Source organism: Rattus norvegicus, chromosome 1 (genome assembly GCF_021556685.1).
Source record: "Rattus norvegicus strain SHRSP/BbbUtx chromosome 1, alternate assembly SHRSP_T2T, whole genome shotgun sequence".
Classification (NCBI taxonomy): Eukaryota; Metazoa; Chordata; class Mammalia; order Rodentia; family Muridae; genus Rattus; species Rattus norvegicus.
Window position 1 is genome coordinate 68178338 of NC_141534.1, and position 72089 is coordinate 68250426.

Consider the following 72089-nt stretch of genomic DNA (forward strand, 5'->3'; position numbering starts at 1 on the left):
GGGCTTTAAACCTATTATAGATATTCCCCTGATATATACAAATATTTAAGTGTTTATGCCAATTTATTATTGTCTATGCTCTTTTTGTTTGTGTCTTTTTTCATTTCTTGGACAAAGGACATGCTATTCAGCATATTACCTTCATACAGTTGAGTGCCTCTCTTCATGCATGCACACATTTTCATGGATAGCCATTGCCATACCTGTAAATCAGCACACGTGCTATCATCTTACAGGTTTTCATGATTAATCAGTTAGTTTTAAATCATTTAGTTTTAATCATTTAGTTTTAAATGTTTGTGTATAAAACTGATTATTTAAAGAGACTCTTGATAATAATTTTGCTTATATAATCATCCTGTTCAATTGTTGGTACTGGGACTGCAAGTGGGTTCAGTAGGCACAGGTCCTTGCTGTCAGATCTGACAGTCTCCAGTTTGATGCATTGCATCCAAATGGTAGAAGGACAAAACTGCCACCTGCAAGTTATATTCTGACCTCCATATGGACTTTGTGGCACATGTGCACACCACAAAAATAAATAAATAAGTAAAATAAAAAGCGATAACTTTAATTGATTGTGCTTCTTTAGCTGGGCATTTCATCATTAATGCAAAAAACATGAATGACTGACTTTTTGGCCAAAATAAATAACTGTACTGAAACTTAGGCATACTTAGAATGAAAACCAATTCCTTCTGCCTGCTAAGCTTCCCTTTACTGTCCCTGAGACCAGCACAGTGTGTTTATTGTCAGTCAAAAGCACTTAAACTGGTCCACTTACTGCACGCTTTTGTTTTTGTGAGTTAGCCCTGTACTACTCCACAGTATAATTCTTTCTTTACCATTGCCTTTCTAATGCTCTATACTTTCAGACCACTGATAACTGTCTTCCATTTATTTAATCAGGCATGTTGTGTTTCTTGATTTCTCTGCTTGTAACAATATTGAAAGCTTTTCCTTAGTACAATTAGCTGAATAATGAGAATTAGATCCAAGTTAGATATTATCTTCTTAAGAAACTTCTCTGAACCAACCTTAGATGAGTGCTCTATTTCTCTATTTGTGTGTGTGTGTGTGTGTGTGTGTGTATGTGTGTGTGTGTGTGTATGCACATGTGTGCGGGTTTGTGAGTGATATATTTCTCTATTTGTGTGTGTGCCTGTACTCATACATACATTTATGTGTGTGCATACATATATTTACATGTGCGCATGCATGTAGAAGACAAAAGATAATGTGTTATGTGTTCCTTAATCATTTTTTCTCCACTTTATTATTTTCCAAATAGGTAGAAATGTTTTAATAATGGACGTATGAAGGAAGACTTGCATACAATATAAAAGTAACTAACATTGTGGTTGACAAAAGCTTGGTCCTGTTTTCTTTGTCTATTTTTAATTTCCTCAATCAAGTGTAATAATGTTGGCTTAGATTTTTCAAAACCTACTTTTAATGAGGGTTCTTAAATGCTTTACCCTTCCTTCTAGCCCAGCATGTACCAGAGGCAGTGGGAAAAAAAGTTAAAAGAGCAAAATAGGATGTGGACCTGTTTAGGAACAGTTCTTTAGAACAAATACAATCTGTGTTGTCAGGATATCAGCAGTTCAGTTTACATGAATCGGCAGTGGCAGCTCAATCCACTAGCAAACACTGTCCATGAATGAGCAATTAGAGGTGAATCCAGAAGAAACCATGAGGCTCTGCCAATTGGCCTGAGTTTGCAGAAGTGGCAAGGCGTCGCAGGAACATCACCAGAGGTTCTTTGGTGTGTTCTCTCTATGATGTCATGACAGACAATGGCCAGAAAAGGGTAAGGTATACAGTACTACACACTGTCATCCACTGTCTGTTAGGTTATACGCATATCCCTTCCAAACATCACGGGTTCTCTCAAGTGTCAGCTCTAGCAAAACCCCACATACCCTTTACCCAGGCTGCTGACAGAAAATCACCAAATGTCTGTTCTCAGCAAAGCTTCCTTCCACATGTCTGCTTCAGCAAAACCATCCTCTCATAAGTCAGTTTCTGGAAAGACATCACAGGACACAACTAAACTTCCAAAGAGACCAGAGATTCCCATGTCATGATGTAAATAAAAGTTAGATAATGGCTGAAGTGTTAGCTTACTTGTCTTGGGTGGGGGTGGGGGAGTCTGCCTTATGTTGAAGTCTCATCTGAGATGAGGTATCAGAGAACTTATTGAAGACTTGCTGTTAGAATAAATGATACCCAACATTTCTGGGATCCTATCTTTTCCCATGTATTTTCCAAAGACTAATAAAGGGTCTGTCTAATCCAATGCTAATTTTAGTCTCTTACTTTCTACAATAATTAATGATTCTAAAATTAAAGCATTATTCCCTTGGATATTTTTTCTTCACTGAAAGTTCTAAGTGATACTAGAGATATAAATGAAATTTTAAACTTACCTTTTCTCCTTTTATTGAAAATAGATTATTTTCTCAGATGATATATTATGATTACATTTTCCCTTTTCTCTATTCTTCCCACTTCCTTACCACTTCCCTCCCATCCATATCCACTCCCTTTCTGTTCTTCGCTAGAAAAGAACAGGTTTCTAAAAGATAACAACAAAACAAAGAAAGCATATGAAGTCAGACAACGCAAACCAAAAGAAGGAAAAGAGCCCAACAAGAAGCCACAAGACTTAGAGATCCACTGGCTCACATCCAGGAGTGCCATACAAATACTAAAGCAAGAGCTATAGTAAATACACGGAGGACCTGGCACAGACTAGTGTCAAGACATGTACATACTGTTTCAGATTCTGTGAGTTCATATGAGCTTTGTTCAGTTGATTTAGAGGGCCTTGTACTTCTGGTGTTTTCCCTCCCTTTTGGCCCTTTGGCTCTTATACTTTTTCTGCCACCTATTCTACAAATAGAGTTCAGAAGGGAGCAATTTGATGAAGACCTCCCATTTAAAGCCACGTGTTTCAAGGTTGCTCTGTCTGTCTGTCTGTCTGTCTGTCTGTCTGTCTGTCTGTCTGCCTGCCTGCCTGCCTGCCTGCCTGCCTGCCTGCCTCCCTGCCTGCCTGCCACTCTCTCCCTATCTCTCTGTCTCTCTGTTTCCGGTTGTGTGTGCATATGTGTGTGTGGGTGTATGTGTGTGTGTGGTGTGTGTGTGTGTGGTGTGTGTGTGTGTGTGTGTGTGTGTGTGTGTGTGTGTGTGTGTGTGTGTCTAATGTCTGGCTGTGGGAATCTGTTCCTGTCTGCTGCACAAGGAATTTTCTCTGAAGATGGCTTAAGAAGGAACTGATCTATTAGTATAACAGAATATCACTAGGAATATTTTTATCACTACTTATTTTTAAAAACAAATAGTATTTGCTTTTACCTTATGTCTCTGGGCTATTTAATCTTTGGTTCTTGATTACTCAAGCAGCATTGGGTATGGTATCCAAATTGTGGAAGCAGACTTAAGTCAAGTCAAACATTGGTTGATTACTCTGGCAAGCTTTGTATGGCTAATGTCCTATCATAATTTGGAGGCTGAACAGCATTGTAGATCAAAGGGTTTGTGGCTGGGATAGTGTTTGTTACTCTTGTGATAGCTTGCAGAGTACCTTCATGTACAAAGACACAAGAACATAGAGAACATATAGACACCAGCTTGACTTTTTCCTGTTTAATAAGTTATATCAGTGTTGTCTTCAGCATTGGTGTCTTGTCAGTTTGTGGAGACCTGGGTTTTTAGGGGATTTTCATGGGAACTCTTTGGCCAACAATTCAACTGAATGTAACTCAGTTCCATCACTGAATGCTTCGTTTGGTGACAAGAGATGGCCAGTTGGAACCCTGTCTTACTCATTATTTGAAGACTGTTTTAGGATCATTTTAGGGTGTTTCCATTGTACTATGTTTCTGTAACAACCCTCAAATACTCCTCCATTCTAGCTGTTTCTCTCTGCATTCCCAATCCCATCTACCTTCCTTCTCTCAACTGATTCTCAGATTCTGTCCCTTCTAACTCAGTTCACCCATAAAATGTATTCTATTTTGCCCTCACCAGGAAATGCATTTACCCCCTGAACCCTGCCTTAATCCTTTCCTCTATATCTCAACTAAACTTCAACTAAACTAGGCCTATAGATTGCAGCTTGGTTGTTATTTACTTAACTGCCATTATCTACATATAGGCAAATACATACTATATTTCCCTTTTTAGATCTTAGTTACCTCACTCAGGATGATTTTTTTTCTAGTTCCAACCATTTGTTAGCAAATGTCATGATACCATTTTTAAATTACCATTTTTAAATACCATTGTGTAAATGTACCACATTTTCTTTATCCATTATTCTTTGAGGGACATGTAGGTTGTTTTTAATTTCTATTATGCATAGAACAGCTATGGACATGGTTGAGCAAGTATCCTTATAGTAGGATGAAGTATTCTTTTGTATATGACAATAGTAGTAAAGCTAGATCTTGAGGTATATCTATTCTCATTTCTCTGTTTAGTTTTTGTTTGGATGACCTGACCTGTCTTTTGTTAAGAGTAGAGCGTTAAAGGCTCCCACTATCAATGTGAAAAGATCAATATGTGATCTAAGCTGTAGTTTTACTTTTTTGATGTACTTGCCTTTCCTTGTGTTTGGGGCATAGATGTTAAGAATTGAAATAGTATGCCACTGGATTTTTCATTTGATGAGTATATAGTGTCCTTCCCTATCTCTTCTTATTAATTTTGATCTGAAGGTCAATTTTACTAGATATTAAAATTGTCACACCAGCTTTCTTCTTAGGTCCATCTACCTGGAATATCTTTTTTTAACCCTTTATGTTGATATAGTGCCCATCTTTGATGTTGATGTGTCTTTCGGATGCGGCAGAAGCATGGATTCATTCTCTCAGTCTGGGTTGTTTACTGGGGAATTGAGGCCATTGGTGTTGAGAGATATCAATGACCAATAATTATTGCTACCTCTTATTTGGTTGTTATTGGTGGTGGTGGTTGTGGTGGTGGTGGTGGTGTGTGCATGCATGTATGCGTGCATGCATGCATGTGTGTGTGTTTCCCCTTTTTTGGATTTTGCTGGCTTACAATTATTTATTCCCTGTGCTTTCTTGGTTGAATTGACCTCTTTAGTTAGATGTTTTTCTTCTAGCACCTTCTGTGGGGCTAGATTTATAAATAAATATTGCTTAAATTAGGTTTTATAAATTTTCTCCATCTATGGTGATTGAAAGTTTTGTTGATTATAGAAGTCTAGGCTGGCCTTGCTTGTCTCTTATAGTTTGTACAACTGTCCAGGGCCTGTGACATTTAGAGTTGCCTTTGAGAAGTCAGGTGTAATTCTAATAAGTCAGCCTTCATATGTCACTTGGTCTTTTTCTCTTGTAGCTTTTAATATTCTTCCTTTGTTTTGTAAATTTAGTGTTTTGATTATTATGTGCCAATGAGACCTTCTTTTCTAGTCCAATCTATTTTGTGTTCTATATGCTTCTTGTACCTTTATAGGTATATCCTACTTTAGGTTAGGAAAATATTCTTTGATTATGTTGAAAGTATTTTTTTCTGAGCCTTTGAGCTGGGGTGCCTCATCTATTTCTATTATTCTTAGATCCATAGTTATCCATTATTTATTATTATTCTATTATTCATAGTGTCCCAAATTTTCTATATGTTACATATCAGGACTATTTTTGATTTAATGTTTTCTTTGTCTGATATATTCATTTCTTCTATTGTATCTTAAATGCCCAAGATTCTCTCTGTCATCTCTTGTATTCGGTTGGTGAAGCTTACCTTTGTAGTTTCTCCTTGAATTGTTAAATTTTTAATTTCTAGGATTTTCTCATTTTGTGTTTTCTTTATTGCCTCTTTCCCCTGTTTCAAACCTTGAACACTTTTATTCATTTCCCCTCATTGTTTATGTTTTCTTGATTGCTTTAAAGGGTGTCTTTATTTCCTCTTTCAGGACCTTTACCATACCCAAACAGGCTGTTTTAAAGTCCTTTCTTGTTCTTCAGCTTATTTGGAATACTCAGGCACTGCTCTGGTAGGGTTGCTGGGCTGTGGTGAAAGCAAATTGTCCTGATTGTTACTTATTTTGTTTAAAGCTGGTGACTAGGCCTCTGGATTTGGAAAGATTACATAGGTGCTGGTTACATCTGGTTTTATCTTTGTGGGACTGGTGTTTTGTTCCTTTGCTTCTGTTTCCTCTCTGGATTTTAGGCAAGTGTGGTGGCTGAGTTGCCTCGTAGAGAATTTTCTGTGGACCTTATAGGTGTCATCACTTGGGGTTCCAGGTAAAATGTGTTTCATGGTATGGGAAACTGACACTTAGGAAAGGAAATAAACTAGGAATCAAGGGGGTTCACAAGTGGAAGGAAAGAAGTGTACCGCCAGGATCTGATTGTTTAGTCTCCTTGGACTGGGAGTTGTACATGAAGAAAGGTCACCCCAAGAAGATAACAGTGGGGATGAAACTCAGGGATTGGATCAGGAAGAATGGAAAGAGAAGTGAAGATCTAAAGTTAGCCTACCTTATTTCCTAGCAGGAGTCTTGTGGCTTAGCAGGGAGGGGAAAGTGTTGGATCCAGATGTGGACAATGAGGGAAGCAACACCTGTTCTTTTTAAGAACTAGGCATGGCATTGGGGGTTTGATTTGGTGAGAGGAGGCAGTACTGAAGATTTTTCCATTAGCTTACCTCTTTCTCTGGCCTGCTCAGCTTGTGTGTTTTCAGGGAATGCTTGCTGGTATTAGAGTCTGGTATAATGGATGCATTGTAGGATGGTAAGTTGGAGAAAAAGGTCCTCATGATCCACTGGGGATAGCGTCAAAGATAAAAAAGAGTCTGCTACAGAGCTTGGTATGAGACTGAGGGATTAGATCTGGAAGAACAGAAAGAGAGATGAAGATCTCTCTCCAGTTCATATTTTGAGCAGACTTAGTGCTCACTATTTGGTTAGACTCACTGCCTAACTTGTTTCTGCTTCTTTCAGCTCTGCCCCCAACACCACAATGCTATAGTCACAGACTAGGCCTACCATGCCTGGCTTGGTCTGTGGATCCAAACTCAGCTCTTCATGCCATGGCTGGAAGAACTTTCCCCACTACCTCGTCTCCACAGCCCCATCTCATATTGCTTTGCAATCCACTGTTTTTGTTTTTTACTTTGCCCATGTGTCAATTAACATGAGTATTGTTTTAATCTGTTGGTACATCTGTAACAAAACATTGAAGAACCAGTCTTCACAGTTATGCAGGCTGAGTGGCCAAGAGATCATCAGTTTCTGTGTCTCTCAAAGGTTGTTCTCTGTTTTCTGGATGTTTTGAATGTTTGTCCACTATATGGAAAGTTTGCATCTTCATGTTGCGGAAAGATGGAAAAGCAAAAGACTGAGTTCATGAGTTGTCACAACTCACCCCTTCACACTCTCATAGTTTAACCATGGTACAGAAATGCTATCATTTGCTTATACCAATTGGTATACTAACTATATTTAACATATAAATTTGGAAGATATCCATACCATAACACAGTTGATATATTTTACTAAAAATGATCCTGACATCTAGCTTCGTGTGTAGTTCACAATATGTACTTAGTAAACTTTTCATCACAAACATATGGGATTCTTCACATGTTATGGAATCTAGAGTTTGTGCTATATATTTTTATCACAAGTGAAATGTTCTCACTAATAGAAATGGAATTAAATCTACAATCTCAAGTCCTCTTATGAACAGCTATTTATAAACATACAACGATAATTTGTAAAGAATTTATTGTTAAATGTGAATGAACAAAATAAAACTTACCATACTGTTTATGGTGGTTCAAATCATATCAAAATGTATCAAATGATACTTTACATCAACAGAAATGTTTTACTTGTGTTCAAAGAAACAAGAGGAAATATTTTCCCAGTCATCATGTACTTTTTTATTGTCTTTTTTTGCACATAATTTATACATTTTTTTGATTTTAAAAAATTTTATTATATATTTCTTTACTTACATTTCAAAGGTTATTCCCCTTCCTGGTTTCCTGTCCATAAGCCCCAATTCCCTCTCCTTCCCCTCCCCCATACCGGTATTCCCCCGATATCCCCCTTGTTTCCCTCCCCCACATTCCCCTGCAGTGGGGGTCCAACCTTGGCAAGACCCCTTCCACTGGTGCCCCAACAAGGCTATTCTCTGCTACATATGCAGTTGGAGCCCTGGAAATTAGTTTTAGCAAAATTATAAAAACTAGTTATAATCATTAAATTCAAGCAATTGGTATTTTAAATGAATTACTTGCTTAAAAATTATCTAAAGTATATGTTACTAGGTTGACTAAGAGTCAACCACAAGAATAATATAGGGCAATAAACAAAACATTATGAGGAAAGATGGATATAAAGTTTGATATTTTATTGTAAAACTTAAAGTATAAATTACATAATGAAATTTAATAAGTTGTGTGCAACAATTAATACAGTTTAAATACACAAAGAATAGCAATTAAATTTAAAATACCATAATGAGAATGCAAGATAATGTAAAAATATATTCATGGTAATAGCTAAAGGTAATTTTGGTAAAAAGAATAGATAATTACTTCACTAAATATAATCAGATGCAAATAAAATAGACAGCTATTAAAATAGAAACATATTAGGCAGCTCTATGAACAAGCATTCAACCTGGCCAGGAAGCATACAGCCATGTCTTGTTTAGTAGGAATGTGCTATAACCTGTCAATTCAGAGATAATTATTCAGGAGATATCAGCTTTTTGGGTATCTAGTTTATATTTCTATTTAGGCAATTATCTTATAGGTAAACATAGATCGATTTTTATAGAATACTATAAAATATAGAAAAATAATCAGATGTGGCAAGAACATTGGAAAGAACTATTATTTACTATTTGTTAGAAGAAAACAACATGTTAGTTGATATTTGAAGAATGAGTGAGTGTGTGTATGTATATGTGTGAGTGTGTGTGTGTGTGTGTGTGTGTGTGTGTGTGTGTGTGTGCATGCCTGTGTGTGTATAAGCATGTGTATTTGGAAGAACATACTGGTTAACTCAATGGGTGGTAGGAGGTGAAGAATATTGATGAAAAGTAAATATGTCTAAATGAAGCAAAACAATCAAATGATACAATAGCCTTACTATTAAATATAATGATGTTGTGATGCTAATTTCCAGACTGCTGATTTTTCTGCAGAATCTAATTTCTGCTGTGCCTCTTCAGTTAGTCTCATTATTTGTTCTCTCTATACTCTTAAGAGATGTATTATCAACCACATCTTGCAATTGCTTTCACATTTATTCTTTATACCTGCCCTTCATAACAGAGTGATTCCAAGTTTACTACCTGCTATAGACAGATTTAGAGATCACTGCTATAATCCAAGATTTGTAAGAGATATATTGGAAAGGAGCAAAAGGAGAAAGGAAAGTACAAAGGAAAGGAGAGAGGGAGATGGGGGAGAGAGAGAGAGAGAGAGAGAGAGAGAGAGAGAGAGAGAGAGACTGAATGACTGACTTTCTTTGAAATTATTGTCAAGTTGCAAACTGAAAGTTCTTTATAACTCATGGTTATAATATATCCAAATCCAACTGACTCAAATAATGTGTTTTTTTCCATAAAGCAGATACTGAGTCTCTGTTTTGTACGATGAACAATATCATGTAGATAAGAAATGGGAGTAAATGTTTATTGTGAAATTCCTCTCACCTATATTTAATTGCTCTGGCTAAAGAGTAGATTCTTTAGAAAACTAAAACTATGGAGCAGAGATATATCACCCTTAATTCGTTCATATTTTCTGCACCTGCTGAAGTATACCTGGATACCCCAATAAATCCAATGGTAGGCTCCAGCATAAACAAAACGACCCACCCTCGACCCTACACATAGCATAACAGCTATACAAACCTATGATCTGTACTCTGACTCTATTGGTTCTTTTGACAATGAATTCCATAGTACTTGTTTTCACTGTAATGTCCAAGAGACATACATAATTTTGAAGTGTTTGATTTTCAAGAAGTCCAAGGATCAACTGATTATATTTGCGTTAAAGATTAGGCTATTATTTCTCAGAATATGTGCATTATACAGGCATATAAAAAACGGATGGAAGGAGACTCTTGACTCCAATTGCTAAGTGTTTTATGTCAACAGATACAACATGGCAAATTGTATTATATTCAGCAAATATTGTGGTGATTGCAAAGATACGGTTTACGGCCCAACACTCACTTCATCATTACAGCCATCAATCACTTTTACATTCCAATTAGCTCTCTGGTCCATCAATTCAGGCCTCCCACTAAGATATAAAATGCAGAATTATATTATTATAATGATAGAAAATGGCAATGTGATGCTAAAAATAAACAAGACAAAGATTTCAGGACTGTTCTATGACTTCACTTCCTGTTGTAGTCCTTTTACCATATATTATGTTAAATAAATATTTATATTCATATATTATATATTAAAGACAACAACGCTGCTATTCATAGTTAGAATGTTTTCAAATATTTAAATAGCAATAAAAAAGTATGAAGTTACCAGCCTATAATTGCATCATGGTATAATTGCACCATGATTATGGAAAGAGGTGAGGCTCATTTCTGAGTTGTCCCTGAAATTTCATCGACCTCAAGGAAAGAATAATTCTTTTCACTCCTTTTGAGGAGAAGGTAAAAATTAGGAATGGAGAATAAGAAAAACAATTTCTATTAGGTAAGGGGAAAACATGCTATTTTATCTCAATGGTTTTAAATTTTACCTAACAAAAGAAAAATGGATCTGAAAATGATCAAACTGATCATTGCCTAAAATTGCAAAAGGTATTATATTCACATAAAGCATATAATCAATGCCATTCTTGTCAGAAAAATTTGAAAGTCTATCTTGCAAGTGGTAAAGTCGAAATGATGTCAAAGAATTTTCAAAAGGAATATTTCCTTTTACCAATAGCTAATAATGAGTGTAGTTCAACTTATGAAGCTAACTAACATTATCTATGCTACCTGGATTGAAAATCTGTGCTAATTGAATAGTACATTTCAGATTGTATGCCCTTGCAAAATAAGTATTATTGGTGTTTTATGTACTTGAAATATAAACTTTAAGAATGTTTTAATTTGGATTGAAGTAATAAGGTAAATTATATAGCTTGGGAAATTCACTTACTCATTTCAATATTCAGTGGCTATGCACCCTAAGTAAGGCAGCATAGCTCACATAGGAAACATAGTTATTAATTATATGAAAATATAATTGTTACTATGGCACGTATATTGTGGTGGTAGAGAAAATAAAATTGCTAGAAAATAATTTTACTGTGGAAAGATTAAATATCAATTTTTAGCTTGTTAGTAGCAATTATGAAGAGAATATAATATGAAAGCATTAAGAAAAGACCCAAGAACCTCGCTAATCCTGGCCCACAGCTCCCTGCTCCCAAATCCCGTGGGTGAGAGAGCTCATTGCCCAGACGTGTGGGTAATCCTGAGACTGCAGGAAAGGAGAGACCGACACTTCTGCCCACCTTTGCCCACATCCCTGGCCCAAGAGGTAACTGTATACATCCTCTAGGAACAGGAAGATGGGGCAGTCAAGCTGCAGGAGCCCTGCAGTCCAGACTGCGCCTGGATCTGAAGGGACCCGGTCAAACAGCTCCCTGCATGCAAATCCCATGGGAGGGAGAGCTAGACATTCAGAGGAGCAGACACACCTGGGAAACCAGAGGAGACTACTCTCTGCCCATATTTCTGATTCTAGAGAAAAAACATCTAGCGCCATCAGGGCCCACTGCCCACAGGGACCCAGAAATAGGGGCAGGCCCTTCTGGTTGCTGCCCTCACAGAGAGCTGTAACTAAGCATATAGGAGGGATGTCAGGCCCAAGAACAGAGGTAAGACCAACTTTTCTGCTCCAAGTGACCTGCCTGGTGGACTCAGGACACGAGCTCACAGGAACAGCTGAAAGTCAGTGGACAGGAATGACTACATGCCTGAAAGCAGAACACTCTGTTCCCATAACTGGCTGAAAGGAAACAGGAAAACAGGTCTACAGCACTCCTGACACACAGGTCTAGAGGACAGTCAAGCCACTGTCAGAAATAGCAGAAAAAGGTAACATCAGAGACAACCTGATGGTGCAAGGCAAGCACAGGAACCCAAGCAACAGAAACCAAGACTACACGACATCATCAGAGCCCAATTCTCCCACCAAAGCAAACACTGAATATCCAAACACACCAGAAAAGCAAGATCTAGATTTAAAATCACGTTTGATCATGATGATGGAGGACTTTAAGAAAGACATAAAGAATTCCCTTAGAGAAATGCAGGAAAACACAAGTAAAAAACTGGAGGCCCTTAAAAAGGAAACACAAAAATTCTGGAAAGAATTACAGGAAAACACAATGAAACAGGTGAAGGAATTGAAAATGGAAATAGAAACAATAAATAAAGCACAAAGGGAGACAACCGTAGATATAGAAAACCAAAGGAAGAGACAAGGAACCATAGATACAAGCATCACCAACAGAATACAAGAAATAGAAGAGAGAATCTCAGGAGCAGAAGATTCCATAGAACTCATCGACACAACTGTCAAAGATAATATAAAACAGAAAAAGCTACTGGTCCAAAACATACAGAAAATCCAGGACACAATGAAAAGATCAAACCTAAGGATAATAGGTACAGAAGAGAGTGAAGACTCACAACTCAAAGAACCAGTAAATATCTTCAACAAAATCATAGAAGAAAACTTCCCTAACCTAAAGAAGGGGATGCCCATAAATATACAAGAAGCCGGCAGAACTCCAAATAGATTGGACCAGAAAAGAAACTATGCCTGTCACATAATAGTCAAAACACCAAATGCACAAAGCAAAGAAAAAAATGGTAAAGGCAGTAAGGGAAAATGGTCAAGTAACATATAAAGGCAGACCTATCAGAATTAGACCAGACTTCTCATGAGAGACTGTGAAAGCCCGAAGATCCTGGATGGATGTCATACAGACCATAAGAGAACACAAATGCAAGCCCAGGTTACTGTATCCAGCACAACTCTAAATTAACATAGATGGAGAAAGATATTCCATGACAAAACCAAATTTACACAATATCTTTCTACAAATCCAGTTCTACAAAGGATAATAAATAGTAAAGCCCAACACAAGGAGGCAAGCTACACCCTAGAAAAAGCAAGAAACTAATCATTTTGCAACAGAGAGAGAGAGAGAGAGAGAGAGAGAGAGAGAGAGAGAGAGAGAGAGAGAGAGAGGCACAAAATCATAATTTCACCTCCAAATATGAAGATAACAGGAAAGAATAATCACTATTCCTTAATATCTCTCAACATCAATGGACTCAATTCCCCAATAAAAAGACACAGATTAACAAACTGGATATTTAAAGAGGACGCAGCATTTTGCTGCCTACAGGAAACACAGCTCAGAGACAAAGACAGACACTACCTCAGAGTAAAAGGCTGGAAAACAACTTTCCAACAAATGGTCTGAAGAAGCAAGCTGGAGTAGTCATTTTAATATCGAATAAAATCGATTTTCAACCAAAAGTATTAAAAAAAGATAAGGAAAGACACTTCATATTCATCAAAAGAAAAAAACCACAGAGATGAACTCTCAATCCTAATTATCTAAGCTCCAAATACAAGGGCACCTACATACATAACAGAAAACTTACTAAAGCTCAAAGCACACATTGCACCACACAGAATAATAGTAGGAGATTTCAATACCCCACTCTCATCAATGGACAGATCATGGAAACAGAAATTAAACAGAGACATAGACAGATTAACAGAAGTTATGAACCAAGTGGACTTAACAGATATTTATACAACATTCTATCCTAAAACCAAAGGATATACCTTCTTTTCACCATCTCATGGTAGTTTCTCAAAAATTGACCATATAATAGGTCAAAAAACAGGCCTCAATAGATACAAAAAGATAGAAATAATCCCATGCATTCTATCAGACCACCATAGGCTGATAAAAATAAGGAAACAACACCAACATATATATATATATATGGAAATTCAACAATGCTCTACTCAGTGATAACCTGGTCAAGGAAGAAATAAAGAAATTAAAGACTTTTTAGAATTTAATGAAAATGAAGGTACAACATTCCCAAACTTATGGGACACACTGCAAGCTGTGCTAAGAGGAAAACTCGGTCCAAGTACCTGCAGAAAGAAACAGCAGAGAGCATATATCAGCAGCTTGACAGTATACCTAAAAGCTCTAGAACAAAAAGAAGCAAATACACCCAGGAGGAGTAGAAGGCAGGAAATAATCAAACTCAAAGCTGAAATCAACCAAGTAGAAACAAAAATGTCTATACAAAGAATTAACAGAACTAAAAGCTGGTTCTTTGAGAAAATCAACAAGATCAATAAACAAATAGCCAGACTAACCAGGGAACACAGAGTGTTTATCCACATTAACAAAATCAGAAATGAAAAGGGAGACATAACAACAGAATCAGGAAATTCAAAAAATTATCAGATCCTACTCAAAAGCGTATATTCAACAAAACTTGAAAACCTGGAGGAAATTGACAGTTTCCTAGGAAGAGACCAGGTACTGAAGTTAAATCAGGATCAGATAAACCATTTAAACAACCGCTTAGCTCCTAAAGAAATAGAAGCAGTCATTAAAAGATTTCCCACCAAAAAGAGCCCAAGTCCAGATGGGTTCAGGGCAGAATTCTATCAGACCTTCATAGAAGACATCATACCAATATTATCCAAACTATTCCACAAAATTGAAACAGACGGAGTGCTACCAAATTCTTTCTATGAAGCCACAATTACTCTTATAACTAAATCACACAAAGACCCAACAAAGAAAGAGAATTTCAGACTAATTTCCATTTTGAATATCGACGGAAAAATACTCAATAAAATTCTTGCAAACCGAATCCAAGAACACATCAAAACAATCATCCATTATGATCAAGTAGGCTTCATCCTAGGCATGCAGGGATGGTTTAATATACAGAAAACCATCAATGTAATACATGATATAAACCAAGTGAAAGATAAAATCCACATGATCATTTCATTAGATGCTGAGAAAGCATGTGACAAAATTCAATGCCCCTTCATGAATAAAGTCCTGGAAAGAACAGGAATTCAAGCCCATACCTAACTATAGTAAAAGCTATATACAGCAAACCAGTAGCTAACATTAAACTAAATGGAGAGAAACTTGAAACAATCCCACTAAAATCAGGGACTAGACAATGTGGCCCACTCTCTCCCTACTTGTTCAATATGGTTCTTGAAGTCCTAGCCAGAGCAATCAGACAGAAAAAGGAGATCATAGGGATACAGATTGGAAAGGTAGAAGTCAAAATATCACTATTTGCAGATGATATGATTGTATACTTAAGTGATCCCAAAAGTTCCACCAGAGAACTACTAAAGCTGATAAACACCTTTAGCAAAGTGGCTGGGTATAAAATTAACTCAAATAAATCAGTAGCCTTCCTCTACACAGAAGAGAAACAAGCTGAGAAAGAAATTAGGGAAACGACACCGTTCATAATAGTCCCAAATAATATAAAGTACCTCAGTGTGATCTTAACCAAGTAAGTGAAAGATCTGTATGATAAGAACTTCAAGTCTCTGAAGAAAGAAATCGAAGAAGATCTCAGAAGATGGAAAGATCTCCCATGCTCATGGATTGGCAGGATCAATATAGAAAAAAATGGCCATTTTACCAAAAGTGATCTACAGATTCAATGCAATCCCCATCAAAATACCAATCCAATTCTTCAGAGAGTTAGACAGCACAATTTGCAAACTCATCTGGAATAACAAAAAGCCCAGAATAGCTAAAACTATCCTCAACAATAAAAGGACTTCCGGGGGACTTCCTATCCCTGAACTCAAGCAGTATTACAGAGCAATAGTGATAAAAACTGCATGGTATTGGTGCAGAGACAGGCAGATAGACCAGCAGAATAGAACTGAAGACCCAGAAATGGATCCACACACCTATGGTCACTTGATTTTTGACAAAGGAGCCAAAACCATCCAATGGAAAAAAGATAGCATTTTCAGCAAATGGTGCTGGTTCAACTGGATCACAGCATGTAGAAGAATGAAGATCGATCCATGCTTGTCACTCTGTACAAAGCTTAAGTCCAAGTGGATCAAGGACCTCCACATCAAACCAGATACACTCAAAGTAATAGAAGAAAACGTGGGGAAGAATATCGAACACATGGACACTGGATAAAATTTCCTGAACAAAACACCAATGGCTGATGCTCTAACATCAAGAATCGATAAATGGGATCTCATAAACCTACAAAACTTGTGTAGGGCAAAGGACACTATTGTTAGTACAAAACAGTAGCCAACAGATTGGCAAAAGATCTTTACCCATCCTACAACTGATAGGGGACTTATATTTAAAATATACAAAGAACTCAAGAAGTTAGCCTGCAGGGAGACAAATAACCCTATTAAAAAATGGGGTTCAGGAGAGAGAGAGACCCAACCGCCTGGTCAGGTGAGCACTCCTGAGGCTGCAGAGCGGAAGAGACCACCAACACTGCTCACCCCTGCCCACATCCCTGGCCCAAGAGGAAACTGTATAAGGCCTCTGGGCTCCCGTGGGGGAGGGCCCAGGAGCGGCAGGACCCCTGCCTGAGACACCGCCGGAACCTGAAGGAAACAGACTGGATAAACAGTTCTCTGCACCCAAATCCCATGGGAGGGAGAGCTAAACCTTCAGAGAGGCAGACAAGCCTGGGAAACCAGAAGAGACTGCTCTCTGCACACACATCTCGGACGCCAGAGGAAAAAGCCAAAGACCATCAGGAACCCTGGTGCACTGAAGCTCCCGGAAGGGGTGACACAGGTCTTCCTGGTTGCTGCCGCTGCAGAGAGCCAGTGGGCAGCACCCCACGAGCGAACTTGAGCCTCGGGACCACAGATAAGACCAAATTTTCTGCTGCAAAAAAGCTGCCTGGTGAACTCAAGACACAGGCTCACAGGAACAGCTGAAGACCTGTAGAGAGGAAAAACTACACGCCCGAAAGCAGAACACTCTGTCCCCATAACTGACTGAAAGAGAGGAAAACAGGTCTACAGCACTCCTGACACACAGGCTTATAGGACAGTCTAACAACAGTCAGAAATAGCAGAACAAAGTAACACTAGAGATAATCTGATGGTGAGAGGCAAGCGCAGGAACCCAAGCAACAGAAACCAAGACTACATGGCACCATCGGAGCCCAATTCTCCCATCAAAACAAACATGGAATATCCAAACACACCAGAAAAGCAAGATCTAGTTTCAAAATCATTTTTGATCATGATGCTGGAGGACTTCAAGAAAGACGTGAAGAACTCCCTTAGAGAACAAGTAGAAGCCTACAGAGAGGAATCGCAAAAATGCCTGAAAGAATTGCAAAAATCCCTGAAAGAATTCCAGGAAAACATAAATAAACAAGTAGAAGCCCATAGAGAGGAGACACAAAAATCCCTGAAAGAATTCCAGGAAAACACAATCAAACAGTTGAAGGAATTAAAAATGGAAATAGAAGCAATCAAGAAAGAACACATGGAAACAACCCAGGATATAGAAAACCAAAAGAAGAGACAAGGAGCTGTAGATACAAGCTTCACCAACAAAATACCAGAGATGGAAGAGAGAATCTCAGGAGCAGAAGATTCCATAGAAATCATTGACTCAACTGTCAAAGATAATGTAAAGCGGAAAAAGCTACTGGTCCAAACATACAGGAAATCCAGGACTCAATGAGAAGATCAAACCTAAGGATAATAGGTATAGAAGAGAGTGAAGACTCCCAGCTCAAAGGACCAGTAAATATCTTCAACAAAATCATAGAAGAAAACTTCCCTAACCTAAAAAAAGAGATACCCATAGACATACAGGAAGCCTACAGAACTCCAAATAGATTGGACCAGAAAAGAAACACCTCCCTTCACATAATAGTCAAAACACCAAACACAAAATAAAGAAAGAATATTAAAAGCAGTAAGGGAAAAAGGTCAAGTAACATATAAAGGCAGACCTATCAGAATCACACCAGACTTTTCGCCAGAAACGATGAAGGCCAGAAGATCCTGGAGTGATGTCATACAGAACCTAAGAGAACACAAATGCCAGCCCAGGTTACTGTATCCTGCAAAACTCTCAATTAACATAGATGGAGAAACCAAGATATTCTATGACAAAACCAAATTTACACAATATCTTTCTACAAATCAAGCACTACAAAGGATAATAAAAGGTAAAGCCCAACATAAGGAGGCAAGCTATACCCTAGAAGAAGCAAGAAACTAATCGTCTTGGCAACAAAACAAAGAGAATGAAAGCACACAAACATAACCTCACATCCAAATATGAATATAACGGAAGCAATAATCACTATTCCTTAATATCTCTCAACATCAATGGCCTCAACTCCCCAATAAAAAGAAATAGATTAACAAACTGGATACGCAATGAGGACCCTGCATTCTGTTGCCTACAGGAAACACACCTCAGAGACAAAGACAGACACTACCTCAGAGTGAAAGGCTGGAAAACAACTTTCCAAGCAAATGGTCAGAAGAAGCAAGCTGGAGTAGCCATTCTAATATCAAATAAAATCAATTTTCAACTAAAAGTCATCAAAAAAGATAAGGAAGGACACTTCATATTCATCAAAGGAAAAATCCACCAAGATGAACTCTCAATCCTAAATATCTATGCCCCAAATACAAGGGCAACTACATACGTAAAAGAAACCTTACTAAAGCTCAAAACACACATTGCACCTCACACCATAATAGTGGGAGATTTCAACACCCCACTCTCATCAATGGACAGATCATGGAAACAGAAATTAAAAAGAGATGTCGACAGACTAAGAGAAGTCATGAGCCAAATGGACTTAACGGATATTTATAGAACATTCTATCCTAAAGCAAAAGGATATACCTTCTTCTCAGCTCCTCATGGTACTTTCTCCAAAATTGACCATATAATTGGTCAAAAAACGGGCCTCAACAGGTACAGAAAGATAGAAATAATCCCATGCGTGCTATCCGACCACCACGGCCTAAAACTGGTCTTCAATAACAATAAGGGAAGAATGCCCACATATACGTGGAAATTGAACAATGCTCTACTCAATGATAACCTGGTCAAGGAAGAAATAAAGAAAGAAATTAAAAACTTTTTAGAATTTAATGAAAATGAAGGTACAACATACCCAACCTTATGGGACACAATGAAAGCTGTGCTAAGAGGAAAACTCATAGTGCTGAGTGCCTGCAGAAAGAAACAGGAAAGAGCATATGTCAGCAGCTTGACAGCACACCTAAAAGCTCCAGAACAAAAAGAAGCAAATACACCCAGGAGGAGTAGAAGGCAGGAAATAATCAAACTCAGAGCTGAAATCAACCAAGTAGAAACTAAAAGGACCATAGAAAGAATCAGCAGAACCAAAAGTTGGTTCTTTGAGAAAATCAACAAGATAGATAAACCCTTAGCCAGACTAACGAGAGGACACTGAGAGTGCGTCCAAATTAACAAAATCAGAAATGAAAAGGGAGACATAACTACAGATTCAGAGGAAATTCAAAAAATCATCAGATCTTACTATAAAAACCTCTATTCAACAAAACTTCAAAATCTTCAGGAAATGGACAATTTCCTAGACAGATACCAGGTATCGAAGTTAAATCAGGAACAGATAAACCAGTTAAACAACCCCATGACTCCTAAGGAATTAGAAGCAGTCATTAAAGGTCTCCGAACCAAAAAGAGCCCAGGTCCAGACAGGTTTAGTGCAGAATTCTATCAAACCTTCATAGAAGACCTCATACCAATATTATCCAAACTATTCCACAAAATTGAAACAGATGGAGCCCTACCGAATTCCTTCTACGAAGCCACAATTACTCTTATACCTAAACCACACAAAGACCCAACGAAGAAAGAGAACTTCAGACCAATTTCCCTTATGAATATCGACGCAAAAATACTCAATAAAATTCTGGCAAACCGAATCCAAGAGCACATCAAAACAATCATCCACCATGATCAAGTAGGCTTCATCCCAGGCATGCAGGGATGGTTTAATATACAAAAAACCATCAACGTGATCCATTATATAAACAAACTGAAAGAACAGAACCACATGATCATTTCATTAGATGCTGAGAAAGCATTTGACAAAATTCAACACCCCTTCATGATAAAAGTCCTGGAAAGAATAGGAATTCAAGGCCCATACCTAAACATAGTAAAAGACATATACAGCAAACCAGTTGCTAACATTAAACTAAATGGAGAGAAACTTGAAGCAATCCCACTAAAATCAGGGACTGGACAAGGCTGCCCACTCTCTCCCTACTTATTCAATATAGTTCTCGAAGTTCTACCCAGAGCAATCAGACAACAAAAGGAGGTCAAGGGGATACAGATCGGAAAAGAAGAGGTCAAAATATCACTATTTGCAGACGACATGATAGTATATTTAAGTGATCCCAAAAGTTCCACCAGAGAACTACTAAAGCTGATAAACAACTTCAGCAAAGTGGCTGGGTATAAAATTAACTCAAATAAATCAGTTGCCTTCCTCTATACAAAAGAGAAACAAGCCGAGAAAGAAATTAGGGAAACGACACCCTTCATAATAGACCCAAATAATATAAAGTACCTCGGTGTGACTTTAACCAAGCAAGTAAAAGAACTGTACAATAAGAACTTCAAGACACTGAGGAAAGAAATTGAAGAAGACCTCAGAAGATGGAAAGATCTCCCATGCTCATGGATTGGCAGGATTAATATAGTAAAAATGGCCATTTTACCAAAAGCAATCTACAGATTCAATGCAATCCCCATCAAAATACGAATCCAATTCTTCAAAGAGTTAGACAGAACAATTTGCAAATTCATCTGGAATAACTAAAAACCCAGGATAGCTAAAGCTATCCTCAACAATAAAAGGACTTCAGGGGGAATCACTATCCCTGAACTCAAGCTATTACAGAGCAATAGTGATAAAAACTGCATGGTATTGGTACAGAGACAGACAGATAGACCAATGGAATAGAATTGAAGACCCAGAAATGAACCCACACACCTATGGTCACTTGATTTTTGACAAAGGAGCCAAAACCATCCAATGGAAAAAAGATAGCATTTTCAGCAAATGGTGCTGGTTCAACTGGAGGGCAACATGTAGAAGAATGCCGATCGATCCATCCTTATCACCCTGTACAAAGCTTAAGTCCAAGTGGATCAAGAACCTCCACATCAAACCAGACACACTCAAACTAATAGAAGAAAAACTAGGGAAGCATCTGGAACACATGGGCACTGGAAATAATTTCCTGAACAAAACACCAATGGCTTACGCTCTAAGATCAAGAATCGAAAAATGGGATCTCATAAAACTGCAAAGCTTCTGTAAGGCAAAGGACACTGTGGTTAGGACAAAACGGCAACCAACAGATTGGGAAAAGATCTTTACCAATCCTAAAACAGATAGAAGCCTTATATCCAAAATATACAAAGAGCTCAAGAAGTTAGACCGCAGGGAAACAAATAACCCTATTAAAAAATGGGGTTCAGAGCTAAACAAAGAATTCACAGCTGAGGAATGCCGAATGGCTGAGAAACACCTAAAGAAATGTTCAACATCTTTAGTCATAAGGGAAATGCAAATCAAAACAACCCTGAGATTTCACCTCACACCAGTGAGAATGGCTAAGATCAAAAACTCAGGTGACAGCAGATGCTAGCGAGGATGTGGAGAAAGAGGAACACTCCTCCATTGTTGGTGGGATTGCAGACTGGTAAAACCATTCTGGAAATCATTTTGGATGTTCCTCAGAAAATTGGACATTGAACTGCCGGAGTATCCAGCTATACCTCTCTTGTGCATATACCCAAAAGATTCCTCAACAATCAAATGAGACACGTGCTCCACTATGTTCATCGCAGCCTTATTTATAATAGCCAGAAACTGGAAAGAACCCAGATCCCCTTCATCAGAGGAATGGATACAGAAAATGTGGTACATCTACACAATGGAATATTACTCAGCTATCAAAAACAATGACTTTATGAAATTCGTAGGCAAATGGTTGGAACTGGAAAATATCATCCTGAGTGAGCTACCCCAATCACAGAAAGACATACATGGTATGCACTCATTGATAAGTGGCTATTAGCCCAAATGCTTGAATTACCCTAGATCCCTAGAACAAACGAAACTCAAGACGGATGATCAAAATGTGAATGCTTCACTCCTTCTTTAAATGAGGAAAAAGAATACCCTTGGCAGGGAAGGGAGAGGCAAAGATTAAAACAGAGACTGAAGTAACACCCATTCAGAGCCTGCCCCACATGTGGCCCATACATATACAGCCACCCAATTAGACAAGATGGATGAAGCAAAGAAGTGCAGACCGACAGGAGCCGGATGTAGATCGCTCCTGAGAGACACAGCCAGAATACAGCAAATACAGAGGCGAATGCCAGCAGCAAACCACTGAACTGAGAATAGGTCCCCCGTTGAAGGAATCAGAGAAAGAACTGGAAGAGCTTGAAGGTGCTCGAGACCCCAAAAGCACAACAATGTCAAGCAACCAGAGCTTCCAGGGACTAAGCCACTACCTAAAGACTATACATGGACTGACCCTGGACTCTGACCTCATAGGCAGCAATGAATATCCTAGTAAGAGCACCAGTGGAAGGGGAAGCCCTGGGTCCTGCTAAGACTGAACCCCCAGTGAACTAGACTATGGGGGGAGGGCGGCAATGGGGGGAGGATTGGGAGGGGAACACCCATAAGGAAGGGGAGGGGGAGGGGGATGTTTGTCCGGAAACCGGGAAAGGGAATAACACTTGAAATGTATATAAGAAATACTCAAATTAATAAAAAAAAATAAAAAAATAAAAAAATGGGGTTCAGAGCTAAACATAATTCAAAGCTGATGAATGCTGTATGGCTGAGAAGCACCTAAAGAAATGTGCAACATCTTTAGACATGAGGGAAATGTAAATCAAAACTACCCTGACATTCCACCTCATTCCAGTCAGAATGGTTAAGATCAAAAACTCTGGCAACAGCAGATGCTGGCGAGGATGTGGAGAAAGAGGAACACTCCTCCATTGTTGATGGGATTGCAGACTGGTACAACCATTCTGGAAATCAGTCTGGAGTTCCTCAGAAAATTGGACATTACACTACCTGAGGAACCAGCTATACCTCTCTTGGGCATATACCCAAAAGATGCTCTAACATGTAACAGGGACACAGGACCCAGTATGTTCATAGCAGCCTTATTTATAATAGCCAGAAGCTAGAAAGGACCCAGGTGCCCTTCAACAGACGAATGGATACAGAAAATGTGGTACATCTACACAATTGACTACTATTCAGCTATTAAAAACAATGACTTTATGAAATTCATAGGCAAATGGATGGAACTGGAAAATGTCATCCTGAGTGAAGTATCCCAATCACAGAAAAACACACATGGTATGCACTCATTGATAAGTGGCTATTAGCCCAAATGCTCAAATTACCCTAGATGCACAGAACACATGAAACTCAGGAAGGATGACCAAAATGTGAATGGTCACTCCTTCTTTAAAAGAGGAACAAGAACACCCTTGGGAGGGGATAGGGATGCAAAGTTTAGAACATAGGCTGAAGGAATGCCCATTCAGAGCTTGCCCCACAGGTGGCCCATACATATACAGCCACCAATGTCAGCTATGCCTGCATAACTAACCTGTTACCTCGAGTTGGCGAGGGCCTGCAGATTAAAAAGAAAAATACGGAGTCATCTGGTAGGTGAACGAAATGCCACTTTATTGGAAAAGATGTGTTCCTTATAAACACGCTAAACTGAAACTCAAGAGATCACCCATCCAGTGTGGACCAATGGGGTAATTTTCCATTTCCCAGCTAGGGGCTGTTTACAGGTAGGCAGCAGGGTGGGCGAGCAGAGACCAACAGTGCGGGCCGCTGAGGGCCATATGCTGCTTACTTAAGGCCAAAAGCCCAGGTGGTCACAATTCACCCTTTTTTCTTTAATTAATAGGCACCATCTGTCTTAGGATTTACCCGAACGCATCCTTGGTCTTAACCATCATTGGGTAATCTTGTCATTCTCAAGGCCCCTGTCTTAGGTTTATCCAAGGGTCAGGGAAGTTGCCTGTCTTTGATCAGTGCCTATCAAGCATGGATAGCCAAAACTCAGCTGCGTGGACCTCATGCTTCTGCATGAGGACCAATCCTCGCACTACGGCCTGAGAATGAATCTGTTGTCTTCTCAGTCAGCAAAGGCACCAAACGGTGCCACATACTACTACTAGCAAAATGCCCAGAAAGGCTGCTCCTGCCCATTCTTTTACCAAGGTCCCCATTTGCTGGACTAGGGAGAAGAACCCAGTGCCATACAGAGGGTCCACCCGAGTCTCATTAAAGCCACCTGCTGATAATGAAAATGGGAATTAACATCAGCTTGAGTGAGCAGAGCATCAGAAATTCTTCCAGATAATTTGTTCAGTCTGTACTTGGCCTGATAGCGCGAACCCGGCGCCTATAGCTGCTCCAGTAGCAATGGTGATGGCAGCAATAATTCCAGCGGTAATACCGAAGTCTCTCCTGTGTCTATATAGCATGAGGCCTTCACTGTTGTTGGTACGGATGGGCATCAACAATGGTCCAGGAATTCTAATCACCACCGCTCTAGCATGGCAGGAAGCATTCCAACAATTGGCTAGAAAACAAGAACCTATAGAACAATTTAGTTTACTCCCTTCCCCCACACTCAGTTTAGATACAACAAAATAAAAGAGGCTAATAAGACAAAGTGAAGATGTGATTATTAAGTCTGTGACTAACTGTAACATTAACAGATGCCTCAAAGGATTCATTCCAAGAGGCTGATCCATTGGATAAATCCCCAGATTGCAATAGGATAGGAGTCATGTCTAAACATGCCTGAGGCCCGCAGAGGAAAAACCCTGCAAAAAGAGGCCACACCCCATACTGGCTTGGATTTCTATACCAATGAGGTGTGGACTGCAGGGTGGAATTCTTACTGGGGGTTGGTGTCCAGAAAATCCAACTTCCTCATCTAATGGCCAAGCAGAAAAGGGGGAACAATCTCTCCAAGTATGGGTGCTTTAACTTCAAAATTCCCTGGGGAAAGCCAACAATTAGGAGCAGGTCTCAGGGGACTGCCAGTAATATTTCTCCACCTCATAGGCAACACAGGGTACAAAATATTCTGAAATTGAACAGCAGTGTTATTTCTAAATTGGCCAAAAGTGGCATTGCTCAGTAATTTACAATTATCTAAAAAGGCTGAGGAAACATTACCATACTTACTCTGATTAACTTCCTTCAAGAAACATAAGGTATTTTCCAATAAAAAGGTACCATTTACCTGATGCTCCTCTAGGAGCACATTGTCAGCAAGCCTACCCAAAGGTCATTTTCTTGCAAAAATGCTAGGAAATACAGAAGCATCAAGGTTCATGCTCATCAGGATAGAAGGATTCTGCACCAAGCTCCATTGTTCCACACTGATTGCTGGGACTATCAACAGGCCGCACACAATGCTCCTGAATCCAAAAGGGCCCATCTGCACCTTTCGGAAAAACACACACTGATCCCCTAAGCCTTAATAAAACAGGAACTGGGCCTTTCCAGGAGCCTGACTGGAGATCTTTCCATTTAACAAACCCATAATTCGTCCTTTCAGAATGCCTCCAATGCCTATCAGAAGCGGACTTACCCTCCTTATCTACTAATAAAAAATTTAAAATATATAATATATAAGGTAATTTAGCATAAGGTGTGCCAAGGGGGCCCAATATATCATTCCCTTTAATTTTTTTCTAAATAATTTTTTATCTTAGCATGGCTGTGTTCAACAATGGCTTATCCTTGAGGATTGTAGGGGATACCCACCTTATGAGAAATATTATACTGATCTAAAAAATTTTTGAAGTTTTTACTGCTATAGGTAGGTCAATTATCTGTTTTCATCACTCATGGTACCCCAGCTTAGGCAAAGACTGCTAAACAATGATTTCTAACATCTCAGGCTTTTTTCCCTGAATGTGGAGAAGCAAAAAGAAGGCCACTATAAGTATCTACAGAAACATGTACAAATGACAACTTTCCAAAACTGGCAACATTGGTTATATCCATTTGCCATACATCTCTTGGAAGAAGGCCTCAGGGATTCACCCCCAAGTTTGGAGAATGAATAAAAGGAACACAATCTGGGCAAGTAGCACTAATTCCCAATGCTTGCTCTCTGGTATATCCAGTATGAAATCTTAAACTTTCTGCATTCAGATAAATTTTTTTATGTAAAGGCTGAACATGTTCAACCACTGTTAACATCACATGGGTAGCATCATCCACTCTCACATTCCCAGCACTTAACAGACCAGGCCATTCTGAATGTCCCCTGATGTGGTCAACAAACATGGGTGCACTTCTCATCCACAACAGTCTCTGCACTCATACAAGGGCATCAGTGACAGAGGAATGATAATCAATATAAGGAGCAGTTTCTAAATTTTTAATAATATTAGCCACATATCAGTAACACTATCAGTATATATATTTATGGATTCTGAATAAAGATTCAAGGCTAAGCATAGAGCCTCCAATTCAGTTTATTGAGCAGACACCCGGGAAAATGTCAAGGTATTAACTTGTCCTTCAGACACTATGGCTGCTATTCCAGAAGAAGAGCCGTCAGTAAAAAACTATTCTACCTCCATCAATTGGATGTTTTCTCACTATTCTAGGAAAGCAAATAGAATGTGCTTTAAAAAACTGAACACTCTTATCTGAAGGGTAATTATTATCAAAACCTGCAAGAGTAGTAAAGCAAAACAAACCCCATCCCTCATCATTGGCCATTAAATAAGCCAACTGCTCTTTAGTATAGGGCACAATAATTTTTTGTAAACAAATATCAAAATATTGTTTAGCTATTTCCTCAGCTTTGATTAAAATAGACAAAATTAGACTAGGATAACCAGCAACAATTTTATGTGGAGAGCCTGGCAGATTAACCCAATATAAGGGTGCATCCTGCCAAAGTAATCCTATGGGAGCAAATTGAAAAGGAAAAACCAACAACTTTAATCCCTTTCTGTAATCAATTTGGCTAAGCATGGACCTGGACAAGGCCTCCTGAAAGTTCACAAGAGCTTGTCTAGCCTCTGGAGTGAGAGCTCTGGGTGATGTAGGATTGTCCCCTTGCAAGAGGTTGAACAGTGGTTTTAAAGTGCCGGAGGGACATCCCACTGAAGATCTTACCCAGTTTATATCTCCTAATAATTTTTGAAAATCATGCAAATTTTTTAATTGGTCCACTCGTATTTGCAATTTTTGTGGACGAGTACCTGATTTAGCAATTTGAAAGCCAAGGTATTGAAAAGGATACCCCATTTTCACCTTTTGAGGGGCAATAACATGCCCAAATTGTGTAAGCCTTTCTGTCATGGTGGCAAAAGCCTCTAACAGCTCTTGTTTAGAGGCTGATGCAAGCAAAATATCATCCATATAATGGAGGATGTAGCAAGAAGGAAAAAGTGCTCTAACCTTCACAAGGTCTTGGGCAACAAACATTTGACATAGGGTAGGGCTATTAGCCATACATTGAGGTAAGCAAACCCAGTGAAATCTCCTGGCAGGTTCCTTGAAATTTGTGGAAGGGACTGAAAAGACAAAGTGCTTGCAATCCTCAGGATGGAGGGGCATGGTAAAAAAGCAATCCTTTAAATCTAAAATAATCAATTCCCATCCTCTAGGGATGGCCATTGGAGAGGGTAATCCAGGTTGAAGAGCTCCCATAATTTCCATAGTATCATTAACAGCTCTCAAATCTTGCAAAAGTTTTCATTTGCCAGATTTTTCTTAATGACAAAAATAGGGGTATTCCATGGGGAAATAGAGGGAACCAAATGACTGGCATCGAACCGTTCTTGTACTAATTTTTGGGCAGCCTCCAGTTTCTCTTGGGTCAGAGGCCACTGTTCAATCCACATGGGCATATTTTTCTTCCATGTGATAGGAGGAGAGGTAACAGTGGCCTTTAGGATAAATTTGGAGTTCCGACCCCAGATCAATCACCGGACATCCTTTGCAGAGAATCAGGGACACTAATAAGAGATGGGCTTCCTTGAGAAGTTTTACCTAGCCCCTCTCCTCTCCATTCCCACTTATGTAACATCTTACCAGGTTTGGAATAACGGGTAGTCAACACAACCCCCATACTTTCTAGTATATCTCTTCCCCCATAGACTCACAGGTAAGCTCTTGATATTATAGGATTGAAAATGTCCACTTTGTCCATCTGGATCCTGCCATTTTAAAATCTTAGTGCTACGGTGGATGGTAGGAGATCCTCCTATGCTGGAAACCTGAGTGTCGGAATCCTGCAAAGGCCAAGCCGATGGCCAAAATTGGGCAGATATGACACTAGTATCGCCAGTATCAAGAAGTCCGTTAAAATTTTTCCCTTCTATAACTAATTCTATCTCAGGGCATTGATCCAATTCCATTGTCCAAAAAACAGAAGAGGAGCCAGTGCTCCCAAACCCCCTTTGTCCTCTATAATCTCAGATATTCTCATTACCACATTTGGGTAAGGGTAATAAAATTAATTGAGCAATTCTCTCCCCTTGTGGGATGACAAGAACTCCCCGAGAGCAGGCAGCCATGACAATTATCTCTCCTTGAAAATCATTATCTATTAGGCCCGGGAAAATTTGAATCCCTCTAAGGATGACACTACTTCTTCCCAGCAAAAGACCCCAGCTTCCCAAGGGTAGAGGCCCATAGACCCCAGTGGGGAGTGCCTGAACCCCCATATCAGAGGGTAATACTGCTCGGGCAGCGGAACAGAGAGGTTCAGTCCTGCACCCCCTGGGGTTCCTCGCTTGAGGTCTGCAACTGAAAAGTATTGTGGCTTCAGGGGACAAACCAAATGGGTGTCTCGAAGGTCCTATACACTTTTGCTTTCGGGCCCTGGGACAGGGCCCTGGTCTCATTTCCTGAAACCGGTCATCCCTGCATGTCAAACCAGGATCAACATTCATTAGCCCAATGATTACCCTTTCCACATTTGGGGCATTTCCCAGGGGCTTGCTCTCTGTGTCTGGGACAATCTCATTTCATATGCCCCGGTTGTCCACAATTGAAAGACCCTTTGGGTTTAGCACCTCCTATTCCCAGTCCTCGTTGAAGAGCAGCAGCAAGAAGATGAGCCTGAATATGATTTCCATCAATATCTTTGCAAATCTTTAGATATTCATTCAATGGTTTGAATTGATGGGGTCGAAAAGCTTCCTGGCAATATTTGTTGGCATTCTCAAAGGCTAATTGTTTAATTACGGGCATGGCAGTATTTACATCACCAAACATCTTTCCTGCCAAAGCCATTAATCTGGCCACAAAGTCTGAATATGTTTCGGAAGGGCCTTGCACTACCTTAGTAAGTTTTTCTCTGACCCTATATTAGGCAAGGCACCTCAGGCTGGGTTGGCAGCAGCAATCTGGGCATATATGCCAGGGGAATACTGAATTTGTTGTGCAAGTCCAGCATAAGCTCCAGACCCTGTCAACGCTTCCAAATTAAATTGTGGTTGCCCAGCCTGAAGATTCATATGAGCCACTTTGGTACACTGTTCCTGACATTCACTCCTCCACAGTAGATAGTACCCCACTGAGAGAATTGCTCTACAAATTGTTGCAAATCCCAGGGTGTAAGGTTAAGAAAGGTAAAGGACTCAAACAAAGATTTGGTAAAAGGAGCCTGAGGGCCATAAAATATCACAACCTCCTTCAATTGTTTTATTTCCTTAAATGACAAAGCCTGATGCTGGTGAAGCATTTGTCTGGGGTTATTAGGGTCTGGTACCTCAACTACCAGGTACAGTTCTTGCTTATCCTTTTTTCCTATATTCTTTCCGATTTTAACATCACCCCTCCTGATGTGGGTGGCTCACAGTCCCAGTCTACTTCTTCTTGATCCTCTGTATGTTCCTCATCAGGCCATGTAGGATTATATGGTGGCGGGGGTGCAGAAGCCCCTTTATGATCTTTGTTCCCAAGTTTACCCTTTTTCTTCTTTCTTTCACCCTCATTAGGGGGTGTTTCACTACTCTCAGATTCTTGTGTCGGAAGAAGAGGACGAAGTCCCCTGAAGAGACTCCTTAGCAAATTCCTCTTGAATGTCTCTAAGAGTTTTCTTAGCCTCAGCCAATTGTTCCTTCACTAATTCATTTTCACTAATAAGGGCATTCTTTTTTTTTTTTTTTTTTTTTTTGGTTCTTTTTTTCGGAGCTGGGGACCGAACCCAGGGCCTTGCGCTTCCTAGGTAAGCGCTCTACCACTGAGCTAAATCCCCAGCCCAAGGGCATTCTTAACTAGCCTCCAAATATCCCCAGGTTTTGAAAATGAGCGGCCCATGCCGCTCTCATGCTTGGCACAAATGCCGATGTACACGATCCCAGTCCTCAGCATTAAAAGCTCCATTACTTAGGAACCAAGGACAAAATTTTTCTAAATCTTTTACGAATTCCCCAATTACCTTCACCTTGACGGCGGTTCCCCGATGTTCAAGGATGCCATTCAGCTGCTTTTTTAACAGCTTGTGACTGTGTGCCGCTCCTATGGTGGTCCCCAAAACACTTATTTCGGTTTGCTCGATCAATTCGCTCCTTTTCTTTGGAGGACCCCAGAGCGGTCCATCAGCTTCTCCCTTCTTTCCGATGTCGGTGGGACCTCCACTTGTCAGCTATGCCTGCATAGCTAACCTGCTACCCTGAGTCAACGAGGGCCTGCAGATTAAAAAGAAAAATACAGAGTCATTTGGTAGGTGAACGAAATGCCACTTTATTGGAAAAGACGTGTTCCTTATATACACGCTAAACTGAAACTCAAGAGATCACCAGACCAGGGTGGACCAATGCAGTAATTTTCCATTTCCCAGCTAGGGGCTGTTTTCAGGAAGGCAGCAGGGTTGGAGAGCAGAGACCAACAGCGCAGGCACCAAGGGCCATATCCTGCTTACTCAAGGCCAAAAGTCCTGGTTGGTCACACAGCAAACTAGATAAGTTGCTTGAAGCAAAGAAGTGCAGGCTGACAGGAACTGGATGTAGATCTCTCCTGAGAGACACAGCCAGAATATGGCAAGTACATAGGCGAATGCCAGCAGCAAACCACAGAACTGAGAATGGGACCCCCATTGAAGGAGTCAGAGAAAGGACTGAAAGAGCTGAAGAAGCTTGAGACCCCATATGAACAACAATGCCAACCAACCAGATCTCCAGGGACTGAGCCACTACCCAAAGACTATACATGGACTGACCCTGGGATCCAAATTCATAGGTAGCAATGAATAGCCTAGTAAGAGCACCAGTGGAAGGGGAAGCCCTCCGACCTGCCAAAGGTGGACCCCCATTGAACGGGATTCTTGTGGGGAGGGCAGTAATCGGGGGAGGATTGGGAGGGGAACACCCATATAGTAGGGGTGCAGGAGGGGTTAGGTGTTGTAAACTGGGAAATGGAATAAAATTTGAAATGTAAATAAGAAATACTCAATTTAATAAAGATGGACAAAAAAAGAGAAAAGACCCAAGAGGTTCTAAAGACTGACGTGAACATTTTACATGTGTTTGAAGGGACAGGGAGACATTACAATTGGAGGGTTCAGGGAGTTAGTTACATAAGGAAGCTGTGAAAAGTCAAAGTGTTTCTACACAACCAGCCAAATTAAAAGTCTAAGATTACCATTAATCAAATTAATAGAAGTGTCCTGTAAAGGTGTCCAGTTCACATAGAGAAATATTACCAATTCTTTTTTAACGATATGTCAGTTGCCTGCCATATAATACACTGACTATGGTGCATTCTGAGATAAAAATCATTGTCACCTTTCCGAAATTTATGCAAGCATTAGCATCAAAAGGTGAACACAGAAATATGATGATGCTAAAACATGTATCCTGCCATGATGTTGCTCTGTGTCATTCACTGTCTTTCACCAAAATTATGACACATACCCTTCAATTGACTCCACCTTCTCAAGCCTATCTGCCCTCTAGGCCCTCCACACCTCCAACACATTACTATTTCTTAAACAAAGATTTGCTTATGGAATTCTTGGGATTGAAATGCTCCACAATTCTGTCCTCATCTATAAAATTAATTCTAAATATACTTGAAATATACTGAAGACTTCACTCTTAACAATTTGCCACCTTCCTTCCTTATTCTTTCTATATATAGACAACATATACCTCCCTCATCACCCCTGTATCTAGTAGTACACTTATTTCCCTAACCTCTAGCATTGTTAAGTAGAGCAACAGTGGCATTTTACATGAATCTCATTGGAAATATAGAACTTGGGGCTCAAGAATTTCTCCTCTAAGAAATTAACACTTTTATTACTTATTTTTTTAATTTGAGATAGAAAGCTCACTGTATTCTGTTCATTTTATATTTTCAGACACTGTATAGAGTTTATGAATAAGTTTTTCAACATCTATATTAGATTTATTCCTAAGTACCCAGATATATTTATTGTTTTGACATGAGAAATCTAAGTATGTTGTATAATGACTTGTTACTATGGAGGGTTATGTTTGTTATTTTGATATGGAATGTCCAACCTTTTGACATTGTGATATGATACTGTCATCTACAAAAAGATCAGATTGCATTCACACTCTGAAATACATACTGCCTAATGATTATTGTTATATGTATCTGATAGGATTCTGACATTCTGCCTAAATAATTTGCATTTAAAACAATCCCAAGATAATTTATAATAACATCAAAGTGTAGGTGGTTCTGTGAGCCACCTGTAATCAGTGGTAGATAAGTCTGAGAAGTCCTCCCATAGATAGTTCTAGGAGACTGTTATTTAATTGAATCAATATTGCTTTATATTTATTGCTTGTTCTCCAACAGCTCTCTTTTGGACCTTCAGATTCTTTCTTCTTCCTTCTCCCTGCAAAGTCCAACCTTCAGAAAGAAGCTCCATTTGCTCTTCCTTTCCCACTACCAAGGCTACCATAGGCTTGGTACAATTTGTTCTACCAATCTATAATTCTCTTATTTAAATGAAATAAAAACTGATTACAAATACAGTTTTCCTTAAAACCACTATGAAATATTCATTTAAAATTTTAAATTAGATGGAAGAATAAAAGGTGGTAAGCGCAAGACTTAGAATTTTTAAAGAATGTTTAAAAGGCTAATATTATTTTTGGTTTGCTTTGTTTTTGAAGCAAAATGATGTTTCTCTAGTCTGTTTTCTATACTTCTCCCTTGCAATTATAGCTATAATACACTTTTATCTTTGCCATTTACATCCATGCATTTTAAGTATTCATATTAAAGATAAATAATATTGTGTTCTGCCTCTGCTTCCTTCCCTACCTACACTGTGTGTATTTCCTGTGTGTGTGTGTGTGTGTGTGTGTGTGTGTTGTGTGTGTGTATGTATGTATGTATGTGTGTATGGATGTTGTGTTTTGCTTTAGTTTGTTTTCTTCTATGGTTCCTAGCTCATAACTCTCTCCTGAAGGCAAGTCTACTGTAGTAGCAGGTCAAAATAGTTCTTGCTTCATACATATACACAAATAACAAAAGCAGAAGAAATTGACTTTTCTGGATCTCCCTGTCCAGTCTTTAACAACTGTAACTATTCAGAAAATGACGACAGAACCCAGAGTGAAAAGTTTATAGGATTTCTGGACAGCTAAACATGTTGACTTATGTGAAGTAAACAAAACCTTTTAGATACATTGGCTGAAAACTCCTCAGGGATGAAAATTCCTTCTCTCAGTACTTTTTCAGACCTTGCACAATCCCCCTTTTCACCTGGCTGATAATTTATAATAACAGGAAAGTATAAGCAGTGTATTTCTAGCCAAGTGTTGAAACCAGTAGGAAGGATCATGGGAATTCCATTCTGTAGCCATTGCAGCAGACATTCTTTAGGCTGAGAGTTGGACAAGATCTGAAGTTGAGTCTTTTGGTGGAGTTAGGCCCTCACTCTGTAAGCTCTGGTATTTCTTGAGGCCGATGGTCTAGTAACTGAACTGGACCAGTGGACGACCAGCTTTGGCCATCACTACAGAAGTGATTGTGTTGCTGGAGAAATAGCCAACCTTTCAGACTCACAAGCACAGAGTAAAAACAGTTTGGTTCCCACACTAGGAGACACTTGGAGTGAACCTTAATTTTATAAAGCCATGAGAAGACTAACTTATGTTTTTAAATGGTAAGAAGAAGAAATGTTAGGTATCTCTGTCTTTTTGAACACAGAAAAATATTCAAAACAAAACTTAGAGTACTTTCCCTACAGTTTCTAAATTACAGTTATCATTAAAGCATCATGTTTTGGAGACACACTTTAGGCCATGTCTCCTACACAGCTTATTTTCCATAGCCTGCAAATCCTATAAGTTAAAAAAACATAAAATACAACCTCAAATTCTGCAAGGCTCATCAGGAAACAAATAAGGCCTGACTTCTGAGAGCTGTTATCTTTCTAGTTCCCCACAGACTTTTTGATTTGAGCTTTCGAACATTTCTTAGTATTTTATTATCTGTATTCAATATAACTTTTAAAACCTTAAAAGTTAGTCAACTTTAATTGTTTTCAATGGGCAAGATGTTCACACTGCCAGAAACAGGTCTAATGACTCCTTTCCAACCTTTCTAAATTACAGTCTCTGCCAGGGAGGAGTCTTAATCCACAATGTGGGTCATTTTATCTAGCACCCAACCAAGTTGTGGACTATAGCAAATTATAGCAAAATGGCCAGTAATCATTGATAGTAAGAAATGAGCGAATGCAAAAGGAAACAGCATGAAGTCTGGAGATATTGGGCAAGAATTACTGAGCAGAGAATTTATCTGAAATGAAAGCATTTTCAATGGAAAGTTAATAGGCTTTATATCAGTAATTTCTATTACTTTGTGATAAATCCATTAATTTTTTTCATGGAAAGTCCAAAATTGACATGTTTAAGAAATCTTTCTGGGGTAGAGGAGGTTGGTAGAGAAAAAGCAGTGGTACAGCACTTGTGTAGCAAGAGGGAAATCCTGAGTTTTAGCTTTAGAACAACAGAGAGAGAGAGAGAGAGAGAGAGAGAGAGAGAGAGAGAGAGAGAGAGAGAGAGAGAGAGAGAGAGAGAATGAATTAAGATCTATTTCTGGTAATGCTAGTAAGCCTGGCCTTCATATTGTGTTTCTGAGTTATCATTTTTATCTAACACATATCTCTAGGTATCAATAGATATCATGCTAAACAGTACCCGCTGAAATATCAGATGAATTTTACAAAAGAGTGGAAAGAATGGTTGGAGCATTTCAAAGGAAGTAGAGCATCTCTGGGGTTTTGGCTTATGGAGAACTCATGCCCTCTGTAGATGCTCTGAGAAAATGAGATTCCACCTTAGGAAATCATGAATGATTGCCATCATCCTTCTTTTGTAGAAGCACCCTATAATTTCCATTGATTATTTTTCATTCAACCTTTTTTAAAGTGGTTTTACAAGTACAGATATGAGAATTTGTTATTTTCAAACTGATCGAATTTCTAAAAAAGCCAAATTAATTCAATAGGAAATAATGTTTTCTAAGCTTAAGTGATTTAAGTTTTTGAGTAAGAATGATAAAAATGGCAAAAAGAATCATAGAACACACATTGGATACAGTTTCTCTCCAGAAAATATGTAAGTTGACTCAAACAGCAAATAGGCAATAGAGAAACCTTTTCTTCAACTCCCACTACATTTAAAATACACTTAAAAAGTTCTAAGACACTGCACAGTGTCTTATGAAGAATATTTTTATAGCTCAGGGTAAAAGAAAAATTCCTGGGAGTAAGAAAATTTACAGTAAAGGAGACTGTCTTAGGAAAGGAAAGTATGACGGATTCCAAAGAGTAGCAGCTTTGGAGTTAATGTGATATTATCAAAAGGTACTTTAGATATGTGGCATTTAAGATTACAGCCAAAGGCTGTGATCACTGAAATCATGTGTGTGCATGTGTATGTGTGTGTTATTGTAGGAGGGTATCGTGTATGTGTGTGTGTATGTGTATGTGTATGCTGTGTAGGAGGGCATGGTGTGTATGTTTGTGTATGTGTTTCTGATGTATTATAATGGCATGGTGTATGTATGCAGTATGTATTATGTGTAGGAGGGTGTGTGTGTTTATGTCTGATGTAGTGTGTGTCTTAGAGTTTTATTGCTGTGAACAGACACCATGATCAATGCAAGTTTTATAAAGGGCAACATTTAATTGGGGATGGCTTACAGGTTCAGAGGTTCAGTCCATTATCATCAAGGTGGGAACCTGCCAGCATCCAGGCAGGCATGGTGCAGGAGGAGCTGAGTTCTACATCTTCACCCGAAGGAAGCTAGGAACAGACTGAGCATCCTCCGGCAGCTAGGAGGAGGGTCTCCAAACCTACCCTCACAGCAACACACTTGCTCCAAGGCCATACCTTCCTATAGGGCCACTCCCTGGGCCAAGCATATTCAAACTATCACACTATGTATAGTGGTTTGATCTAAGTATGTAGTGTGTGCGTGTATGTGTGTGCGTGTATGTGTGTGCGTATGTGTGTGTGTGCATGTGTGTGCGTGCGCACGTGCATGCACACGCTGGGAGGATCTGTGGTGCTAAGGTTTTAATTGAGATAGAGATTCTAAAAGGCAATAACCTTTTTACACAATGGGAATAGCACAAAGAGATTGCCATTATATTTTGAAAATCCGCCAAGTAATACCATGCATCACCAGAAATCTTGAATGTTTAATTTGGAACTTTGGGACTTGTCTAGAAGACAAATCAATAGTCATAGGATTCCAGGCAGAACAAAGCAAATTCTGTCAGATAGCACTGTAGAAAGACAGTAGTTGGGAAAGACTCATAGTGAAGCTGAAAGTTCTCAGGATGAGTGATGAGAGGCTGTCAGAATACATGGTCTCCAGGAAAAAGGCTAATACAAGAAAATGGGAGTATGGATGTCAGTGTGGTGAGGTGCCTTTAGGCTAGGAGCACTGGGTGTCTGCATGAGAGTTTAGATGATGCAAAATGCCACAGATTGTAGATGAACAGTGCAAATGGTTTGGGATTTGATGGTAGGAGTCAAATTACATATTTAAGTTGTTTTTACAGGAGGTCTTTAAAGTATGTGAGCAACACAAAAATGCTCCAAAAATACCTCTAAGACTTAGCAACCCTGAGCCATAGGAGTTTGTGCTAAGCCTAAATTACCTTAAGTCCTGCTGAGGGTGGGAGTTCAGATGGATGGAGCTGAGGCAGCAGTGTGACTGTATACAGATTACCCTGGAGACAAGCAGGAGACACATTCTGTTTAGTCATTAATCCTGGCCTTTCTATATTATCATTTTCATGTGCATTTTATGGGTTTTCTCATACACAAACAAAAACAATTTAAGTCAGTGATAATGCTATTGCTTTTATAGTGAAAGGTATATAATTATAAATGCATTTTTCAAAGAAAGAGAACCAACAAAACATAGCAGAGCATCACTTAAAATATTTACTGTCTCACAGAAAAAGCCCTTTCTTGGTAGAGAACACATTGACCTGCACATATACATGATGTTTGCACAATGGGTGCGACTTCAGTTAGTTTTTATGAATGTAACAAAAAGCTAATTTTGTTCAGAGTGAAAAGATAAGGCCTTTAATTACAGCAACAAGCAGAAAGATACACTCTCTGCATTGGTTCATTTTTCCTGAGATAACTGAAAATGCAGAAATATATCCTAATATACGTTATTTACTACCATGTATCTGAGGTTATTTTACCTAGAGAAAAAGCAGGAATATAGAGATTCTTCTTTTGAAGCAACAATTCTCTCAGAATTTAGTAAGAAGTGTTTCTGGTAATAGCACTTTATCTCCTGCAATCTGAAATCCAGTTTACTCTATGGGTTAATTGAAACTTGCCTTCTATTTTCTATTCATTTTGTTTTTCCACCACCATATTTTCTTGCCCTTTCATATAAACACAATGGTTGACAGCTGTGCTGCTTTTTTTTTCTTAGCTTAAGTAAATTTTGTATTGTGTGATTTCTACCAAAGTTGAATGGAAATAAAGAGACAAGCAGTATTTCCAAGTCAGTGTTCTGTCATTCAGGCAGTGTCACCTAATAAGGTCATTGGGCAAGTGTATTATTATACATGGTATAGGACATAAAACAACTAAACAATAAGACCTTTATTTTTATAAATTTTGTTTGAAGGTTTAATGTAGAACATGTAGAGAAAACTGTGGTCCAGACAACAGCAACTTTATTATTATTAAGGAAATGCTTAGAAAAAGTCTGATAGATAATTATATTCCCCAAGTCATCTTTAAGATATTACATACCATTAATTCAATGTCACAGCAGACGTATGAACCATGTTTAAACATGAATGGAATAAAGAACAGAAATACTCTGCTTGTTTTCCAGGCGTTCACAGCTGAAAGCAAAATAAAACGATCTGCATATTTGTCAAGTTGGGGGATATGAGAATTTTCAGTTTAAGTAAAATGATAACTAGCAAGCATATTTTAGTAAGAAATTGAGGATTGGGCAGGGAGAAATAGAATTAAGGTGTGGCCATATTTTTTAAAATCTTTACACAGATTTTCAAAATGAAGAAACAAGTGAGGAATTGTGATGTGTTCTAGAGGCAATTCTAAATAGGAAGTATGGAAATTTTTGACACTGGGTAGGAAGAAGACAAACATGTTCTGAAAAATGGTGTCAGTTGGCTGGTGTATTAGTCAGGGTTCTCTAGAGCAACAGAGCTTATAGAATGCATTACATCATATCCTTATTCATTAACCATATCCATGTGTATGCACATGCACATGCACGCACACATGCATACACACACACACACACACACACACCACACACACACACACATTTATTAGAATTGCTTACAAGCTGTTATCCAGTTAATCCAACAATGGCTGTCTATAAATGGAAGGTCCAAGAATCTAGGAATTGTTCATTCCAGACTTGGATGTCAGCTGGTCTTCAGTATACACCAGAATCCCAAAGACTTAGACCCTAATGCTTGGGAAGGAATGGACTTGCCAGCAAAAGTGAGAGCACACAGGCAAAGAGTGTCAACTTCCTTCTCCCATGTCCTTAAGGTAGGTTCCACAGAAGATGTGGCTCAGACTGAAGGTGACTCTTCCCACCTCAAGAGATCTGAGAAAAGAAAACAGACACTAAAGCGATTCCTAATGATATTCTGCTGTACTCACTGGTCAGTGCCGTATCCAGTCATCATCAGAGGGGCTTCTTCTCACAGGTGGGACCAGATGCAGAGTCTAAGTTAGAGATCTCTACCAAATCCTTCCCTTTAGAGATCAGAGAACTCCCCAGAAGAGGATGAGGAAAAATTGTACGAGTCAGAGCAGATGGATGATAGCAGGAGAGTAGGATCCTCTGAGTCAACTAAGTAAAGAGAATATGAGCTCACAAAGGCTGAAGCAGCAAGCACGGGGCTTACATGGATCTACACCAAATCCTGCACATAAATATTATAGCTGTTAGCTTAGTCTTTTATGGAACTCCTAACAATGAGAATGAATGGGTCTCTGACTCTTTAACCTGCTCTTGGGACTCTTCCTCTCGTTGGCTCGCAATGTCCAACTTCGATATGAAATTTTTTGCTTCGCCTTATTATATTTTATTTTGTCTTTTCATGTTTGGTAGTTATTTCTTAGAAACCTGTTCTTTTCTAATATGAGAAAGAGAATAGATCCAGAGGGGAGGGGAGGTGGAGAGGAACTTGGAGGAGTGAAAGGAGGGAAAATAATCAGGATGTACTGTGTGTGAAAAGAATCTATTAAAAAATAGGTCTTCCTACTCGAATCATCTAAGAAAAAAATCTCTCACAGATGTAACCAGCTGCTTGGTTCTTAGTTGATTCCAGATGTAGTCAAATTCACACCAAGACTAGCCAGAGGTATCAGCCTGGGAAATAACCCTCTCTAGGGTTCTGTGTTGCTTGTGTTCAAAATCCCCATGGTAAATGTGTTGAAAACAGTTTAGTTGTCCCTGAATTGAGTAAGAAATACAGATTTCAGAGAAAGCAAACATTATTCCTTCATCTCTTCATCATCTTATTTTTCTTCTTAAAAACACTAGAATTTAAAAAAATTACTTTTCTTCTTAGTCTTGTTTTTCAAGTGCAGCTCATTTTACAGAAGGAAATGGAACAGCACTGTCAGTGCGTTGGGGCTAAAACGCAAAGGAAGAAAAAGGAAAAGCACATATTTCCCCAAAGAGCTGAGAGCCTAACAGCTGCTTTGAGCAGTTGCTTGTTCTGCTCTGTAAGGAGAACTCTTTTGTTGGTGCAATAACTCTAGGAAATTACAAATTGAAAAAGGTTCTTCTTAACCACCTATAGAGGAAAATATGAACCCCTTTGTTTTAGAAACAAACTGAAACAGACTAAAATTGTTTCTGAAATCTCTCCTTAGGCATAGCTGCTTTTAAAATACAATGTCAAATGGTAATTAAAAAATTAATTATTCTACCTGATATTGGAAAATTCAGTATTGCTATACTTTTGAATAAGAATAGTGAAAATATAGATGTTGATGTTTCTTTCTAAATGTTGATGTCTTAATTTATGGTAGTGCTATAGAGAACAGCTGTAGAGAACAGCTGCTAACATTATAATAATGCACTTTTTGATTTATAAATATAATATATAAAATTATAAATATAAAATTTGCATGTATTTTTAAAAGCAGTTTTGGTAGATTTTAAACAGACACTTTGCTCTCATCCTTTCAGCAGATGAAACAATGTGTTATCTTTATGAGATTTATCAATTGGATTATAGAAGAGCATATTAAAAGAGGAGCAGTTAGTATAGAATTTTTTCCTTATTTTTACAGATGTGACTTGCTTTTAGGACACATGCTAATGTGTGTGTTAGGTATCTGAGAGGCAAAACAGCAGCTAAAGACACAATGTTTCCCCAAAATTCCATGTTCTCATATTGACCGTAAATTCACCAGGTCTTATCAGCATTAACATAGCTATTCTTTAAGACTTTCTTATTTCTATTTTCATGTTGACAAGTGTTTCGCTGCTTGTATGTAAGTATTCAGTGTGTATGTTGTGTATCCGTGGGGTCAGGAGAACATATTAGATCTGGAGCTGAGATTATAGATGGTTGTGAGTCACCATCTAGGTTCTAGAACATGAGTGCAGGTTGGCTCTAAGAGATATGAGTACTCTTTAGCTTGGATCATCTATCCAACCATAACGAATATGTCTCTTGAAAATAAAAATTCCATAAAACAATGACTCCTTTATGTAGGATTGAAAGAACAATTACAAGAGATAATACAAAATAGGACACATGTGAGTCTCAATATACCATAAAGCCTTTATACTTCACAGTACTTTTTTCCTGATATGAAATAAATCTAATCTGGGAAAAAATAAATGTTCTTAGAATAAATTATATTTATAATTATATATATAAAATTATATTTGTAATTATATATATAATTTATTGTATTTTAAGAACATTTGTTTTCTTAAAATAATAGGTTTCTAAGAAATAACTACCAAACATGACAAGACAAAATAAAATATAATAAGATGAAGCAAAAAATTTCATATTGAAGTTGGACATTGTCAGTCAACGAAAGGAAGAGTCCCAGGAGCAGGTAAAAGAGTCAGAGACCCATTCAATATAATATATATATATATATATATATGTATATATATTGCAATGATTATATATAATTTATTCTATTTATATATATTACTTTTCTTCAGTTACATATAAGTACACTCAATGAAACCTCGAATATTATAAACAATGTGAAAAAGTTTAGTAAATCCACTAAAGTAAAAAGGGAAAACTCAGATTTAGTTACATTCATGTAAAAAGAAACATATACATATGGAAAGGAAGCAATACATATTCAAGGAGTAATAGACAAAGGAGAAAATGATAACCATATGTCCATATAAAAACAGTGGGTCAATTTCTCTTTGAATAATCTGATACATTTTATATAAGTACATCCTTTAAATACTCTTTAATACCGAGGTTAAATTAAATTGTCCTTAGTTCCACACCAACATTTATTCAGTAAACATTTATTGAGCAGTTACCGTAACAGGACACTGTAGAACATAGTATAGGTGGTCATTATGTTGTAAAAACTAAATTGCTTTACTGTTATTGTTATAATTCTTTCTGTCCATGCCATTACAAATAATTCCTTCTCTGCATATTCAATGATACACACATTTTACGTGTGATATACATACAAATTTTTCCTTACATGTCCCATTTTTTTTTAAATAGCCTCAGAATCCCAGAATAGGTTTCTTTCTCATGGATACTATATTCTGCTAGTCTTTAATACACTAACTATTTGGTTTCTTTCTTTTTGTTTTGTTTTATGTTTGTTTTTGTTTGTTTGCTTGTTTTTGCCAGGATGCCTTTGTATTAGAAAATAACAGTAAACAGATCTTCCTGGTTGCTGCCACCGCGGAGAACTCGTAGACAGCACCCCACGAGCAAACTTGAGCCTCGGGACCACAGGTAAGACCAATTTTTCTGCTGCAAGAGACCTGCCTGGTGAACTCAGGACACACAGAGGCAAAATTCCTCTAGGACCGGGCACTTCCTGTGTTTACCGGGAGTCCCAAACCCACGGATCCCGGTCCGCAGCAGCTCTCTGCTCCCAAACCCCGTGGGAGAGAGACCTCACCTCCTGGTCAGGTGGGCACTCCTGAGGCTGCAGAGCGGAAGAGACCACCAACACTGCCCACCCCTGCCCACATCCCTGGACCAAGAGGAAACTGTATACGGCCTCTGGGTTCCCGTGGGGGAGGGCCCAGGAGCAACAGGACCCCTGTGCCTGAGACACTGCTGGAACTGAAGGGACAGACCGGATAAACAGTTCTCTGCACCCAAATCCCGTGGGAGGGAGAGCTAAACCTACAGAGAGGCAGACACGCCTGGAAAACCAGAAGAGACTGCACTCTGCACACATCTCTGACCCCAGAGGAAGACACCAAACACCATCTGGAACCCTGGTGCACAGAGGCTCCTGGCAAGGGTGGCGCAGATCTTCCAGGTTGCTGCCGCCTCGGAAAGCTCGTAGGCAGCACCCCACGAGCAAACTTGAGCCTTGAGACCACAGGTAAGACCAACTTTTCTGCAACAAGTGGCCTGCATGGTGAACACCAGACACAGGCCCACAGGAACAGTTGAAGGCCTGTAGATAGGAAAAACTACACGCCCGAAAGCAAAACACTCTGTCCCCATTACTGGCTGAAAGAAAACAGGAAAAACAGGTCTACAGCACTCCTGACACACAGGCTTATAGGACAGTCTAGCCACTGTCAGAAATAACAGAACAAAGTAACACTAAAGATAATCTGATGGCGAGAGGCAAGCACAGGAACCCAAGCAACAGAAACCAAGACTACATGCCATCATCGGAGCCCAATTCTCCCACCAAAGCAAACAAGGAATATCCAAACACACTAGAAAAGCAAGATCTAGTTTCAAAATCATATTTGATCAGGATGCTGGAGGACTTCAAGAAAGACGTGAAGAACTCCCTTAGAGAACAAGTAGAAGCCTACAGAGAGGAATCGGAAAAATCCCTGAAAGAATTCCAGGAAATCATAATTAAACATGTAGAAGCCCATAGAGAGGAGTCACAAAAATCCCTGAAAGAATTCCAGGAAATTATAAATAAACAAGTAGAAGCCCATAGAGAGGAGTCACAAAAATCCCTGAAAGAATTCCAGGAAAACACAATCAAACAGTTGAAGGAATTATGGAAATAGAAGAATGGAAATAGAAGCAATCAAGAAAGAACACATGGAAACAACCCTGGATATAGAAAACCAAAAGAAGAGACAAGGAGCTGTAGATACGAGCTTCACCAACAGAATACAAGAGATGGAAGAGAGAATCTCAGGGGCAGAAGATTCCATAGAAATCATTGACTCAACTCTCAAAGATAATGTAAAATGGAAAAAGCTACTGGTCCAAAACATACAGGAAATCCAGGACTCAATGAGAAGATCAAACCTAAGGATAATAGGTATAGAAGAGAGTGAAGACTCCCAGCTCAAAGGACCAGTAAATATCTTCAACAAAATCATAGAAGAAAACTTCCCTAACCTAAAAATAGAGATACCCATAGGCATACAAGAAGCCTACGGAACTCCAAATAGATTGGACCAGAAAAGAAACACCTCCTGTCACATAATAGTCAAAACACCAAACGCACAAAATAAAGAAAGAATATTAAAAGCAGTAAGGGAAAAAGGTCAAGTAACATATAAAGGCAGACCTATCAGAATTACACCAGACTTTTCGCCAGAAACTATGGAAGCCAGAAGATCCTGGACAGATGTCATACAGACCCTAAGAGAACACAAATGCCAGCCCAGGTTACTGTATCCTGCAAAACTCTCAAATAACATAGATGGAGAAACCAAGATATTCCATGACAAAACCAAATTTACACAATATCTTTCTACAAATCCAGCACTACAAAGGATAATAAATGGTAAAGCCCAACATAAGGAGGCAAGCTATACCCTAGAAGAAGCAAGAAACTAACCGTCTTGGCAACAAAACAAAGAGAAGAAAAGCACACAAACATAACCTCACATCCAAATATGAATATAACAGGAAGCAATAATCACTATTCCTTAATATCTCTCAACAGCAATGGCCTCAACTCCCCAATAAAAAGACATAGATTAACAAACTGGATACGCAACAAGGACCCTGCATTCTGCTGCCTACAGGAAACACACCTCAGAGACAAAGACAGACATTAGATCAGAGTGAAAGGCTGGAAAACAACTTTCCAAGCAAATGGTCAGAAGAAGCAAGCTGGAGTAGCCATTCTAATATCAAATAAAATCAATTTTCAACTAAAAGTCATCAAAAAAGATAAGGAAGGACACTTCATATTCATCAAAGGAAAAATCCACCAAGATGAACTCTCAATCCTAAATATCTATGCCGCAAATACAAGGGCACTTACATACATAAAAGAAACTTTACTAAAGCTCAAAACACACATTGCACCTCACACAATAATAGTAGGAGACTTCAACACCCCACTCTCATCAATGGACAGATCATGGAAACAGAAATTAAACAGAGACGTAGACAGACTAAGAGAAGTCATGAGCCAAATGGACTTAACAGATATTTATAGAACATTCTGTCCTAAAGCAAAAGGATATACCTTCTTCTCAACTCCTATTGGTACTTTCTCCAAAATTGACCATATAATTGGTCAAAAAAAAGGGCCTCAACAGGCACAGAAAGATAGAAATAATCCCATGCGTGCTATCGGACCACCACGGCCTAAAACTGGTCTTCAATAACAATAAGGGAAGAATGCCCACATGTACGTGGAAACTGAACAGTGCTCTACTCAATGATAACCTGGTCAAGGAAGAAATAAAGAAAGAAATTAAAGACTTTTTAGAATTTAATGAAAATGAAGGTACAACATACCCAAACTTATGGGACACAATGAAAGCTGTGCTAAGAGGAAAACTCATAGCGCTGAGTGTCTGCAGAAAGAAACAGGAAAGAGCATATGTCAGCAGCTTGACAGCACACCTAAAAGCTCTAGAAGAAAAAGAAGCAAATACACCCAGGAGGAGTAGAAGGCAGGAAATAATCAAACTCAGAGCTGAAATCAACCATGTAGAAACAAAAAGGACCATAGAAAGAATCAACAGAACCAAAAGTTGGTTCTTTGAGAAAATCAACAAGATAGATAAACCCTTAGCCAGACTAACGAGAGGACACAGAGAGTGTATCCAAATTAACAAAATCAGAAATGAAAAGGGAGACATAACTACAGATTCAGAGGAAATTCAAAAAATCATCAGATCTTACTATAAAGCCTATATTCAACAAAACTTGAAAATCTGCAGGAAATGGACAATTTCCTAGACAGCTACCAGGTACCGAAGTTAAATCAGGAACATATAAACCAATTAAACAACCCCATAACTCCTAAGGAAATAGAAGCAGTCATTAGAGGTCTCCCACCCAAAAAGAGCCCAGGTCCAGAATTCTATCAGACGTTCATAGAAGACCTCCTACCAATATTATCCAAACTATTCCACAAAATTGAAACAGATGGAGCACTACCGAATTCCTTCTATGAAGCCACAATTACTCTTATACCTAAACCACACAAAGACCCAACAAAGAAAGAGAACTTCAGCCCAATTTCCCTTATGAATATCGACGCAAAAATACTCAATAAAATTCTGGCAAACCGAATCCAAGAGCACATCAAAACAATCATCTACCATGATCAAGTAGGGTTCATCCCAGGCATGCAGGGGTGGTTTAATATACGGAAAAACATCAACGTGATCCATTATATAAACAAACTGAAAGAACAAAACACACATGATCATTTCATTAGATGCTGAGAAAGCATTTGACAAAATTCAACACCCCTTCATGATAAAAGTCCTGGAAAAAATAGGAATTCAAGGCCCATACCTAAACATAGTAAAAGCCATATACAGCAAACCAGTTGCTAACATTAAACTAAATGGAGAGAAACTTGAAACAATCCCACTAAAATCAGGGACTAGACAAGGTTGCCCACTCTCTCCCTACTTATTCAATATAGTTCTTGAAGTTCTAGCCAGAGCAATCAGACAACAAAAGGAGGTCAAGGGGATACAGATCGGAAAAGAAGAAGTCAAAATATCACTATTTGCAGATGATATGATAGTATATTTAAGTGATCCCAAAAGTTCCACCAGAGAACTACTAAAGCTGATAAACAACTTCAGCAAAGTGGCTGGGTATAAAATTAACTCAAATAAATCAGTAGCCTTCCTCTACACAAAAGAGAAACAAGCCGAGAAAGAAATTAGGGAAACGACACCCTTCATAATAGACCCAAATAATATAAAGTACCTCGGTGTGACTTTAACCAAGCAAGTAAAAGATTTGTACAATAAGAACTTCAAGACTCTGAAGAAAGAAATTGAAGAAGTCCTCAGAAGATGGAAAGATCTCCCATGCTCATGGGTTGGCAGGATTAATATAGTAAAAATGGCCATTTTACCAAAAGCGATCTACAGATTCAATGCAATCCCCATCAAAATACGAATCCAATTCTTCAAAGAGTTAGACAGAACATTTTGCAAATTCATCTGGAATAACAAAAAACCCATGATAGCTAAAACTATCCTCAACAATAAAAGGACTTCCAGGGGAATCACTATCCCTGAACTCAAGCGGTATTACAGAGCAATAGAGATAAAAACTGTATGGTATTGGTACAGAGACAGGGAGATAGACCAATGGAATAGAATTGAAGACCCAGAAATGAACCCACACAACTATGGGCACTTGATTTTTGACAAAGGAGCCAAAACCATCCAATGGAAAAAAGATAGCATTCTCAGCAAATGGTGCTGGTTCAACTGGAGGTCAACATGTAGAAGAATGCAGATTGATCCATGCTTATCACCCTGTACAAAGCTTAAGTCCAAGTTGATCAAGGACCTCCACATCAAACCAGACACACTCAAACTAATAGAAGAAAAACTAGGGAAGCATCTGGAACACATGGGCACTGGAAAAAATTTCCTGTACAAAACACCAATGGCTTATGCTCTAAGATCAAGAATCGACAAATGGGATCTCATAAAACTGCCAAGCTTCTGTAAGGCAAAGGACACTTTGGTTAGGACAAAACGGCAACCAACAGATTGGGAAAAAGATCTTTACCAATCCTACAACAGATAGAGGCCTTACATCCAAAATATACAAAGAACTCAAGAAGTTAGACCGCAGGGAGACAAATAACCCTATTAAAAAATGGGGTTCAGAGCTAAACAAAGAATTCACAGCTGAGGAATGCCGAATGGCTGAGAAACACCTAAAGAAATGTTCAACATCTTTAGTCATAAGGGAAATGCAAATCAAAACAACCCTGAGATTTCACCTCACACCAGTGAGAATGGCTAAGGTCAAAAACTCAGGTGACAGCAGATGCTGGCGAGGATGCAGAGAAAGAGGAGCACTCCTCCATTGTTGGTGGGATTGCAGACTGGTACAACCATTCCGGAAATCAGTCTGGAGCTTCCTCAGAAAATTGGACATTGAACTGCCTGAGGATCCAGCTATACCTCTCTTGGGCATATAACCACAAGATGACCCAACATATAAAAAAGACACGTGCTCCACTATGTTCATTGCAGCCTTATTTATAATAGCCAGAAGCTGGAAAGAACCCAGATGCCCTTCAACAGAGGAATGGATACAGAAAATGTGGTATATCTACACAATGGAATATTACTCAGCTATCAAAAACAATGACTTTATGAAATTCGTAGGCAAATGTTCGGAACTGGAAAATATCATCCTGAGTGAGGCAACCCAATCAGAAAAACACACATGGCATGCACTCATTGATAAGTGGCTATTAGCCCAAAAGCTTGAATTACCCTAGATGCCTAGATCAATGAAACTCAAGACGGATGATCAAAATGTGAATGCTTCACTCCTTCTTATAAGGGGAACAAGAATACCCTTGGCAGGGAATAGAGAGGCAAAGATTAAAACAGACACAGAAGGAACACCCATTCAGAGCCTGCCCCACATGTGGCCCATGCATATACAGCCACCCAATTAGACAAAATGGATGAAGCAAAGAAGTGCAGGCCGACAGGAGCCGGATGTAGATCTCTCCCGAGAGACACAGCCAGAATACAGCAAACACAGAGGCGTATGCCAGCAGGAAACCACTGAATTGAGAATAGGACCCCCGTTGAAGGAATCAGAGAAATAACTGGAAGAGCTTGAAGGGGCTCGAGACCCCATATGTACAACAATGTCAAGCAACCAGAGCTTCCAGGGACTAAGCCACTACCTAAAGACTATACATGGACTGACCCTGGACTCTGACCTCATAGGTAGCAATGAATATCCTAGTAAGAGCACCAGTGGAAGGGGAAGCCCTGGGTCCTGCTAAGACTGAACCCCCAGTGAACTAGATTGTTGGGGGGAGGGCGGCAAGGGGGGGGAGGATGGGGAGTGGGATGTTTGTCTAGAAACCAGGAAAGGGAATAACACTCGAAATGTATATAAGAAATACTCAAGTTAATAACAAAAATTAAAGAAAAAAATAGGAAACTTGAAAAAAAAGAAAAAGAAAATAACAGTAAGAATAGGAAAGTTTTTATTACAGTGCTATCTTCTGGGAGTGACAGGTGAACCTTTCAAGACTCTTAGGGCAAGGACGCTATCCAGAAAGACACCACTGTGATGAACACCTAGCATTGTACACTTGTTAGAGACCACATTGTGTACAACATAATGAGGATTCCGTACTGTAAACTATGGGTTTAGATACAAAGATCCATTTTCAGACTTCCTATCCATGAATGGATCTCACCTGGAGAGATCTATGGGTAATCTGTGACAGCAGCACCACCCACCCAAGGTCAAGACCTAGCATTGGACAAAAAGAGAACCTGTGAATGAACAGGACCAATAAGAACAGGTTTGCCAACCATTCTCAAATTATTCTTTGTGGTATTAGGACAAATGTAACATTCTTGCCTTGAAATATAACAGTCTAGGTGAATAATTTAAATTTTATAAGAAAATCAATGCAAGCTATAATTGTACATATGGACATTTAGATAAAGCAAGTTGTATACATGCTAGACTCCTTGTGAGTTTAGAATCTCATTTTTTTCAAAGAGAAGGAAGAAAGATAAATAATAATTATAATAATAATGATAATACTAATGTATAAAATCCACAAATATCATTGTATTAACTATTTACCAAAAAACCTGTAATGTATTTAATTCTGTGCATTAAAAATAATCTCACATTGTTTAAATGAACTTTGTTATTTGGGAGATAGTTGTCCTTGAACAACCCTAGATTATGGAAATTAGAAACCAGAATACTAGAGTGAGAAGCCCTCTTTTGAGTTGTTTTCCATGGCTGTCCAAGAGACTCTAAGAACATATAGCCTTTTGCTATTGTCTTTGGTTTTCAGAAGTTGAAAGTCAGTCCCAAATACTGAAGACACCATCCATTTCAGGTGTGATCATGGCCCAGAGACTCCAGAGCTGTAATTGATATAGACACATCTCTCTGAGGAGTGGTTTCATGGTAGGAGAAGAGAACATGCAACCTGCTAAAGGAGAACCAACAATCCTACACAGGTATGACACCTATGAATCACATCAAAGACAGTGTGGTACAAATACTCCGGGGTTACATACCTTGCTAGTAACCAATAGCTTTCCAATTAGTCTTAGGACCTGATTAAAAGCAAGAAAACCATTCCTGTATTGGAAAAATATCTAACTGCTCAGTGATAGTGAGGTAATGGTTATTGGAGGAGAAAGTAGAATTACTAACTTACTAAACAATCATAATGTCCAACAATAATCCATAAACATTTGTCCTGACACCCACAGAAAAGTATGATCTTTACTTCTCATCAAGGAAACTTCTCTTTGAAACAGGAGACCACTGCAGAAAACCACAACCAATTAAAATGCAGAGTTGTGGAACCCAATCTTTTTTTTTCTTTATTAACTTGAGTATTTCTTATTTACCTTTCGATTGTTAATCCCTTCCCTGGTTTCCGGGCCAACATCCCCCTAACCCCTCCCCCTCCCCTTCTATATGGGTGTTCTCCTCCCCATCCTCCCCCCCATTACCGCCCTCCCTCCAACAATCACGTTCACTGGGGATTCAGTCTTGTGGAACCCAATCTTAATGGATACATCTACAAAACAGCCCCACACCTAAGGTTCAGGGAACGCTGCGGAAGATGGAATAATGGAAAGGTTATAAAAGTCAATTATTTGCATCTCCTACTACTCTCAGAAGCTATAACAATTAAATTCTCACCAACGTTACTGTTCATATGCCATATGAGCCAGACAAGAACAATAGACAGGCCAAAGTAGATGGGGGTAGACCATGGTGCCTCAGCCATACACAGAGCACTATAGGCAAGTAAGAATATCCGGAAATGGAAGAGGTGGCCTTCTACAGAGAAAAGCACACTATTGGTTATCACATTCCAAATGGTCAGCCCTCAATACCACTTACAGTCATCATTATATGGACTGAACAGGTTATATTTAGGAATATATGTGGATATACATATATGCGTGCCATAACAATTAGTGAGTAAAAGGCCATGAATTTGAAGAAGAGCATGGGGGTATGTGGGAGGGTTTAGAAGGAGGAACAGAAAGAGGAAATGTTGTAATGAAACTATAATCTAAAAGTTGATGAAAGTGAAAATATTATTAGGGATTTTGTGGGACTGTTTTCATTGTCATTTAATAAAAAATACTTACCTTAAAATTATTTTTCTGTAAGTAAATTCTGTGAGAGATCTCAAAAGGAAGAAACAAAGGAGGGAAGGAGGGAAGGAAAGAAGAAAGGAAGGAAGGAAGGAAGGAAGGAAGGAAGGAAGGAAGGAAGGAAGGAAGGAATAGCAGTTTTTCTAGGTCTGACTGATCTGTGTCTTTAACATCTCACTAAGATACCGGCCTCTCAAAGCCATCCTTTAGCATTCAGGGTTACCTCAGAGCTCTTGCACAGGCACATTCTGATCTGGTTATCTGTTGGAAGTGCTGACTGCAAGGCTCCTAACTTAGGGAAATCTGTTCTGACATAATCAGTTCTGGTCAGTGTGTTGTTAGAAACTATGCAATAAGCCAGCTGCACACAATGCCACTAATTCCAGCCAATTGTTCTTTGCCAGCTTGTCACAACCCTGAATGCTAGCTTTTGAAGAAGCACAGACCCAGTGCAATGAACGCTGCCAGACTTCACCTTTGTAGAGCTGTTTGCTCCAGGCCTTAGACTGACAATGTAGTTAGACTCTGTTAGCCTGCCATAGTGATCCATGCCCCACATAGATACCCTGTACGGGGAAAAAGATTAGGACTATTTCCCAGGAAAATAGTGAATGCAAAGATGTATTTGTGTTTATTTAATATTTATATTTCAAAAAGAAAAGAGCTGTAAGAATGCAGATACCAGGAGATTGATAAATGTCCAGTCTGGATTTAACAATGCCCGTTATACTTCAGGTGTTTTCAAAGCTCCTCTGAGTTTACAGCCTTACCTCCCCTTTCATCATATAACTGAAAGGTATTTTGCTAACTTGCTAGTTTCGGGTGACTGTGACTGTTGACTTGTTTGGCATGCTAGTATTTGATGCAAGTGAAATAATGGTGGAATGTAACTAGTTCATATTTTTAAAGTCTTATTATTAACATTTACAATGGGTATTATAAAACATACTTTACCATAGACATTTTAGAAAGTAAGTATGTTCACATGTATGCATATATGTATTCCTCAAAACATATATAAGTATGTCAGTAGACTTTCTGGGTGCCTATCTATACAAATGTCTGAGCTCTAGAACAGGACCATGAAAACCACTAAATTACCATTTCTCTCCTTTTGTCAATGTATATTATTAGCATGATTTAAGATCTAATGGGGTTTATACTCAGGACGTTTTTTTTTTTTGATTTTCAAAGAATATTATTGTAGAAAAAAATTTGGGAGTCATTTATGTCCCTGTTATATATCTTTACAGGCAAGTTAAAGTATCAACAGCCGCAAGCATTTTTATATTAATGTTATCTAGTTTGCCAGTCTGAGCACATCTCATCTCAACAATGACACTACCACCTCAGCTTGAGCTTATGTGTCCAGTAGTGGCAGGAGATCCAGCTATAAATCATACTCTGAGGACCAGATAAAAATGCGGTAAGAAGGCAGTTAGTTGATGGCAGATCTGGCAGATAATATCAGGTCACAATCTCATTTCCTCACTTTTCTCAAGCTCATTTTTAACTTGTTTTCAATGCTTCATTCAGCTCAAGCTCATCTCACAGAGAGCTGGGATATTCTGCCTCAAAGTTGGGCTCCACATGCAGCTAACATTCTGAGGTATGAGGAAAGCTGGTGGCACTTACATCTGAGACTTTCTGTGTGCTCTCTGCAGCAATTTGCCTCTGATGATCCTCATTTTATGTGGTTCCATGCAGTCATAATAGTATTAATTTTTCCTTCATTCACATCCTGTAAAGTGTATGCTGCTTGCCTTCTCTTGTACCATTTTAGGTTTTAGCAATGTCCTTTCCTCATAGAAACTTGTTTTTCCTTATGTTTTCTATTATGATATCCTAAAATGAAGTAGAGCCTTAATGGGTGTATGTGCTCAGGCATTTTATACCACCAGGCTATACTGAAGTAGTATCAATGAAAACAATTACATATGCTGTAAAAATTTTCTTTTCTTGAAAATTATTTTTCATGCACTATATTTTGGTCATGGTTTCCCCTTCCTCTCTACTTCTCTCAGTTCGTCCCTCCCCGCAACCCCCAATCTGGATTCACACCATTTCTCTTCTAGAAAACAAAAGACATCTAAGGGATAATAATAAAATGACATAATAGATAAAATATATAACATAAACCAAAACCAAACAAACTGGATAGGATAAAACAAGAAAAGAGCCAAAGACAAAAGACAAGAAGCACATATGGGTGCAAGACGTATGTGCGTACTCAGGAATCCAAAAAAATTCAAACCAGAAGTTGTGATATATTCACAAAAGATCTATAAAGTAGGAAAAAGAAGACAAGCCAAAATAAAACAATCAAAAATGCTTTGTCTTAACATTATAAGACAAAGAACTTCAAAGATGGTGTTGGATTCATTTACTGCTGGTGATCTCCTACAAGTCATGGGGCCTACCCTTAAGAGTGGTTTGTTTCTCCAGTGATTCACCTTGGACAAAAAGAAAATTTTCATTTGAAAATGGCTATCAATTGCAGGTAGCTTCTGTATGAGGAATGGTAGCATGTGTTCTCCTCTTCTTTCAGCTCCAGGACCATATTTGATGCAGACCCATGCAGGCCCCGTGCATGCTGCCTCAGCCTCGGTGAGTTCAGATGCAAGTAGGCTATGCTGTGTTCAGAAGGCCTTGATTCCTCAGCATCCTCCATTCATCGTGGTCCTTATACTCTTTCTATGTCCTTTTCCACAGAGCTCTCTGAGGCCTGAGGGAAAGGATTTTATGGAGACATCTTTATGTAAGTATGTGTGTGTGTGGGGGGGTGGAGGTTGTGTGTGTTGTAATTGAAAAATCGTCCTGAATTTCATTCTTACTTGAAATAAGCAGTACTCTTTTTTTCAAGTTTCAAGAAAATCTTTGGCAAACATTCTGTTTTGTTCAAAATTTAGATGCCTCTCTAAGGCATTTTTCTCTATGAAGAAAATAGATTTTCCATGTAAAATTTAAGAATGTATTAAAAAGAAGCTATTTCAATAAAGTTAAAGAAAGCCATTTTTTCTTTTTTATATTATAATTGTAATATTTCTCTATTCCCTTTCCTTTCTCTAAATGCTCCCATATATTCTTTTCCAGTCTTTAAGTTTATACTCATTTTTCACTAGTTGTTATTGCCACTATATATATATATACATATATATATAATGTAATATGTTATATATATAACCTGTTTAGTCTGTATAGTGTTACTTGTATGTACGAATGTTTTTAGGGCTAACCATTTGGCATTGACCAAAATACAAGTGTGATCTTCTTTGGGGAAGATCCTCTCACTTTCAGCTTTTCTCAGTTGCCTACAGTTCTTTGTGTAGGGCTGATGCCATGTAGGATTTTCCAGGTCCACATCATCATGTCCATTGGTGTTGTTAGGCAGTCATGCTGGTGAGACTTGAACAGTGTATTTTCTGACATTTCTAGGAGACATAATTTACAGAAAACTCCCAGATCTTCTGGCTCCTCACAATCTCTCTTTCTCCTCTTCTTTAGTATTCCCTGAGCACTAGGTACAAGATTGTTTTTATAAATGACGTGGCTTCACAACTCTGCATTTTGATGGCTGTGGAGAAGACTTCTTGATGAAGATGGAAAACTACAGTTCTGTGAGTTATCTAAGGACAAATTTTATAAAATATTGTTAGGGATTATGCTGGTTTAGTAAACCAATGGCTATAGATCCTTCTCCAATAACCATGACTGTTCTAGCACTGAGTACTTACCTAGGTTTATTTTATTTTATTTTATTTTATTTTATTTTATTTTATTTTATTTTTTTCGGAGCTGGGGACCGAACCTAGGGCCTTGCGCTTGCTAGGTAAGCGCTCTACCACTGAGCTAAATCCCCAACCCATTTATTTTATTTTTTAATTGGGTATTTCTTATTTACATTTCAAATGTTATTCCCTTTCCCGGTTTCCAGGCCAACATCCCCCTTAACCCCTTCCCCTCCCCTTCTAAATGGGTGTTCCCCTCCCCATCCTCCCCCCATTATCGCCCTCCCCCCAAAAATCACATTCACTGGAGATTCAGTCTTAGCAGGACCAAGGGCTTCCCCTTCCACTGGTGATCTTACTAGGCTATTTATTGCTACCTATGAGGTTGGAGCCCAGGGTCAGTCCATGTATAGTCTGGGTAGTGGCTTAGTCCCTGGAAGCTCTGGTTGCTTGGCATTGTTGTTCATATGGGATCTCAAGCCCCTTCAAGCTCTTTCAGTCCTTTCTCTGAATCCTTCCTAGGGTTCTTGTTCTCAGTTCAGTGGTTTGCTGCTGGCATTCGCCTATGTATTTGCTGCATTCTGGGTGTGTCTCTCAGGAGAGATCTACATCCGGTTCCTGTTGGCCTGCACTTCTTTGCTTCATCCATCTTATCTAGTTTGGTGGCTGTATATGTATGGGCCTCATGTGGGGCAGGCTCTGAATGGGCGTTCCTTCAGTCTCTGTTCTAAACTTTGCCTCCCTTTTTTTTCCTAATTGATCTAGGTAGACACAGGCCACTGTGAGTAGAAACGCTCTTAGGCAAGTGGGCCAGGACAATATTTTAAAGAACCAATTATAATACTGAAAGAAAACGAATTAAAATAATTCCTTCATGTTTTCTGCTTTAGTTTATTTTTCAAAATTCCTGTTTTGGTTTCAGTGCATGATAGATTGTACCCTGTAAGTCAAATAAACCTTTCGATCTTCTGAGTTTTATTTTGTCAGAGTGTTTTATCACAGTAACATAAAGCAAACTAGGACACGGTGATGATGCCCGATATAGAGACAGGACATGTGCAATGTACACAAAAAGTAAGTTAATTAATATTGACAAGAAAAGTACACTGAGTATGTGAATAGGAATTCAAATCCTCTAATAGTCACAAAAATACAAATTTAAAAATATAGAAATGTAGACAGTAAATTATTTTGATAAAGACTTTTCTAGTTGTTGACACTGAAGAAAAAAAGAGAAAACAATGTTGTTAAATGAAAACCAGAATATTGTTCCTTAAAGTTTAAAATAAATAGTATATGATGTCTCTTCAGACTTACTCTGCATCCTACTACAGACACCTGTAGGATTCTCTCTGCTCATTCTATCTTGATTCTTTGTGTACTCTTAATCTTAGCGTAGACTCGAGATCCCTCGAGCTATTTCCAACCACACTTCTCAACCTTCCATTCTAGCCCAATTCGAGCTCAGATGTCCATTAACTGATAAAGCAATACTGAAAATATTATGCGTTTGCACAATCCAACATTATAATTAGTGAAGTAAAATGAAACACAAAATCCATAGGTAATCATAGGTATGTGAATGGAGCTAAAAACCATCACCTGGAGATATGTCATCGATATGTCCAAGCGTAAATATTATATGTGTGGTGATTTTAATATGATTTGCCTAGGCAGTGGCACTATTAGGGAGTAGGGCCTTTGCAGCTTTAAGACCCCTCATCTTAGTTATATGGCAGCTAGTCTTCTCCTAGCAGCCTTCAGCTGAAGATGTAGAACTCTCAGCTTCTCTAAAGCCATGCCCACCTTGATGCTCCCATGTGCCTTGATGATAATGGACTGAACCTCTGAACCTGTAACCAGCCCCAATTAAATGTTGTCCTTATAAGAGTTGCCTTGGTCATGGTGCTTGTTCACAGCAGGAAAACCCTAAGACAATATGTTTTCTTGTATATGTGGATGTTAACATGTAAGCTTTGAATCTGTGCTCCATTCTAATTTACCTAGGCTTTTAGAACCAAGCATAGTCTTTGTCTTGTTGAACATGTCATGGGTCCAATTATAGAGTCATTGGTTACTGGCAAGATATATGCCATCCTGGGCCTTGATGTGGTTCACAGATGTCATGACTGCATTGAAATGTAGCTTGTCTCCCTATTTTGAAAGATCGAATGGCACATTCTGGTACCAAGAAAACTTGTTTTTAGGGAGGAAGTATTAGGCCAGGTGCAGTTTTGTACCTCTGGGCATCGTGTCTGAGGTACATGCATGGCATAAAGTGTCAGCAAGAAGGGCTGAACTTCCATAATTGGTGAAGGTAACCAAAGACATCAGCAATTGGCAGTGTGTTTGGAGAATCTCTTGGACAGCCTTGGCCAATAACGAAAAAAAAAAGAGGGTTTTTTTTATATAAGACATTAGGTGTTTTATTAAGTAGTGTTTAGTTTCCACATGGATCACTGTCAGCCCAGATGAGAAAAGTTTGTTAAAACTGTATGTGTGTTTGTACATAGAAATATATATATATATATATGTATACATATATGAATGTATATATATGTATGTATATATTTCATATATATATTTATGCATATAATAGGTTTTTTAAAGGTCAATAATTTAAAGTCTAATTCTATGAGACATTTTCAGATATTCTTATTGTTATTTTAACCTTAACCCTCCTTTTCCATTTACATTTCTTCTTCTCCTTAAAGAGTCTACTTTATTAGCTCAGTGTAGACATCTTTCAGGGTAGTTTCCCCGATTTGCATTTTACTCTGTAGCTTATACATTGAGAATTAGCTCAGCACTGGAATTTGGGGCTTGGTTTTCTTAAAGAATATCAACACTTGAGCTAGAGAGACTCCTCAGAGGTAAAACCACTTGCTAGACAAGCCTGACAATGTTAGCTTGAGCCCAAAAACCCAGTGTAAGGAGAGAAGAGATTCCTAAAAGGTATACACTGGCCTTGTGTAATGTGGCATGTGTGTACCTGCAGTCAAACACACACACGCACGCGCACGCACACGCAGGCACACACACGCACGCACGCACACACACGCACGCACGCATGCACGCACGCACGCACACACGCACACGCACGCACACACGCACATACATGCACGCATGCACGCACACACACGCACGCACGCACGCACACACACACGCACGCACACGCACGCACGCATGCACGCAAGCACGCACACACACACGCACGCACACACGCACACACATGCACGCACGCACGCACACACACACGCACGCACACACACACGCACGCGCGCGCGCGCACACACACACACACACACACACACACACACACACACACTTTTAATCTAATTCCAATACATAAAAGAGAAGTTAACAGAACTTGTGGTAAATAGTGACAGATACCAACATAATTTTTGTTTTTAATATTTAATTTTTTCTAGTTCAGAAGTTCTAAGCCTTTAAGAAACCCTGCTGTCTTAGCACATAAAGAAAGTAAGCTGTCAACAAAGACACATTGAAAGTTTAATTCTTTTTTAATCACCTATTTCTTTAAAATATCATTTTATTATGGAATTTTCTCTTTGCTAAGTTCAATCTTTCCTATAAAAGCAATTATTGTCTTTTTTAGCATTCTTCCTAATTACTTATTTTTATTAAATTGGGTATTTCTTATTTACATTTCAAATGTTCCATTTCCCGGTTTCCAGATCAACTTCCTCTTAACCCCTCCCCCTCCCCTTCTATATGGGTGTTCCCCTCCCCATCCTCCCCCATTACTGCCCTCCCCGCAACAATCCCGTTCACTGGGGGTCAAGCATTTGCACGGCCAAGGGCTTCCCCTTCCACTGGTGCCCCTACTAGGCTATTCGTTGCTACCTATGAATTTGGAGCCCAGGGTCAGGCCATATATAGTCTTTGGCTAGTGGCTTATTTTCTGGAGGCTCTGGTTGGTTGGCATTGTTGTTCACATGGGGTCTCAAGCCCCTTCAGCTTTTTCAGTCCTTTCTCTGATTCCTTCAACGGGGGTCCCGTTCTCTGTCCAGTAGTTTGTTGCTGGCATTTGCTTAGGTATTTGCCACATTCTGGCTGTGTCTTTCAGGAGAGATAAATATCTGGTTCATGTCAGCCTGCACCTCTTTGCTTCATCCATCTTATCAAGTTTGCTGGCTGTATATGTATGGGCCACATGTGGGGCAGAATCTGAATGGGCATTCCTTCAGCCTCTGTTCTAAACTTTGCCTCCCTATTCCCTCCCAAGGGTGTTCTTATTCCCCTTTTAAAGAAGGAGTGAAGCATCTGCATTTTGGTCACCCTTCTTGAGTTTCATGTGATCTGTGCATCTTGGGTAATTTGAGTATTTGGGCTAATAGCCACTTATCAATGAGTGCATACCATGGGTGTTTTTCTGTGATTGGGTTACCTCACTCAGAATGGTATTTTCCAGTTCCATCCATTTGCCTATGAATTTCATAAAGTCATTGTTTTTGATAGGTGAGTAGTATTGTATTGTGTAGCTGTACCACATTTTCTGTATCCATTCCTCTGTTGAAGGGCATCTGGGTTCTTTCCAGCTTCTGTCTATTATAAATAAAGCTGCTATGAACAGAGTGGAGCATGTGTCTTTGCTGTATGTTGGATCATCTTTTGGGTGTATGCCCAAGAGAGGTATAGCTGGGTTCTCAGGTAGTGTAATGTCCAATTTACTGAGGCACCTCCAGACTGATTTCAAGAGTGGTTGTATCAGTTTGCAATCCCACCAAAAATGGAGGAGTGTTCCTCTTTCTCCACATCCTCACCAGCATCTGCTGTCGCCAGAGTATTTGATCTGAGCCATTCTGACTGGTGTGAGGTGGAATCTGTGGGTTGTTTTGATTTATATTTCCCTTATGACTAAAGATGTTGAACATTCCTTTAGGTGCTTCCCAGCCATTCGATATTCCTCAGCTGTGAATTCTTTGTTTAGCTCTGATCCCCATTTTTAATAGGGTTATTTGTCTCCCTGCAGTCTAACTTCGTGAGTTCTTTGTATATTTTTGATATAAGGCCTCTATCAGTTGTAGGATTGGTAAAGATCTTTTCCCAATCTGTTGGTTGCCATTTTGTCCTAACAACAGTGTCCTTTGCCTTGAGTTTTATGAGATCCCATTTGTTGATTCTTGATCTTAGAGCATGAGCCATTGGTGTTTTGTTAGGAAATTTTCTCCAGTGCCCATGTGTTCAATATTCTTCCCCACTTTTTCTTTTATTAGTTTGAGTGTATCTGGTTTGATGTGGAGGTCCTTGATCCACTTGGACTTAAGCTTTGGACAGAGAGATAAGAATGGTTCAATCTGCAATCTTCTACATGCTGACATGGTTCCAGTTGAACCAACACCATTTGCTGAAAATGCTATCTTTTTTCCATTTGATGGTTTTGGCTCCTTTGTCAAAAATCAAGTGACCATAGGTGTGTGGGTTCATTTCTAGTTCTTCAATTTTATTCCATTGGTCTATCTATCTGTCTCTGTACCAATACCATGCAGTTTTTATCACTATTGCTCTGTAATACTGCTTGAGTTCAGGGATAGTGATTCCCATGGAAATCCTTTTATTGCTGAGGATAGTTTTAGCTATTCTGGAATTTTTGTTATTCCACATGAATTTGCAAATTGTTCTTAGCTCTATGAAGAATTGGATTGAAATTTAGATGGGGATTGCATTGAATCTTAGATCGCTTTTTGGTAAAATGGCCATTTTTACTATATTAATCCTGCCAATCCATGAGCATGGGAGATCTTTCCATCTTCTGAGATCTTCTTCAATTCTTCAGAGGCTTGAAGTTCTTATCATACAGATCTTTCACTTGCTTGGTTAAATCACACTAAGTATTTTTTATTATTTGGGACTATTATGAATGGTGTCGTTTCCCTAATTTCTTCCTCAGCTGTTTCTCTTTTGTAGAGGAAGGATACTGATATATTTGAGTTAATTTTATACTCAGCCACTTTGCTGAAGGTGTTTATCAGGTTTAGTAGTTCTGAGGTGGAACTTTTAGGGTCACTTAAATGTACAATCATATCTTGCACAAATAGTGATATTTTGACTTCTTCCTTTCCAATCTGTATCCCTTTGATCTCCTTTCACTGTCTGATTGCTCTGGCTAGTTCTTCGTGAACTATATTGAATAAGTAGGGAGAGAGTGAGCAGCCTTGTCTAGTCCCTGGTTTTAGTGGGATTGCTTCAAGTTTCTCTCCATTTTGTTTAATGTTAGCTACTGATTTGCTGTATAGGGCTTTTACTATGTTTAGTTATGGGCCTTGAATTCCTGTTTTTCCAGGACTTTTATCATGAAAGGGTGCTGAATTTTGTCAAATGCTTTCTCAGCATCTAATGAAATGATCATGTGGTTTTTATCTTTCAGGTATTTTTTTTTATATAGTGGATTTCGTTTATGGGTTTCTGTATATTAAACCATCCCTGCATACCTAGGATGAAGCCTACTTATCATGGTGGATGATTGTTTTGATGTGCTCTTAGATTCGGTTTGCCAGAATTTTATTGAGTATTTTTGCATCGATATTCATAAGGGAAATTGGTCTGAAGTTCTCTATCTTTGTTGGGTCTTTGTGTGGTTTAGGTATAAGAGTAATTGTGGCTTCGTAGAAGGTATTCGGTAGTGATCCATCTGTTTCAATTTTGTGGAATAGTTTGGATAGTATTGGCATGAGGTCTTCTATGAAGGTCTGATAGAATTCTGCACTGAACCTGTCTGGACCTGGGCTCTTTTTATTGGGAGACCTTTAATAACTACATCTATTTCATTAGGAGTCATGGGGTTGTCTAAATGGTTTATCTGTACCTGATTTAACTTTGGTACCTGGTATCCGTCTAGGAAATTGTCCAATTCCTCCAGATTTTCAAGTTTTGTTGAATATAGGCTTTTGTAGTAGGATATGCTTTTTTTGAATTTTCTCTGATTCTGTTGTTATGTCTACCTTTTCATTTCTGATTTTGTTAATTTGGAAACACTCTCTGTGTCTTCTGGTTAGTCTGGCTAAGGGTTTATCTATCTTCTTGATTTTCTCAAAAAACCAGCTTTTGGTTCTCTTGATTCTTTGTATAGACATTTTTGTTTCTACTTGGTTGATTTCAGCTCTGAGTTTGATTATTTCCTGCCTTCTACTCCTCCTGGGTGTATTTGATTCTTTTTGTTCTAGAGCTTTTAGGTGTGCTGTCAAACTGCTGATATATTCTCTCTCCTGGTTCTCTCTGCAGACACTCAGAGCTATGAGTTTTCCTCTTAGCACAGCTTTCATTGTGTCCCATAACTTTGGGTATGTTGTACCTTTGTTTTCATTAAATTCTAATAAGTCTTTAATTTCTTTCTTTATTTCCTCCTTGACCAGGTTATCATTGAGTAGAGTATTGGTCAACTTTCATGCATATATGGGCATTCTTTCCTTATTGTTATTAAAGACCAGCTTTAGCCCGTGGTGGTCTGATAGGACACATGGGATTATTTCTATCTTTCTGTATCTGTTGAGGCCTGTTTTGTGAGCAATTATATGGTCAGTTTTGAAGAAAGTACCATGAGGTGGTGAGAGGAAGTTGTATCATTTTGATTTAGGATAGAATGTTCTATAAATATCTGTTAAGTCCATTTGGTTCATGACTTCTCTTAGTCTGTCTATGTCTCTGTTTAATTTCTGTTTCCATGATCTATGCATTGATGACAGTGGGATGTTGAAATCTCCTACTATTATTACGTGAAGTGCCATGTGTGTTTTGAGCTTTAGTAAGGTTTCTTTTATGTATGTAGGTGCCCTTGTATTTGGAGCATGGATATTTATGATGGAGAGTTCATGTTGGTTGATTTTTCCTTTGTTAAATATGAAATATCCTTCTTTATCTTTTTTGATAAAGATCTTTTCTGACTTTTGGTTGAAAATCAATTTTATTCGATATTAGAATGACTACCCCAGGTTGCTTCTTCAGACCATTTGCTTGGAAAATTATTTTCTAGCCTTTTACTCTGAGGTAGTGTCTGTCTTTGTCTCTGAGGTGTGTTTCCTATAGGCAGCAAAATGCTGGGTCCTCATTACATATCCAGTTTGTTAATCTGTTTCTTTTTATTGGGGAATTGAATTCATTGATGTTGAGAGATATTAAGGAATAGTGATTTTTGCTTCCTGTTATCTTTGTATTTGGAGGTGAGATTATGTTTGTGTGCTTGTCTTCTCTTTGTTTTGTTGCAAAAAGATTAGTTTCTTGCTTTTTCTGGGGCATAGCTTGCCTCCTTGTATTGGGCTTTTCCTTTTATTATCCTTTGTAGGGTTGGATTTGTAGAACAATATTGTATAAATTTGGTTTTGTCATGGACTATCTTGGTTTCTCCATCTATGTTATTTGAGAGTTTTGCTGGTACAGTAACCTGGGCTGCCATTTGTGTTCTCTTAGGGTCTGTATGACATCTGTCCAGGATCTTCTGGCTTTCATAGTCTCTGGTGAGAAATGTAGAGTAATTCTTACAGGTCTGCCTTTACATGTTACTTGACCTTTTACCCTTACTTCTTTTAATATTCTTTCTTTGTTTTGTGCATTTGGTGTTTTGACTATTATGTGATGGGGGGAATTTTTTTCTGGTCCAATCTATTTGGAGTTCTGTAGGCTTCTTGTATGTTTATTGGCATCTCTTTCTTTAGGTTAGGGAAGTTTTCTTCTATGATTTTTTTTGAAGATATTTACTGGTCCTTTGAGCTGGGAGTCTTCACTCTTCTATACCTATTATACTTAAGTTTGATCTTCTCATTGTGTCCTGGATTTACTGTATGTTTTGGGCCAGTAGCCTTTTCTGTTTTACATTATCTTTGACATTTGTGTCAATGATTTCTATGGAATCTTCTGCTCCTGAGATTCTTTCTTCTATCTCTTGTATTCTGTTGGTGATGTTTGTATCTATGGCTTCTTGTCTCTTCCTTTGGTTTTCTATATCTAGGGTTGTCTCCCTTTTTTGCTTTGTTTATTGTTTCTATTTCCATTTTCGATTCCTTCACCTGTTTGATTGTTTTTTCCTATAATCCTTTCAGGGATTTTCATGTTTCCTCTTTAAGTGCTTTTACTTGTTTACTTTTGTTTTCCTGCATTTCTCTAATGGAGTTCTTCATGTCTTTCTTAAAGTCCTCTATCATCATGAGCAAATGTGATTTTAAATCTAGATCCTGGTTTTCTGGTGTGTTTGAGTATTCATTGTTTGCTTTGGTGGGAGAATTGGGCTCTGATGATGCCATGTAGTCTTGGTTTTTGTTGCTTGGGTTCCTTCGCTTGCCTCTCACCATCAGGTTGTGTCTGGTGTTACCTTGTTTTGCTATTTCTGACAGTGGCTTGACTGTCCTATAGGCCTGTGTTTCAGGATTGCTGTAAACCTGTTTTCCTGTTTTCTTTCAACCAGTTATAGGAACATAGTGTCCTGCTCTCAGGTGTGTAGTCATTCCTGTCCACTGGCTTTCAGCTGTCCCTGTGGACAGGAACCAGAAGGGCCTTCCCCTACTTCTCCTAAGTCCCAGATGGCACTAGGTATTTTCCTCTGGAGTCAGAAATGTGAGCAGAACACAGTCTCCTCTGGTTTCCCAGGCGTGTCTGCCCCTCTGAAGGTCTAGCTCTCTCTCCCATGAGATTTGGATGCAGGGAGCAGTTTGACTGGATCCTTTCAGATCTGGGCACACTCTGGTCTGCAGGTCTACTTCAGCTTGACTGCTCCAATCTGCCTATGTCCAGAGGTCCTATACAGTTTCCTCTTGAGTCAAAATGTTGGCAAAGGTGGGCAGAAGTGGCGGTCTGTCCTGCCCTTTAGGCTCAGGATTGCCCACACTTCTGGGCGATCAGCTCTCTCTCCCATGGTGTTTGGGAGCAGGGAGCTGTGGGCCAGGATCAACGAGGTTTGGGTGCCAGCTAGAAACCAGAAGTGTCTGGTCCCAGAGGAATTTTGCCTTTGTGTGTCCTGAGTCCACCACGCAGGTTACTTGGAGCAGAAAAGTTGGTCTTACCTCTGGTCTCGGGTCTAAAGTCACTCCTTGGGGCTAGCTTTCAGCTCTCTGTGAGGGTAACAACCACAAGGGCCTGCCCCACTTCTCCTGGGTCCCTGTGCACAGGGGGACCAGATCGCACTAGATGTTTTCCTCTAGTGTCAGAAATGTGGGCAGAGAGTAGTCCTCTCGTTTCCCAGGCATGTCTGCCCTGCTGAATGTCCAGCTCTCCGTGTCACAGGATTTGGTTGCAGAGAGCTGTCTGACCGGGTCAACTCAGATCTGGGTGCAGTCTGGACAGCAGGGCTCCTGCAGCTGTGAGACTCTCTATAAAATGCAGATAAATCATATTAAACAATTAGTGACTATGATTTATACATAAACCAGTTTTTACCAGCACATAAACTGTTTTTGCCAGTATATTGTGTATAATTATTGGTGAATGACTTCAAGAATTTTTCCTCCAGTATGACAAATTAAGTGCTATACCTGAAATTATATAGACTTCAAGCAAATCATAATATTAAAAATTGCTTCTGAAGTAGTAGTCAGTGACTTTTAATCATGATGGCAGACAAATTTGACACAGGTATCTCTGCCCCTCTTCTCTTAACACGCATGCTTGCACATGCACGCAATGCCTATATTGAAGACCAGTGAATGAAATAAAGCTAAACATAATCAAGCTTAAAAGTAAGAACGAGTCTACAGAGTTGGAACAGCACTGGAAATGGAACACATCACGGTAAACATGCTTTCTACACCTGAACTATGAGGTCAGCCACGCCTTTGATTCTTTATGATGTATTCCCAGGAGGGTTAGCACCAGGTCATATGGAAATGCCATTCTCAGATTTTTGGGTAGGTTCTCAAAATTTTCTTTATATATTTTCATGAGCTTGTTTGATAGAAACATGAGTTAACAGAAAGAAAAAAAATGAAGTGTGGGGGAAAAACTGTAGAGCACATTAGAAAATATATTTAAGGTGATTTGTTTCTATTCAAGTCATTAATGAGCTAGGGCTTTATGGTAAAATTAACCCTAACTAGAGTAAGTAAGATAGGGCCTCACAAGTTTTTCTCTAATCTTTGAATCTCCATGATGTTAAATAGATGCAGGGGTATAGAGGTCTTCACCAACCTGTAATTTAGTAGGCTCTCTCTTAGCATAGACTTGTGGAAGCCTACTGTAACAAATTGTTTTGAATATAAGAGCTCAGCTGATATTATATATGAAATCTAAAAAGTAATGCTTTGTTCAATTCCCATGTATATAAGGGAGAAGTGAAAACACTCTTACCCAAACTCTGAAGCAGTTTATTATGTATGAAATTTAAAATCTAATTTTAATCTATTCCTAGATATATATATATATATATATATAGAATAACTGAAAAAACACACAAAAGCTTAAGCAGTTTCTAAGCTAAATGATTCATAATGGAAGAGAAATATTAGAAACAAAAAATTGAATATTATTTAGCAGTAAATAAGAACATAATACTGTACTAGTTACTTTTGTACTGCTGTGTATTATAGGTCTGAACGAAGCGAGCTAAGGGAGGAAATATTTATCATGAGTCCTGGTTTCAGTCTATCATGATAGGAATGCAGGAGGTAGGAGCTCAGTTCCTGGTAGCAGGAGTGTGTAGTGGAAGATGTGTAAATCCTGTGAGATCAGGAGGGAGAGAGCTTCAGTCTACCAATGGTCGGTCTATAATCTTCGTCAGCCTCCTAGTAACCTATTCCTTCAACTAGCTGGACCCATCCTCCTGAACATTCCTGAGCCTCCCAACCGACACTACCAGAGCTCATAGGGTCACTCAGACCATGCCCATATGGAACACACTCCATATACAGTTAATGAAGGATCTGCAAGATGGACGAGCCTTGGAAAATTAGGAGAACTTAGAATCAAAAGATCATGTAACAGTAATTCAGTTACATGAAGTACCTTGGCCCAAAGAAATCATCAGAGAGAAATTATATTCGTGGTCTACATGGGCTTGTCTGAGACAAGAGTGGGAAGAAAGTGGTGATTGAAATGAAATTAATTCTGTGTGGTGAAAGTGTGCTCAATTTAATTGTAATGACTGTACAAGTCCATGGATACATCTAAATCTACCTGACTGCATATCTTAAAGTGTTAATTTTATGATACATGACTTACCTCAACAAAGCTGTATAATGCAAAAGAAAACAAAAGTATTAAAAAGTAGTAAAGTATTATTTGTTTGCAATGAAAATCGTCAAGTTTGTAGGAATAAGTCAGTTATTACTTGTGGAAATACATATGAAAACTTGTGAAACATAGACTATATGATAATATGAATGTCAGAATACTTGTCATGTGTGTATATATGCATCTCTCATATGCAAATACATATATGTACATATATGTACATATATATAAAGGAGAATATAACATTTATTTAAGATGCTCAGTACTTTATTACTATATTGAAAGCAATATAACAGGAACTGCACGTTTTCAGACATAGATGTTTAGTATAAATTTAGATAATTTTAAAAGAAAAACAAAGTCATATTTAGAATTGTGAGATAAAGGACTTTCTGTTGAGCAAATTCTTGCCTTTCTGAGCCATATTTTTTCCACCTTCAATCTCTAGCCTACAAGGCTCTACTAGAAACTCTTCAAGACAGTTTAGGTTCTGTAATAAAGAACTAAGTCAGGGAGTAGTAGTCAATTATTCACAGGCAAGGTTGATCTAACAAGGTTTGGAAGATAAAGCATGAAAATTTCACCTCTAACATAAGTACATTCAAGCATATTCATCTGAGAAATCTTCCCACCAACAAAAGAGTGAGTTGTTTCATCCATATTAGCTGTGCCTGATAAGCAGTGGGGCAGACAAAGGAACAGAGTCTGAGGATCTGCTTCAATAACCTTGCTCTCTATCCTACTACCTATGTGTGTCTGGGGCTAATCACTCCCTAATTTATAAGTTCTAGCTAATAATAGCTATATATAAGCTAATAATAGCTCCTGTGTGAGATATTAGGAATGACTTTGATCGTTTGGAATGAATATTTTGTACACAGTTTTACTTATTACATGAACACATTTTGCATTGTTTCAGCAGAGAAGAGAAAAGCTGGGTTCCATCCTCGGAGGATCAAAGCTGTAGACATGAGGTGTGTTGTCATTGTCAGCAAATAACAATATAGAGGTGAACTGCATCCATGTGGAGAACCATGAGGATCCTTGCATATCATGATGCTGTTGAAGAAATAGCAAAATCTCCTTATTTTCTGCAATTTGGATTGATACTGGGAGTAGCAGCTAAAAGCACCCATTCTAAATCATGAAGGTTGCTATTATGTACTATAGTAATTTCTTTGAAATAGATACAACTATTTTTAAGCGATTGATTTATATTGCTATTCAGGAATAAAAAAGCACAGCCTGCAACATGTATAGCTCCATGATACCCAATACTGATACTACCCTTGTTTTTTGAGTGCCCAGTTTAAACATCAAGGCTTAATGAATGCTGGGATGTTTGTGGAGGGTCCAGAATGAGATTGTAAGCAATTGTTTCAGAAAAGAGTAAGAGAGATAGAGAGGGACAGAGAAAGATGAGTCATCCAAATCCACATAGAAGCACTAGAACATAAAAGGAATTGGCTGTTATCCAAGACGCCAAGCTCCTAAAGCAGGAGCTCATGTTTAATCCAGCTGTCCCTACTCCTCTCCGTGCAGCTGCGGAGGGATTTTGCAAACTGGCAAGTACTTCCACGAGAATGAATTATTTTTTTGACCTCTAAATACTTTATTTTTTTAATTGGATATTTTCTTTGAGTGAGCTGGACAACTGTAAGCACAGAGAGAGAGAAATAAACACAAAGTCCCACACTTAACTAAGAAGTTCTCTAATTGAAATCTGTTGGGAGATGGAAAATCAAGGGTTTTCTCCAGTGTAGCAACACTGATATGTCAGTGCCATTTTGGGGCAGACCTCATTCTGAGGAGTAGATGACTAACACAAAAATAGACTCTTGGGTGGTTGTTGTTCTTCTTTTGTTGTTGTTGAGGTGTTATTGTTGTGTGTGACAGTGTGCTTCTCTATGAAGCCCTGGCTGATCTGGAATTGTATCTTGAGATCAGGCTGACATGCGACTCGCAAATATTCTCTTGCTTCTGCCTCCTTAGTGCTGGGATTAAAGGTGTGGTTCACCACTGCAATATTAATAATAATAATAATAATAATAATAATTTTAGGTGAATTCATCTGTTTAAAGTGCATCATACAAAAATAGAAATTCCTAAGCCTCCCCTTCACTACAGTGATGTGACCAAGGGGTTACAGAAAGCTAGACAGGTTGCTAAAGGTGGGCATGGGACCAAAGGACACATCAAATCAACAACAGGACTCCAATGTGGCGTCTGAGTAAGCTAGTTGTTAAAAGAGTCAGAGAGCTTATATGGTGCCACACAGGGAGTACAGATACAGAGGGATTTTAGCCTGGAGAGTAAGTTCCAGAATAATGTTTGTATTCATACTCCATAAGTTACAATGGTGTTTCAGGAACTATAGGACTACATATTAGTAACACTGTACAAACCGAGCAGGCTATACTTATGTATTGAGGAATATACATACACACACAAACTGTATCTATGTTTGTAACAGCAGTAATGGAAAGGGGGCATGAATTGGAAAGAGAGTAAGGAGAGTGTATGGGGGAGTTTTGAGGGAGCAAAGGGAAGGGTAAAATATAATTATATTATAATCTCAGAAACTTTAAAGAAAGAACTATTATGGCATTTATATCTGTACATTTTCTTTTGTAACTTATGGAAAGAACAATCCAGGCAAACTACTGAAGGGAACAAAATTTTCATTTCAGTTGCTCAAAATTCAAAAGAAAGCAGATAAACCTTGAGGCAGTAGAAATGCTAAGGAATAGGAAGGAGACTGATGTTGAAGAAGTACTCATGGATGAATTCATTTTTGTTTTTTGTTTTTTTTTAGCTTTTTAAAAATTTTTATTTATTTATTATTATACTCCAGATTTTATTCCCCTCCAGGCCTACCCCCCCAAGACAGTTCCACATCCCATACCTCCCCCACCCTGTGTCTCCATAAGGATGTCCCCATCCCACCCACCCCACCATACCTCTAAACTTCCTGGGGCCTCCAGTCTCTTGAGGGTTAGGCTCATCTTCTCTGACTGAAGCCAGACCTAGGAGTCCTCTGCTGTTGTATGTGTTGGAGGTCTCATCTCAGATGGTGTATGTTGCCTGATTGGTGATCCAGTGTCTGAGAGATTTTAGGGATCCAGGTTAATTGAGACTGCTGGTTCTCTTACAGGGTTGCCCTCCTCCCTAGCTTCCTCCAGCTTTTTCCTAATTCAACCAGAGGGGTCAGCAGCTTCTGTTCATTGGTTGGGTGCACATATCTGCATCTGACTCTTTCAGCTGCTTCTTGGGTCTTTTGGAGATCAGTCATGATAGGTCCCATTTTGTGAATGCCCCATAACCTCAGTAATGGTGTCAGGTCTTGGGGCCTCCCCTTGAGCTGGATTCCACTTTGGGCCTGTGCCTGGACCTTTTTTCCCTCAGGCTCTTCTCCATTTCCATCCCTGCATTTATTTATTTATTTATTTATTTATTTATTTATTTATTTAATGTTTATTAACTTGAGTATTTCTTATTTACATTTTGATTGTGATTCCCCTTCCCGGTTTCTGGGCCAACATCCCCCTCACCCCTCCTGCTCCCCTTCTATATGGGCTTCCCCTCCCCATCCTCCCCCTCCCCGTTACCACCCTCCCCCCAACAATCACGTTCACTGAGGTTTCAGTCTTGGCAGGGCCAAGGGCTTCCCCTTCCGCTGGTGCTCTTACTAGGCTATTCATTGCTACCTATGAGGTTGGAACCCAGGGTCAGTCTATGTATAGTCTTTGGGTAGTGGCTTAGTCCCTGGAAGGTCTGGTTGCTTGGAATTGTTGTTCACATGGGGTCTGGAGCCCCTTCAAGCTCTTCCAGTCCTTTTTCTGATTCTTTCAACAGGGAGTATTCAATAAATATTAATTCTTAGTTCTTAAAGTATGTATCATGTGTCTTTCTATTCTAGTGTGCTACATTTGTACATATCTAGCTGTCACATGGACAAGGAAAAATTTCTTATTAATTACTCTGATTTGACATATATACATATATTAAAATATCTCCTTGTACCTAATAAATTTAAACAATTATTACAGGTTATATTTTTCCACTATTCAAAGAGATGCAATTATTAAACACTCTGAAAGGATTGTTTTAGTTTATATACAAGTATCAAATATTCCTAGACAATAATGGTTAATTTTGTTGACATAAACTTGGTTTAGAGATTCCTAAATGATTTGTGAAGTGTACTTCTATGTGTTTTTGAGGTTTCTGTAATATGTCTGTGTGTTTCCAAAGAGGATTAAGTGAAGGACCCAGACTCACTCTGAATGTAACCTCCACTTTCCACTGGTGGGGAGCTTGAATGAAGTTAATGGAGAAGAAAGATGCCTGGTATGATAGACATTTTCTTTCTCCTCTTCTTGGGTGCCACAATGTGAACCTCTCTTTTCTTTTATGCTTTTCCACTGGATTGACTGATCCATTTAAAACTGTGAGCCCAAACTAAAATTTTCCTTCCTTAGGTGGTTCCACCACTGTGACAAATAATTGACTAACACAGCACAGAGTCTCATCAGTTTGTACAAGTTAAATAATTAAAAATAAAATATGCATTAAGTAACACGAAAATACTGTTTCTTAAAATCATGTGGCACAGTTTTAGTCTTTGTAATCCTGTGTAATGTGGGCTC

General features: G+C 38.8%; 1 long non-coding RNA gene across 2 annotated transcripts; it reads right to left on the minus strand.

Moving 5' to 3' along the window:
• Positions 1–23865: 23865 nt before the first annotated feature.
• Positions 23866–39637, minus strand: LOC147996755 (uncharacterized). 2 transcript variants are annotated; one of them, XR_015654626.1, is made up of 5 exons: positions 39388–39637; positions 38494–38588; positions 37368–37439; positions 30648–30897; positions 23866–24815 (listed from the first exon to the last, which is right to left on the minus strand). It is a non-coding gene; the product is annotated as an uncharacterized LOC147996755 (long non-coding RNA). The 2 variants fall into 2 exon arrangements; XR_015654625.1 differs by lacking the exon at positions 38494–38588 and having other exon boundaries at positions 39388–39592.
• Between the last annotated feature and the right edge of the window lie 32452 nt (positions 39638–72089).